The sequence below is a fragment of the Felis catus genome, chromosome A2 (assembly GCF_018350175.1).
Source record: "Felis catus isolate Fca126 chromosome A2, F.catus_Fca126_mat1.0, whole genome shotgun sequence".
In the NCBI taxonomy this organism is placed as follows: domain Eukaryota; kingdom Metazoa; phylum Chordata; class Mammalia; order Carnivora; family Felidae; genus Felis; species Felis catus.
This window is the reverse complement of record NC_058369.1, coordinates 164984287-165056375: the sequence shown is the minus strand read 5'-3', so window position 1 is coordinate 165056375 and position 72089 is coordinate 164984287.

The window sequence follows — 72089 nt, the reverse complement described above, 5'->3', positions numbered from 1 at the left end:
ATATTAAGGCTGGCCGTTTTCCTTTTGTGCCCAGTGGGGCAACACCTACAGACACTCAAAATCGAATGTCCAGGAAAATAGATTTTGCTGGTTTATCCCTGAATTATTGCCCCCATGACCTCTGCTTCCTACCCCACCCCAGTCATATAGATAGTAGAAACTCTCATCTACACATATTCTAACTGCATAGTCCATATAATATTTATGATTACTAAATCCCCAACCCCAGCCGTATTTTCCCCTTAACTGCCTTGGGGAAAAGAAGTGAAATGGCCCTTGAGGTTTGAAAAAAGGGGGGAAACCCTTTGGATTCTAAAATCCACATATTGCCAGTCAGAACTAGGATATTGCTACACAGACTTCAGGAGACAAAATGATTCTCAGACTGGCAAGACCATAAAGTAAAATGAATAAATTTAATCTACATAAATAATCTGTGAAATACAATGAGTAAGTTGTTTAGGCAAAGGTCAGGCATCCCATGAAGACCCTGGCCAGGGAGAGGAGATTTATACGGCACATGATATATGTTAAGTATGATCACATACACATGTGTGTATGTAACTGCGTATATATAATATATATTTTTTTCCCACTAACAAGGTTGCCTATGTGGTCAAGATGTCGCAAGGTTCTTTAGTTGAGGAACAGATTTTAATAAATGATTTTTATCCCAGTAATGCTTGAACAAATATTAAAAGCCACGTAATAGAAGCATTAAAAGTCCTAGGACACATTCCAGGGGATAGCCATGAAAAGCCACCTACAATTTTGCTTCTGCTTCTTTAGTGTTGCTATATAGTAGTTGAATCACTATTGTTGGGTTTTCATCGACTGCAGGTTGTAGGAGACTCAGTATACCCACACTGATTTCCGCCTTCTGCTCCTTCAGGTTGTTATAATTGTATCGTGACTTTTTCTTTCCTCTAATTGGTCCCATTTCAACTCTAACTCTACTTTGTCTTTAGTATCTATAATTAAGCCTCCTAGGCTTTGTCTCTAACTTAATCCTAAAATTTGAAAACACAAAAAAAATGTGTTCATGCTACTGCAAATATGGAATAGTATTTACTGCCTTTTCTAGAATCCCAGGGTCACGATTAAGTGTTCAGTATCGTTGTTACTCAACATCAATATCTATAGGATCTAAGTGAAATCTCAAGTCTTTTGTTGTTTATCAACAGGAATTGGTTAAAGTCCTCAGGCTGCATTTTAGTTTAGCCTAAATGGTCTCCTACATTTTTTTCCTGAGGTTCCATATGGACTCTATTTGGGGTGTGCCGTTTTCATAGTGTCCCATTCTTTTCTTCAGCACGCTGCTTGGGCCCATTTCTCTTAAATTCACTCTCTCTGCGGCTCATTTGGACCTGTTGTTCACATTTGGGCGCATTTGTCTCAAGGCCGACAGCCACCCCGTCATCCTAGGATTTCTTTTCAGTAAACATTCGAGTTACTTTCTGTTTCTCATGACCCACACCTTCCCTTTCCTTCATTTTCAGATCCGTTTTGCTGGCGTACAAATTCAGGAAACTTTCCCGAAAGACTCTGGAAGGCAATTTTTTTTTTCTCTTTCAGCTGAGAGTGATTTTATTCTGTTCTTAGACATGATTGACCGGAAGCAGGCTCCAGGCTGAGTTGTCAGCACAGAGCCAGATGCGGGGCTCAGACTCATGAACCATGAGATCATGACTTGAGCCGAAGTCGGACGCTCAACCGACTGAGCCACCCAGGGGCCCCTCACCTGACATTCTAAGATGTCTTCAGTGCCTACCCAGGTAAGGGCACCTTGTCATTTATCCCACGTGACACTTAATGCCCTCTCAGTTTGAAGGCTCAATCTCATTTGGCCCTGGATAATTATTGGTATTATTTATTCAATTAGGAGCTCTTTCTGCTTCCTTTGGTCTCTCTGTCATATCTATTAATTAAAGATCAGACCTTCGGGACTAAAACTCCAGCCCTCATCTCCCCTCATATAATTTTTCTATTTCGGTGTTCTAAATTCTGGATGATTTCCTCAGACTTTCCTTATATTGAACAATTAAAACCTCCTCCCATAACACGCATGGTCCTATGTTAACTTCCGAGGGCGAATTCTTGTCTTCTGGTTGAAGCTTTCTCGTCCCGTGTTTCTTTGTTTTACTTTTCACAAACATATGAAATTGTTCCTGCAATTTCTTATAGGAGATGTTATCTTTTTCTCTTATTTCCTAAGTGTCTCTGTTTCTGTTGTTCTACTTACTTCAATGTTTCTTCTTCATCCTACGAGATTTCCTCAAACATTTGGTTGTTTTCTGTTGTATTTTTCCTTCGTAGAACAAGGCAGGTAGAGGTCCAAACCAAAGTATGAGGGGCTGATGGGGAAATTGCTAAGCGCAGAAACAGGAAGGGGAGGTGAAAATTGGAAGAACCATCTCACACGTGGACCTTCCACTGGTTTGACCCAGACTTTCAATGGGAAGGTCAGAAAGACCCTATCAGCACAGAATCCATGGGGCCCCCAAGGCCGGGGTGACATCAGCTGGGGAGTCATGTAAGTCCAGATGCCATCAATGAACAATAAGACAGAAGTGGGAAGGGCTCCATGTCAACTTGCCATTTTCCTGAAATGAAGAATTCTTTATACATTATTGCTTTTCACTTGAGAATCACAGATTGAATGCGCACAAAAGCGCAAATTTTACTTAAGGAGAAAGCGAAGAACATTAATGGATGAAAGCATTACTTTTAATAACAGATGGACTTCTGGAAAGAGCAGTAGGGCATTAAAATAGGCACCACCAACATTCTTTTCTATTTTAAACCACGGATTGAACTCTTTTTAGGTCCCTGATTGCATAATTAAGTTTCGCAAAAACAGAACAATGTAAAGAGAGATCTGCGAGCGACTACCATTTACTTTGCTTAAAACCACACAGACTTGGAAGGCAGAACTTAAATAATTTGACATCGTATTGAAATTTAATTATCAAGTGCTCCTTAGGTCTGGACAATATGGTTAATAAATCCATGAAATAGAGTCCATTTAAAATGTTAAACCTTTGTGCTAGCTCGCCTTTAAAACACATTCTAATGGATGGCTCTCCAAGTAAGGCACAGAATTCAGAGCGGAGAGAGGGAAGTCTTTGTTAAGTTGTCTGCACTCAGAGCTCACACGGTGTTGGTGGCAGGCCAAGGACATGAGCACTTGCTGCTTGAGTGAGTCTGAGCTCCACACCGTGATTTGGAAGGAGACTCTTACACGGGGACACTGTACCGACTCCGGCTGCTGTCTCCCCTCAACACTTGGGTCAGCGCTGTGACTTTCATCACCACAGGTAGGCTCTGGGACAGCCTTTTGAGAAGGAGCCCGTTCAAAGCCATTCTGGCCTCTTGTCTTATTTTTAAACGGTAAGCCTGGGGTGGAAACAAGCCCCTGCACAGTATCCTGAAGTTTTTCCGAATGGAATCACAAATTTCCCGAAATAACTCTTGAAAAAGCATAGCTAGGGGAGTTTTGCCTCCTCAATTCAAAACAGAAAGGAGCATCTGGACAGGAAGAAGCTTCCAGGGAAGAAACTCAATTACCAACTGAAGCAAAGGCACCTGGGGCCGGTAAGGAGCCAATGGGGCCGGTAAGGAGCCAAGGCTTCGTGGAGAGTCCAGAAGGTGGGCCACGGATGAGTGAATGGCCAGGAAGGCGACTGAGTTCTCTGGTTTCTCTCTGGCTCGCTTCCCCACTCACCCCATCTGCGTATCCCACAGCCGGGACCCCAAGTCTGCCGAGAGCTTAGTGCTTAGGGGGCCTCTGAATCAGGCCCGATTGACTCTAGGATGGGGATGGGTACCTGAAATCTCACAGATGCTCTCAGACCCCGGTCCCCAGCCCCAGCCTTTGGTCTGATGCCACACAGCATTCCTGTTCTTGGAAGCGTAGATGATGCCGCTTCTATCATAGAAACCTTTATTTATTTATTTCGCCTTAAAGCACTGTCTCCAGGAGACTCCTAGATCGCACATGTCAGCTGTGACGGATGACTCCTGAATTCACGACTACCTTAGGAGGGATAAGTCTCTCGGTTAGTTATTTACTCAAAAGAGAACTCTGATCAATGACCTACTCTTAGAAGTCACAGGTGGGTAATAACGGAAGTGCTGTGGTTAGAGAGGTATGAGGCACAAAATGAATAGGAGAGACGCGAGCCCGGGTCAGGAATTACAGGGCAGAGCAGTGAGAGCTGGGGCGGAGGAGGGGGGTGTTGAACAGTTCCTAACAGAGCAGGTCCACGTTAGCCCCTGACCATCTCTGAAGCACTCGCCCTCGGGCAGAGGACACAGCGGCTTAGCTGTGGTGAGTGGAAGGCATCAGAAAAGACCATGACCTCAGACCGTTTTTCCCCGAAACCTCTCCAGATTGGAGTGTGAGTAGACAGCACCTGTGACACGCACAGTCGGGGTCCACGACCACAGTCGGGTGCCTAATCTCCCCGCGGTACTGGTGTCTCGAGCGCTCAGCTCACATGGGAGCTGCGAGGACCGAACCATATGTAGGAAAACACCTTATAAACTACTGACTCCATACGAGTGTGTAAATTTGTTGTGTGGACTTTCCGCAGCAGAGGCTGCTGCTTTGGGCGATCACCCCCTGTCTCCAGGGCGGAGCTCCTACACGATCTCATGAGGACGCAGTCACGTGGCCCACCTGCTCCCCGAGGGCAGAGTCCGTGAAGGCCTCTCATGCCCCTGTCCAGAGCGATTGGCCCATCGGGCAGACAGGAACCAGTCAGAGCCAAACAGAATCAAGTAGGTGAATAAAAGCTAAGAGACAGAGGGGTTATGACGGTTCATTTTAGGAGTCAACCTGACCAGGCCTCGGGGTGCCCAGACAGTTGGGCAGATGGGATTCTGGATGATTCTGGATGAGACGAACATCCGAGTTGGTGGGTGAGGAAAGCAGAGGTGCTCCCTGATGGGAGTGGGCCTCACCCCATCCGTGAGGTCCTCATGAGAACAGACGGCAGAACTTCCCGCAGGCCAGAGGGCTCCCCCTCCCCCGCCTGACCACTTTGAGCTGAGACGTGGGTTCTTTTCTGTCTTACCTGTTAACAGAAACATCAGATCTTGGGTCTAGAGCCTGCCCGCCTCTGGACTGGAACTATACCATTGGCTTCCTGGGTCTGCAGCTTGCCAATTGCAGATCTAGGGATAAACCTTCATCATCACTGGAGCCAATACATTAAACACACACACACACACACACACACACACACACACACACATTCTATGGGTTCCATGTCTCTGGACAACCCTAACTGACACATGGGTCTCATCCTCTTGAGTCATGGGTAGTAAAATGTAGGTGTGGGCTCAGGGTGGCCATCTTTCCTGCCACGTGAAGACAGTCTCTCAAAGCTGTTCACATTCATGAGTTAGAAAATATTAGCCCGAGCACATTCACCTCTACAACCTTCACGCTATTGTCAAAGTACCTTGGCATAGACCCGGGTCTCACCATCGTGTCTGGGGAGAAAAGCCAACCACCCGTGGACAGTCACGGTCCCCACAGGTGCACATGCCATCACTCCGGTCAGTCTCTGGGGGAACTCCATTTTCCATGAGGGGACCTGGAAAATGCCGTCATGGGAGGCTTTGCCTGGTGACGTTCACGCACAAGTATAAAGCAGACCCTGCTTCCCAGAATGCATTGTTGGGCGGGGGGCCCGCACGCAGGCCTACCTTCCACCTGCAGGAAGAATCTTCCCAAAAACCGGGTGATCGGAGCTACCCTCTGATGGGGAAGTATAGCAAGACACAGTGTTTCCAAAAGGTCATGGGCAGCGTGGAGGTGGACGGAAGTTACCACCGTTGTGGCAAAAACGTGTGGCTTCAAGGTTTGGTTCGAGGGGTGAGACGTCAAAGTGTTTCCTCCTACAGAGCCCAGAACGCCACCGTGAGAACTGTGCCCCGTGGGATCAGGGCATCACCGCTTTCAGAAAGAAAAGCTGCCATTGTCATCCAATCGAGGTGAGCGTGCGCTTCAGTTGGGGACTGCGCTAGAAACACTGGGCGCATCTGAACTTCTCCGCACCAGTTCAGATGGCGCACAGAAGCACTACGCCATCTCACACGCCAGCAAGCCCAACAAGTTGTCCAGACCACGCAGGTGGCAGGCACAGAGGGGGCTGCGAGTGGCGAGCTGTCGGCCCCGCTAGGCGCGCCAAGTCTGTCCCTCGTGCCGTGGCGTTGGCAGCTAGCACCCGGGGCTGGCGCTCCGGCTACTGCCCAAATGTTAACGGAATCAGGTACTGCTCTCCGAGTCTGACCCTTCACTTACCTCCAGAGAGCAGGGGCTCAGTTTCACTCTGTGTTTCACGGGAAATGGACTCAAACACCCAATTCCGCAGGAATTTCCACAGGAAACCGAGTTCCGATGAAACTGGCACTTCATGAAAGGAAACACCAGCAAGAAAACAGCCACAACGGTTCCAGCCTCCTAGACAAAGCCGTGCCTGTGACTTGGTCAGAATCTTGCCACAGAAGGGGGACCCCCAACAGCTCACGTCGTCACTAACCAGGAACGTGTCCCGTGGAGCCCCAAACGGAACGGCAAACCACTGCCTTCGCCCTTCCTCCCTGAGCCGGCAGAGTGCTCCTCACTGCCCACCTGGAGGGGAACCTGCCTCGCCGGCTGGGTCACCCCCCAGGGGAAGGACCAGGCCAGCCCCCCCCACACACACACCAGGATCTGCCCCTGCCGAGAAGATGATGGTCCAGAGGTCCGCATGGCTAATTCTTTCGCCTCCTCAAGTGCAGTGAAAATGACAGCTTCTAGAGACATCTAGCCCAGGGCCCACTTCAGACTTAAAGCCCCCTCTCACGTACAGACATTCCTCATCACCTGTACCCTGCCCTAAGTTTTCCTGTGGCCTTTACCATGGCCTCACGTGCTACGTACACATATGTATACGTGCATATACCACATGCATACACATGCTAACATATATATACATATATCACGTGGTATACACACACTATAAAACCTTTATTGTGATTTTATATATATACAGTCTTGATTTTGTTTTTTGCTTATTGCCTGTCTCCTGGTGGAATGAAGGCAGGGATATCTTGGCTCGGTTTTACTGCTGGACCCTCAGCCCTCACTTCGGGACCTAAGACAGGAAAAGCGTTCAGTACAAATTTGTTGACTGAGCAACCAAATGGACCTTGAGGTGTGTAACCATCTAAGGCAGGAGATGACACCTCGTGGTGTGCCCTTCCTTCTCATATCCTTGAGTGTTTCCAAACTTCCTGATTAAGAGTTCCGAGGAAATGCATGCAATATTAACAGTGGGACGGTTCCTGGCTGTCATGGCTAGTGAAGTGACAGGGACAAGTAGACGTGTCAGGTGCTCACAGCCGTCAGCCAGCCACCCGCTCACGCCTTCGCTCACGGAGTCAGCGAACGTCGCATCCTTGCTCTGTGCTGGGTCCACCCGGGCTGTGAGTCACACACGGACGGTACACACGAGTGGGTGTCGGATCCCCAAACATTATACTTAAAAAAATGCATTAGGAAAACAAAGAAACGATGATCTTTTAGTATCATTGTCCTCTCTGTTCATTCTTTACAATGGTCTTCTGAAAATGGCATGATTTTAGTGTCAAAGAGGCTGACTCTCCCTCCTGTGGGGAGACCTGGGTCCAGGAATATGGCACTGTGAGCCCAGCTCAGTCCCAGGGTCACCGTCCTGTTAGACAAGTCAGCTCACGTGCCTCCGCAGCCCCGGTATCTGTTCCCCATCTGCCACCTCCCAGACACAGGCCTCCATAATGGCACCGATGTACTCGAAGTCCCTTGAAAGAACCCTTCGAGGCAGAATTCACATGGCCGCGTTGGATGGAGACGCCAAGGAAAGGGAGGAGCCATGACGATCCCCGAGGATCTCTGGCTTGAGCGACAGGAGATGGAGGGCCTGTCCACTAAGAGGGAGGCTTCGGGAGCAGGACCTGGGTGGTTTCTCCCAGGGAAGCAGTGATTGCGGTCTCCAAAACAGGCTCTCACGTCAGCATGGATTCAAATTACTTCACCGAGCAGGTGGTGAGTTCTCAGTATAAAATACCTGCACTGAGTTCCATGTTTTTCCCCCGAGTAATGGGTGGAAGTTACCCCCCCACAACACAGGCTGCATTGCTGGTTTTCACAGAAGAAAGAGGAGTGTGGGGGACGGGCCGGTAGTCGCCGAGTCCTGTTTCGCACCTGCCCTGGTTGGGCCTGTTCTTCCCTCCCCGGTGGTACAAACCATGAGGAGCCCCGAGCCACACTTGCGCCACCAAAAGGTTAGTTTCTGTGTCATGTGAGCAAAGCCGAGGAAGAACCGGGACACCGCGACGGCATAAAAGTCCCCAGAGGAATGGAAGCGGAGGGGTGCCTGGACGGGTCCGTCGGTGGAGTGTCCGACTCTCGACTTCGGCTCAGGTCGTGATCTCACGGCTTGTGAGCTTGAGCCCCGCGTCAGGCTCCGTGCTGACAGCACAGAGCTGCTTGGGATTCTCTCCCTGACTCTCTCTGCCCCCCCCCCCCAAATAAATAAGTAAACATTTCTACATAAGCAAAAAGAAAATGCGAGTGCCCGGCAAGGATCCTTGTACGGGAACAGTTCACGTGACTTAATTTCATCAAGCAACCTTCAGATGGCTGGCCAGAGCCCTGGAGGTATTTGCTAAGCCCGAAAGTGCAGCAGGTCAGTTCTGCCCGCAGAATTGCAGGAAGGGCAATGCATGTTGGCTGTGTGTCCTGGGTGCACGCGTGCTTATTAGCGCGTGTCCGGCGTGCGCTGTGTGTGCGGTCGCACGTGGCGAGGAGGGTGAGGGACGGGGGACAACGGGGACCTGGCGCCGTCCGGCCCCGGAGCAGCTGGCTCACAGGTGGAGCCTCTCCCGGCTCCAGCCCTTGGCCGCGGGCCGCGGGCCGCACACCTGCGCGTGGAGGCGAGCGGGCGTCAGAGGGCCGCAGGCCTTGGTGACGCACAGATGGACTCACAGGTGGGAATCGGCACAACACTTGGCAAAACAAGCTTAAAAGGAGGCGTCAGGCCGAGTGGTGGGCAGGGGGAGCGAACCGAGATGGAAACGTGGGGCGCCTCGGGCCCGGGGACCGCGTTCTCCCGGCCGGTCTGCAACACCATGCGCTGCCCGGCCCCCCAGACCCCGGAGGCCGGGCCACAATGTCTGCTCCCCCCAGACATCCCGCCCCCCCCCCCACCGCCCCTTCCGCTGTCCCATGGCTGGATCTCCACTCCCTCTGGACTCTCCTTGCAACCTTTAACCTTCTCCCTCCCCAAACCCACCTGTTCCAGGATAGGCCTGGCGCCCCCCCCCCCGAAAGCCGGGCCGTGAGGGGACTCTGTGTGCCTCCCACCTGGGGTCTCTCGCCACCGCCTGCATGCTTCCCGGGTGTCTGCCGGGGACCCTCCCGTCTCCCCGCATGGTCACATAGGGAATGTTCAGTCTCGAAGTGTTTCCATGGCCCCTCAGCCCCTCGCAGCCCAGTGCTGAGCCCGTGTTGCTGTGGAGCATGTGGGAAGATGTCCATTCTTCACTCGAGTCCCCTTGTGCTCGACCGGAGAGCCCACTCCCAAGGGGAGGTTGTGTCTGGAGCCTTGCTGACCTCGCCTCTGGGGCCGGCCCTGCCAGGGGGACCAGGAGGCCTGGGCCCAGGGGCGGCCCGTCACCCCACCCGGGCCTGGAAAAGGGCTTGTCTGCACCTGTCCCTGCGGCACGAGCCACACGGATGAACAGCCGTCTGCATAGGCGCTTTGTGCTGGAAAAAGCCGTGTCCACAGACAGGCAATAATCCCAACGGAGCGAGAACCCAGGTCCTAGATGGCTGTGAGACAGGAGGCCTGGTGGGATTTCAGGAGGAGTCAGGGTGAGGCTCCCCCACCTTCGACAGACACCATGTAGGGGCCCCCCCAGGGAGGAGGCTCCCACAGGAGGGGGTCTTACTTCCCATCACCTCAGCAGCCAGAAGCAGGGCTGTGGACAGAACCGTGGGGCGATTTCTGCAGGACGTGGGGATGTGAGGAGATGAAGCTCAAGGGAGGTGCTCACTAAGACCGGAGTGGGTGATCCACGAGGGCGGGGGGATCCTCTGCTCTGGGGTGAGATGGGGGCCAGGATGCACAGGATCCATGACCCAGCCCCCTCGGGTGCCCAGAGCACAGGAGCCGCTAAGACCCAAAGTGACAGCCGCAGAGAAGAGCCTGAACATCAGCGACCTCACTTCTCCACTCCTGGTGCCCCCGTCCTGTGGGTCCCAAACTGGGGAAGCAGCAAAGTTGGGGGAGGGGCAAGGACAGGGGAACTGGGGGCTCTGAGTGCGGCTCTTCAGTCGTGTGTGTGAGAAAGGCAGCGTTACGGGCCGACCTCTGTCCCCCAAAAGTCATATGTTGCACCCTGACCTCAGGACCTCAGAATGTGACTATATTTGAAGATGGGTCTCTAAAGATCTGATAAAGTGAAAATGAGGTCAGGAGGGTGGCCCTGATTCAGTGTTACCAGTATCCTTATAAGAAGAGAAGGTTGAGGGGCGCCTGGGTGGCTCAGTCAGTTAAGTGTCGGACATCAGCTTGGGTCATGATCTCGCGGTTCATGGGTTCGAGCCCCGCGTCGGGCTCTGTGCTGACAGCTCGGAGCCTGGAGCTTGCTTCGGAGTCTGTGTCTCCCTCTCTCTCTGCCCCTCCCCACTCACATTCTGTCTCTCAAAACTAAATAAGCATTCAAAAAGAAGACGACTGAGACACAGAGGGGCGACCATGTGAGGACATGGGGGACAAGACAGCATCCAGGGAGAGAGGCCCCAGGAGGACCCAACCCTACCCACACCTTGATCTCAGACTCCCAGGCTCCGGAAGTCTGGCCTCCCCGTGCAAGCACCTGGGGCTGGGACACCGAGCATGGGCACCTGTCCCCGCACCAGTGCCCACGTTCGTGCTACCACAGGCTCTCACCTTGCGGCCTCCCACCCCACCCAGGCTAGCTTGCTTGTGAAGGAAAGTGAGCTCTACTGGAAATTCTCAGTCGGTGTGGTGAAGGAGATTTCAGAGAGGGCCATGAGCCTCTCAGGAATGTTCCTTAGGTCTAAGGACGGGTCTACATGACCCTGTTTTCTCAAGACAGGTGTGTCTTATTCCTGTGGCCCCGGCATGATGGTTACTAGTGTCTCCTTTCAGGTTCCCATCCTGGTTTGAATAATGAATTATTTGGTGAATTTATTCTACATACTTTTGCCTGTGGGTGCTTCTGAGCGTCAGGTTACTAAGTGGATAATAAAAACACTCTACTCTCTCTACTCACTCACCGAATGCCAACACTCAGTCTCCTTCCAGCGGGTGAGGGAATGTGGTATGTAATGCCAACCACACACTTAGAAATTATTCTTTCCAACATCCCATCAGGTCTATTGTTGCCACTGAGGGTCACGCAAATCCTCTATGGCTGAAAAGACAAATCCCTGTTTCCTGGAAGAAGATTCCTGAACGAGAAGATAGGTTCCCTCAAAGGTCTTTGGGGTCATAGGTCACACAGTAGCAGGGTCCGCATGGAATTTTTGCCTTTCCCACACTTCTGGCAGAGTTCACATTAATTCTTCTTCTTTGGGGGGTGTGCAGGAGGCAGAGGGAATGAATTAATGTTTTCTCTTTCTGTTGGTTGGTTGGTTGGTTTGGTTAGCTATTTGAAAATAAATGATGGGGAACCAAAGACAGCAGATCTCACCCTGATAGACTCAAAGGTGGGAAGACAACTTCTCTTCTTTTCCTCCTAAAAAAGAAAGGAAGAAGAAAAGTCACATTTCTCTAAAGCATAAGCCCAGACACCTCTGGGCTTCGCCTCTTTTCTCACCCTCAGTTTTACTTCTTGATGACATATGGACCATTTTCCTGTACCTTGTTCCAATATTATAACAAAATATTGTAGACTAGGTGATGTATAAACAACAGAAACATACTTCTCAGAGTTCTGGAGGCCAGGAGGCCCAAGATAAACACACCAGCAGGTTCAATGTCTGATGAAGACCCACGTCCTGGTTCAGGAAGGCCCACGCCTTCCTGCTGTGTCCTCATGTTAGGAGCAAGGGAGTTTTCTCGGTCCTCAATAATAAGGACATTGATTCTACTTATGAGGGCTCTGCTCTTACAACCTAATCACTTCCCAAAGGGCCTGCCTCAAAATACCATCACATCAAGTATTAGGTTTTCAACACATGAGTTCTGGGGGGACACAAACATTCAGTTGTCTCGAATCGTATTGGAGAGCTGAAAACCATTAAAAATTCCATCCTGGGGGCACCTGGGTGGCCCAGTCAGTTAAGCGTCTGACTCTTGATTTTGGCTCAGGTCGTGATCCCAGGGTCGTGAGATCAAGCCCCATGTGGGGCTCTGTACTGACAGTGTGGAGCCTGCTTGGGGTTCTCCCTCTCTCTCTCTCTGCCTCTCTCTCTCTCTCTGCCCCTCCCCTGCACTCTCTCTCTCTCTCTCTCTACCCCTCCCCTGCACACACACACACACGTACACTCTCTCAAAATAAATACTCTCTCTCTCTCAAAATAAATAAACATTTAAAGAAAGATGCCATATTGCCACTGTCCCTTTGCCACTTCAAACTTCAGAGAGAGGAATAAGGTCAGGTTCATATTAACTCTGAGTTAAGTGGTCCTGAATAAAGCGGTAGAGATGGGATAGTAGGCACAGGATGCTGATATGCTCTACCTTACAAGGCAGTAAAGCCAGGAGAGCACAACAGATGTGTCACCTTCATGATGAATGGCCCATGAACACTCAAACGTGTAGCCAGCTGGCATGACACATGGCCTTTGGCAATCGTGATTAATAATTACTTGAAGGAAAGCAGTTTTCAGAATGAGAAACATAATGTTCTAATGAAGTACGTGGTACCTATGAGCTTAACTAGAAACTGAACAACAAGGCTGTCCAGAAATGGGTGGGAAATCTTCAAGAGCAACAAACGGAAGGGAGAAGATAATGTGACCACGTCAACGGAAGTAGCCGAGTCCAACTTACAGCCACAAGGTGTATTATGTGCAAATTGTAACAGCTTTATGGGGGTGTAATTTAACCTCATCTTAAGCACCACAAGTGTGCAATCCAATAATTTTTAGTAAATTTGTAGAGTTGAGACATCATTACTACAGTTCAGCTTAAGAACATTTCCATCATCCCTCAAAACTTCCTGTGAGTGTATTTGCAGCCAATCAACACTTGCATCCCCATAACCATCAACCTGCACTCTGGCTCTGTAAATTTACATTTAATAAGGAGACTTTGTGCCTGGCTTCCTTCAGTTGGCATAATGTTTTTGAGGTCATTCAATGTTGTATAATGTATCAGTAGCTTATTCCTGTTTCGTGCCAAATAGCATTCAACTGTCTGACTATACCAAACTCTGAATTCACCAGTTGATAGACACTTCAGTTGTTTCTGGTTTGGCGCTATCGTGAATAATGCTGCTAAGAACATTCATTTACGTGAGTCTTTGAGAAGACATACGTTTTCTTTTCCCTTGAGTAAATTCCCAGGAGTCTAATGGGAATTTCAGTGGGTGTGAGGTGGTTTTAATTTCATTTCCCTAATGATGAGTCACGTTCAGCACCTTTCCATGTGCTTATTAGTCATTTATGTGTCTTCTTTGGAGAAATGACTACACAAGTCTTTTGCCCATTTTTAAATTGGGTTGTTTGCTGTTATAATTGAGTTGTAAGTGTTCTTTATGTATGATGCATGGCAGTCCTTTATCAGAGCTGTGATTTGCAAATGTGTTCTCACAGTCTGTGACTTGTATTTTAACTTTCTTAATGGCGTGTGTTGAAGTACAAAGTATAAAAATCTTTAAAAAAATTAATTTTTTAAATTTAAGAACACTTACCAGCTGTTGTGAATCACTATGGTGTCTCAATGCCCTAAGTTTGGTTCCTTAGCTTTTTCTTTACCAAAGTATACAATTTCCTCTATCGAATTCCTTCCAGTTAAGAATGACAGGGGATTTCTGTTTTTCCAGCTAACATGCCTATGTTAGCCTGGCATAACAGACCCTGATTAACATGCCTATGAAGTTCTGATACTTTATTTGCTTATAATAATGGATCTTTCTCTGTCAGAATTGATCTCTCCAGTTCCTTACCCCTTCCACCTACCTCATCCCAGGCCCCCCACACCCTCTGCCAAGCAAACTTTTATTCATTATTTAGATTTCAGACCAAAGGTCATTTCTCTCCTATGTCTTTTCTGATGCTCAGTCTAAGTCAAATTTCTTACTCTTCCACAAACGAAAGCTCCACGAGAGGACTCATGACATTTCCCCATCACTCAGCACAATGCCTGGCACACGGAAGCATGAATAGGTTTGCATGCATGAATAGGGCAATAGTTCAGTGAGTCTTTCAACCCAGTATTCAAGAACCCATGGGTTTAAGAACCCATAAGATTTCAGAAAACCAGAATGAGGGAGAGAAGTATGGAGACAAGAAGAGCTGTGTAATTCTCCTTAACCAAGTAAAAGGAACCCCTTCCAGGGCCAGACTGTTCTCATGCTAATTGATTAATAGCTTCTGGATGCCCTGGATGACAGAAGTCTTGAAGGACCTGGGACTCTGGAAATCAGAAGAGAGAAGCCCCTCAAGGGCATGACCGTGAGCCTCGCTTCCACCGCGGACGGAATGAGACATGAAAGAGGGTAGCCGGTGGCAGGCACATCAGCGAACAAAGATGAACAAAGATCAACAAAGATGTCTGCCCTTTTGAGTTGTTCCCCTGCTACTGGGAATATGCCTCTGTTATGGGCTGAATGCATGTCTCCACCAGATTCATGGGTGGAAGCCTTACCCTAGTGTGGCTGTATTTGGAGTCAGGAAGCGATTAAGATTAAATGAGGTCATGAGGGTGGGGCTCTGAACTGAAAAGGTTAGTATCTCTCTAAGAAAAGGCACCAGAGAGTGAGCTCTCCCCCTGCCCACTCCTGTGTGCACACTGAATGAAGAAAGGGCATGTGAGGATGAAAAGAACGTGGCTGTCTCCAAGCTGAAAAAGAGCTCTCACCGGAAACCGAATCAGCCAGAACTTTGATCTTGGACTTGTAGCCTCCAGAACTGTGAGAAATTTCTGCTGCTTAAGCTGCCCAGCTTTATGGTATTTTAGGGCAGCCGAAGTTGACCGATACTGCCTCCCTTTCCCCCAACCTTCGGTAAATTCTATTATAGACAGTGCTTGCATTCAGTGATGGAGGAGGCTTGTGTCTTTGCTTGAGTGACAAAGTGAGGAGGAAAAAATAGCATCCTGCAGAAGAATGCTGACAGCGGCTTCCTGAATAAGCCCCGGGTCCTGGGCAAAGTACTTTATACACTTCAACGGGGTGAATTCTCACAAGAGATAGGATCAGGAACCAAGGCACAGAGGGACCGATTGTTCACCCAAAGTCGTACAGTTAATCTGCTGTGGAGCTGAGGTCCAAACTCAGGCAGCCCAGTTCCAGAGCCCCCGTCCCATGATGTCACAATGACTCTCAGAAGGAGAGGACCAGAAGGACACAGGTCAGGGGAGCAGGACTCAGGAGCTTGAGATGACCAGGGCCTTAGCCCATCGAATTCTGACCCTCCCATTTGCTGAGACAGATGTGGCAGGAGGGGGAGAGGAAGCGTCAGCTTCAGAGTGTATTAAATGTCTGTTCTGTTGTCTCTGTGGCCATCCTGCAGCCACCTCATGTCCCGCAGCATGCTGGGGCAGTACATGCAGACCGACCACATGGGAACGAGCAAAGGCCACTCGCTCAGAGATTGCGTTAGCAAGGGGGTCAGCCGCACCCCTTGTGCTTGGCAGAGACTCAAATGCAGAGAGAGGGGTGGGACAGCCTCATGGTGGGGAAAAGGAAGGCTCAGGTGTGCCTCCTCTCTGTTGGCATGGAGAAGCCAGGGCTAGGCTAACTAGAAACGGGGCATCCCCTATGATTAGTGAGGGGGTGCATATATGGTTTTCTCTCTTTCGTCTTAAGTTGAAAGTGGGAACGAAAATTAGAGAAGCTGGCTGTTATTAATCAGGTTCTGCCCATTTGGAACCAATTGTTACAGGGGTTCTTCTGGGGGGGGGGGTCCCAAGCTGATTGCTAGAGATAGCACTCTGGCTTCCTATGAGTCTGACTCCTCATAGGAAGGTAGGCTGGTTTCCTGGGCTGGCCACTGCAGATGACAAGTTGGTTTCCTGGCTGGCCGCTGAAGACTGTGGGTCAGGGTTCTAATTTTATATGTAGTCTGGCCGTCGTCCATTTGTATTCAGTCTCTCAATGCTAAAGGAAAGCTTTGTCATTGGAGACACTGTTTTCATCCAACTTCTTTTGCTTTGGGAGGGAAAGTTCCCCTTAAATCCGTAGTCTTCAGCCAACACCGCGCATTAGGATCGCCCCGGGAGGTGAGAAAATAATCCCCAGGGCCCACCCCAGGCTGATGAAATCAGAATCTCTGGGTAGGGCTCAGGCTTCAGTAGGTTCCCAAACGTCTCCGGTGATTCTAATTTACAGCCGGGAGTAAGAACGACTCACTCTGAGGGTCAGAGACAGAAGCTGAGCTAGAAAAGAGTCTCTCAAATGTTCACGTGCAAACAAACCACTTGGGGATTTTGTCTGAAAGGCTGATTCTAATGAAGGAGGGAACTTTGATTCTGCATTTCTAACAAGCTCCCCGGTGATGCTACTTCTGTTGGTCCTCTGGCCACTTTATGTAGCAAGCGATCAGCATTAGGCTCAAAGAAGGAATAATTAAAACTGTGGATGGATCTCCATACTCTCCAGAACAGTCTACATAGAGCTGCTGTTACCAGTGAGATGTAGAGACCTCAGCAGTGGGGCCTCTGTAGATCTGAGTTCTGCCTTTGGAGAAATAAAAAAACCGTGTGCCGTCTTGAGTGAGTTAACATACATGTTTCAAGCTTTAGCTTCCTGATCTACTATATAAATGGCTTGCAACGGATAATCTTTATAGAATAAAAATAATGGTAATTAACATTTTAATGCTTGCTAGGTGCACACAATGTGCTAGGGTTTTCCTAGGAGAATTATTTAGGATAACAAATGTAACCTTGGTAGGGTTCCCACATTAACTACCGGATACCCAGTTAAAGTTCTATTTCAGATCAACAACAATCCATGTTTCATTTCATTATGCCACAGGCAGTATTTGGGACACGCCTTAACAGGTACCTTTCATGTTCGTCTATTAAAGCGAGCCGCTCAGAGACGTCTTCTACCCATTTTACAGATGAGGAGCCTGATTCTAAGATCACCCAGCCAATCAGTGGAGGAATTGGTTCTGGAAGACAGAGAGGCTCCCTCTGAAGCCCAGACTCTGCTGCTATGTCCATTCCCTTTGCTGAAACTGGTTGAGGCTCAGTCACATGACCACGGGACAGGGGACAGCAGTAAGCGAAGGAAAACAGGGATATCATTGCCCACCAGAAGGCATTGCTGTGCAGGTTTGTTTTCTTCTGGAATTTGCTCATCAGCCTTTTGTGGTTTGTAGTGGGTCCACCTCAGGTCAACCTGCTTTCTCGGCAATGACTTGGATGGGCCTCTTTTCTGTCTCAATCGGGAGCAGAGTATTTGCTTCATCTCTAGTCCTTCGCCGGCAGCTTCTGACGCAGCCTCTCTTCTCCAGAGTTTGGTTGCAGGCTGACTACAATGTGAGCCTTGTCCTTTGGGTATTTTTTACTTAAAGTCTTCAATCCATTTTCCTTCAATTCATTTCCTCAAAGAGATGTGTGTCTTCTATTACATAGAAGACAAATGGGATACTGATATTTCTGTTCCCACTCATGTTCAGTGCCCCGTCCCTCATACCAGCATGAACCCGAAGGATCCCCACCTTCCAAGATAGCTGCTTCGAGGACCTCTTCCTCCTCATTCCCATCTTCTACGCTTTGCTGCTCCCCCAAGTTCCAGCAGAGACATCTACCTGATGCTCAGGTCCCATTTCTTCCTGCTAAAAATAACAGGTGTGAGACGCATGGTCTGGATGCAAGAAGGACCCAACTCCCTTGGTACAAGTTTCTCCCTTCTATGACCTTCTATGACTTCTATGGTCCCTTATAATAACGCCAGCTAGAATGCCCTCTCCATTTCTTCACTTGGTAGAGGAGGATCTCGGGGGAATGTGGATTGCTTTAGGGGTGGTCTTTCTTTCTGGTAACCTCAACAAACCATTCTCCAACCATCCCCAAGTCTGTAAGAATATCACCGATTAGCCTTGGACGAGGACCTCAGGGTCTTGATAGCACGGCTTCCTGCTTTGACCTTGCTTCATGCTTTTAGTAAGTGTACTTGTGTTTGCGTTTTCCCTTTTTCAGGGTGGCCTCCTGTGTGTTTCTGAATGTGCTTTGTAAACTCTGAAACACCCTTAAATCTAGGCTTGGCTCGCTGGATCTCCATCCTGCTCTATTGAGACAGCCAATGCTGGGCACCTACCGTACCTTGCAGGGTCATTGGAAATGGTGTCCTGTTAGGACTCAGTGGTCAGATCAGGAATTAGCACACTACCCTACATCCTGCCAACACGTGGGTGAAGAGCAGACCTGTCTCTCACCAGACACACATCACAACAGCACCAAGTAATTTTACCTACGTCACCACATAATAATGAAAGAAAAACTCCCCAAGAAAAAAATCTCCGGCGTCCAGAGTTATTTGGCAAAGATTGGGACCCACTTTCCCGGACAGGATACAAACGGATGCTTGTGAAGTTAATTGGAATAGCATTTGTGAACAGCAGGTTTTAAAAGAGGCCTCTATCGTTGTTGACACAAAGCCACAAACTGCCCAAATTAACTATCACCCATTTTGTCTCCTGACCATTTCCTCAAAGGACACCAACTTGCCACCATTATGTATGAGATGAGCAGGAAATAGAGGCTTACCCCACAGTGGATTAAGGCACAGCGAGCAGAAAGCAAAATCTAGACTTAGTACTGGGTGAGCGAGAGAGGGAGGGAGACCACATGCCCAGGTAGGGAGTGGATTGCTGGCCAGGATGGGGTCACAGGGAAATCACAGAGAAAGGGACCCCAAAGGTTGGTGGTGGTTTAGGAAGGGCAAAGGCGTGAGTAAATCCAGTCGGAGGCAGGTGTCCCAGCTGGGAGTGAAGAACATTTGGGTAGATTCCAAGAGGCTAATCAGCCGTCAGCCGTCCGTGTCAGGGAATTAGGGCCTGGATCTGGGGTTCAGGGGCGATGTCAAGCCCCGGTCTTGGAAGTCAGAAGGAGCTCAGTGACCACGGGAAACCAGAGCAAATCCACCGAAACAAACCCAGCACGGGCCTCACACCTGAAGAATGACTTTAAGAAGACTGCACCGCAGACAGGTGTATTTTCAGATCACTCTGCAAAGCCGTTTTGCTTTCCACCAGAGAACTGCTCTGAGTGAATCACGTTCATTTACTCTTCCCAGATCTCCCACGTGAGGGAGAAGTGGCTGTCGTGGTGTTGTTCTGGTTCCATTAGCAGCCGCAGAGCTGTTCAAATGGTTGAAAGACAGCGGTTGTGTATCATTGTAATCAGGTGCTTCCAATGGGAGATGAGCGTCATTGAGATTGTGGCCCAACCTTGTTCTTGCAATTCAGAAGCAAAGAGGAAATGCTGGGGGTGCACCCTGTCGAAGCTGACGCTGCTGGAGCGACACTGAATGCTGCGGCAAAGTCAGTGCAGAGATAAGTGGCAAACATAACGTTATTTGGTTCTGTGTGATATTACAAATTTTGGTAGAGCAGAATGACATTGGAAAAGCAATATTTAACTGGGGCGCCTGGGGGCTCAGTTGGTTAAATGTCCAACTTCGGCTCATGTCATGATCTCACGGTCCGTGGGTTTGAGCCCCGCGTCGGGCTCTGTGCTGACAGCTCGGAACCTGGAGCCTGCTTCGGATTCTGTGACTCTTTGCCCCTCCCCTGCTCATAATATGTCTCTCTCTGTCTCTCAAAAAATAAATAATGTTAAAAATTTTTTTAAAAAGGAAAAGCAATATTTTATTAAGAAAACGGTGGCGCCCTCTATTTTGATTAGTAAAGTATTGCAGGGTGTGTGCGTGTGTGTATGTATGTGTGTACATGTGTATTATGTGTGTGTGTGTATATGTGTGTTATGTGTCTGTGTGTGTATGTGTATGTGTGCATGTGTTGTGTGTCTGTGTATGTGTATTTGTGTGTATGTGTATGTTGTGCGTGTGTGTGTGTGTGTAGAGGGAGGAGAGGGAGAGAGAGAGAGAGAATTACCAAAGAACAAACTTTAGGGGAGGAAACCTGACATTGGATACACTAAAAATGTCATCGGTCTGACCTCAGACAGCCTCCCCAGCCTCCATCTAAATTTCCTGCAGTGCCATGAAACTCAGTTTTTAGTGAATGAATCCTCTAAATTTTGACTGCATGTTGTTCAAAGTCATGTTGAATTTTCATTCAAAAATTTCAACACCTGGGGCACCTGGGTGGCTCAGTTAAGAGACTCTTGATTTCAGCTCAGATCACGATCTCACGGTTCATGAGTGTGAGCCCCACGTCGGGCTCGTGCTGACAGTGCAGAGCTTGCTTGGGATTCTTTCTCTCTCTCTCTCTCTCTCTTTCTCTGCCCCTCCCACGTACTCTCTTTCTATTTCTAAAAATATATAAATAAACTTTAAAAAAGAAACAAAAATTTCAACATCTAATACCACAAAAATATTAGATTTTAGTGTTTAGTGAATTCTTGGAACAAATCATTCAGGAAGGACACTGAAATAGCCCTTCAAAAGCAAAGGGCCAGATACATTAAATCAAGAAATCTTAAATAGCATACAAAATTTAATTTCAAATTCCATAAATGCACTTTGGAATAGCTCAACACTTTAAAATGATGAATTACATTCTGTACTGGAGTAGGATAAAATGGAGAACGCCAGTGATATTTTGCATCCAAGTTTGGTAACATTCCAAATAATGTGATATGGTTTATCTTGTAAAAATCATTTTTGAGCAAATATAGTATAAACGGAAGGAAAAATATTTGGGCTGATATTTTCAAAAGAAACAGAACTGAGACTATCTTTCATTCAGCAAACTTGTGCCGTGATCTCTAAGGTCTCAGCATCTGAAGACATACGTAGATTCCAAGCATAATTATTCTGCCCGTGTTCATTTTTAGTGTTTGCTTAACGTGAAGAATTTTTACTTACCTTTTGTATATATTGATATGTCATTTTAAATTTTGAAAGCAATTTTTTTTATGGAAGTGATTGTGGAATTTAGCTGATTTATGTACCTACCTACCTAGTAAAGTCAGTTTTCCAGACACCTGATATAAATTCCAGGATAACCTTATCTATGGGCTTTTTCTACCTTCTCCAAGATAAAGTTCAACCTAGAGGCTTGTCGGCGGGGAAAACGATTACTCTTTGCAGGAACATGTGACTAGGCAGGTCGGACCGCTAGAGCGCAGGGTGATGGCAGGAGGGCCCAGAGGCAGACCGGGAAGCAACAGCTCCTTGGGTGGAGGGTCTGACACTTCGTATCTATAGCCCTGACTTCTGGCAATAAATTCATTTCTCAGGACTATAGAGAGAGGAAGAAAAAGACCTTCAGAGGAACCACACCAACAGAACAGCTGTGTGTGTCGTTTTCTCGAGGAGTGACCGTCTAGCTCACTGCCGCTGGATGACCCAGAGGTGGCCCAGACCGCCCCTCCACGCCCCCTGCCCCATCCTCACCTCCAGGCTGCCTGACCCACACTCCTTGTGGTCTGGAGTTAAAGGGAGGAATAAATGATATTTTCTACAAGCCCTACCTTTGGGATCCTCTTTGGAGGAATATATTGGGAGCAATAATATTTTACGGTGCGGGTGAAATTAAGCTGCTCAGCCTCAAATATGTGAAAAACGAGTTGAGAGCGCTGAGTGTGGTGTAAGGCGTGAGTGGATGATAATCAGTAGCCGTGCTCCCACGCCAACTGATTAGACTGCTTGAGGATGAATTGTATGAATTACTCGTTCTTGGGAGGCACCAAGATGCACCTTGATTCACGTTCAGCCAAGAAAGCCAGCCAATACCACGGAGCATCAACACCAAGGAACAGTCGACTAGCACTTGCCCTGAGATATCCTCAAGCACAGGTCTGACGGTCCAGCATCTGTGTCCCACCCCTTGGAGAAGAGACTGCAGTCTGAAAGGTAGGGCCACCGCTCTTAATCCCACTTTTCCCTGCGGCCCACCGGATCTCTGCCACATCAGAACGATCGCTCTTCCCCGTGCATGAGTCGATAAGCCTCGATGACTTTCTGTGCTGGAGAACTCACGCACGAATAGACAGTAATCCAGGCCTGCCGAAGGCACACTTGAGTCATGTGATATTTGAGGGGGCTGTCTAATGCACAAGTTCAACAACAGTCTGGAAGGCGGTTTTTAATGTTTATTTATTTATGTTGACAGAGAGAGAGAGAGAGCAGGGGAGGGGGAGAGAGGGGAGGGAGAAGGGAGGGAGAGAATTCCAAGCACGTTCCACGCTGTCAGTGCAGAGCCAGACGTGGGGCTCGGTCTCAGGAACCATGAGGTCATGTATGACCTGAGTCGAGACGCTCAACCAACTGAGCCACCAGGCTCCCCTTGGTAAGATTTTTTTATGTTCTTTTGCTAGGTGAAACGAGAACATTCGGTTGCAATGAACACAGGCTGTATTATAATCTAGTAAAAGCAATTTTGCTGGCAACTAGGGTAGTTCAGTGTTACGACTCTCTTCCATTCAAACAACACGGATGTGTATTTTCAAAAACTGTATTTAAGTGCATCTGTTTTGTTACCCAGTATTCTCTAATTCATTCCTATTTGGATTCAGTAACAGTAAAAAGCTTGATAAATAAAGTAGAAAATTTGAATTCAGAAAGTAGTGGAAATGTAAATCAATACTTTTCTCTTTTGCCTTGGAAATGAAGGAGCTAAGGAGGATAAAATCAATTAACAGAAGGTAAGAAGCTTTTACTAGGGCGATGAGAGGATTATTATAATTTAAGAAATTTTTTGTATTCTACACTGTGCTTAATTTTTAAGATGTCCCAAAACTGTATCAACACCAGATGAAGTATACATTCTAGTCAAGATACAAGAAACAAACTAGGAGAATGGGCAAAATAAAAGTTTTACAAGCTTATTCTGGCCGTTACACATTGGTATCTTGGTCTTGGGGGATTATAGGAAATATTTGCCTTCTCCAATCTTTTCTGTTTCCAAATTTTCTTCAGTGGGTGGATTTACTGATGTGCCTCTCTGAAATAAAGACAGGCTTTTAGAACTGGATATTCATTTTTCAAGGTCCAGTTCAGGTTTTATGTCCTCCACAAAAATGCCCAATCAAATTCAACCCACAGTGATTCTTTGGGCTCGGGACATTACGTGGTATATATTGTCTGTGTCTCCAAGCAACTCACCGAAATTTATATGTTATTCACTGTCAGCTACTTGAGAGTAGAAATTATACCCTATTTTTCTTTTTTATGGTATATGGATAAGGTGTACGATATGCTGATTTGACATGCATATACTTTGTGAAATAACCACCACAATCAAGCTAATTAACCCATCTACCACCTCACGCAGTTTCTCTTCGGTGGTGGTGTTGATGAGAACACTTAGGTTCTAACTCTTCCAAGTTCCCAGTATACGGTATTGTTGTCCGTTGTGCTGTACTTTCGATCTCCAGAATGTGTTCGTCATGCACAACTGAGATTCTACAGAGTAGTAAGAGGAGCTGAGGAAGCCTTGTTGGTACGTTCCAGTGATGGTGGTACGAGGTCTCCTTTAATCAAGAGCCGCCCTGCGAGGCTGGGCCCAGAGCAGAGTCAACGGTCCTGAGTCTCCCAGTGATACCATGTGGCATTCTGGATGTACACTGGGTTGACCCGTGGAGGCGGGCAGAGTCATCGGCCCGAACATAAGACCGGCATATGGAAATAGCTACTTCTTGGGCCGTTATCGAGGCCGAGTTTGGTGCCGAACGCCGGGAAACAGTGAAAGGTGGAGAAGAGCATGTGATCCCCAAAGCCCAGTTTCTCCCTGCACCTTCTCATCACAAGCCAAATTTGGAAGGACAAGCAGATGGAACCCAGCAGCCGGGAAGGACAACACAGAAACAGCTTCGTCACCAGTACAGAGCCATCTGTCTCCCGACGGCAGAGGGGCGCCCTGCTGGGAGTGGCTTGGGCTTGTATCGTCTGCAACGGGTCCTGGGCGCACAGCGGCCACATCCTGGCTCAGGCGAAGGATGGCGCTAATGGAGTCACACCATCTGCACCTGTTTCTACACTGGGAATAACGAAAAGGAAGCTCAAAGGACTGGCCCTACTTACAGTTCACGGAGGGCACCCACCCAACAGCTCAAGAGGGGTTGCGGTAGCGACAAACAAACACTGCGGCCCCCGAGGACTAATCTGATGGAAAACCAGGTGTTTTGTCTTCTTTAACAAAATCGTCGTGTGAAATTTAAAAAATTCTCGTCACGCTTATTTATTTTTGAGAGAGAGAGAGTGTGAGTGCGAGAGGGGCAGAGAGAGAGGGAGAGAATCCCAAGCAGGTTCTACACTGTCAGCACAGAGCCCGATATAGGACACGAACCCACGAACCATGAGATCATGGCCAGAGCCAAAGTCAGACGTTTAACCTACTGAGCCACCCAGGTGCCCCCACAAAATCGTCATTTGAAAGAGACCCCAGTGTGGGCACCTTGAGCCCACCTCTGGGGACTGGCACGGCACCTGTGGGAGTCACATACGAGATCAAGAGACACAACTTCAGTCCTCTTAGCTTAAACTTCCCCTCTGCAAAAAGACAAAAAAAGTCCCTGTGCTATTTTTCTGTTGTTGCCTAATAAATTAGCACATACAACACCCGCTAATCAGCTCACCCTTCTGCGGGACAGAGGCCAGGCATGCCATGATCAGGTTCTCTGCTCAGGGGGTCTGCCGTCTGTATCCTCATCTGGAACTTACATGGCTGTGACAAGATTCAGTTCCTGGTGGTTGCAGGACTGAGGTCCCCGTTTCCTTGCTGGCTGTCAACGGGTGCTGCTCTGGCCCCTAAAAGGCCACCTATATTGCTTGTCACATGGCTGCTTCCGTTTTCAGAGCCAGTAACCTCTCATGCAATGAATACCCTCATGCTTTGAATCTTTTTCTCCAGAAAGAGAAAGGTCTTGCCTTTTTTTTTTTTAAGGGCTACCTCACTAGATCACCTTGATCATCTCCCTATGTTAAGGTCAACTAATCTGGGCTCTTAATTAGTTCTGGAACGCCCTTCAGAGCAGCACCTTGATTAGTGTTCCAATAAGTGGGAAAGAGGTGTGTGTATACCAGGGGCTGAGAACTTTGGGGACAGTCTCAGAATTTGTCCACCACAGTCCCTCATGGACCCGATAGTCTATTGGAAAAAATAGAGATGAGATTTTCATTCACTGAAAAGCAGAGATGAAAAGGCTCTCCACTAGAGGTTTAAAACAACCACAGGCTGGCAGGATGGGAAAGCAAGAAGGAAAGAAGGGATATTTGAGGTCTATTATGAACCATGTGCTTTTCATTTACTACTTAATATTCTCGGGATAGGCTGTGGAAACATATCCCCCTTGGTCGCTAATAGATGTGGCACAGAAAGGTAGCTGTCGTCAGAGGAGTTTAAAACATGAGAAATTGAAAAAAAATTAAATATGAATAGGACTAGACATGTTGAATGATCTGAGAATTCCTACAAGGATATGCTTTCCATATTCAGTCTTCAAAACAGGGGGTAACGATGATGATTAAGATGACAGTTCTAAACTATACCATGGTTGGGGCGCCTGGGGGGGCTCAGTTGAGCGTCCGACTTCAGCTCAGGTCATGATCTCACGGCTTGTGGGCTCAAGCCCTACATCGGGCTCTGTGCTGACGGCTCAGAGCCTGGAGGCTGATTCGGATTCTGTGTCTCCCTCTCTCTCTACCCCTCCCCTGCTCGTGCTCTGTCTCTGTCTCTCAAAAATAAATAAAACATTAAAAATAAATAAGCTATACCATCGTTTACTGAAGCTGTATGCTTACCATCGTAGTTCTGCAGCTGTGTCTCATTAAAGTTGATATATGCATAATATAGTGTGACTCCGTTTACCCCCCAAGACTACCAGTTAATGGAGGATGCAGCTGACAAGGAAGTCATCTCAACAGGGCTCCGTGAGGCAGCCCAGAGGAGCCATCCCAGGGGCACCACGGATGGCCCTGGCCAACGGTGCAAAGGGAGGAGATGTGATAACAGCCCCTTCACAGGTGTGCATTCCTCAGAAGCCAGGACCTCAGTGGGAGGCTTAGGGCCCGTCTGCAGGAGCCACAACCTTGCGTGAGAAGTGGCCACTGCCACGCGCACTGTCTGAAACAGGAAAGGGCCATGTTCCCCAGCAGAGTCTTCCCTTGGCTGACTCTGGCCAGAGACCAGTTGATGAAAGGGCCCGGGAGTCTGGTGTCGGAGGACAGCATCCTACAAAGAGAGAGGGGTAAGGAAAGGACAGGAATGAAGGGCAAACAGGAGATACCTCAAACAGCTCGGCTGGGTAGAAGGAGGGAACCCTCTCTGGCTGTTCCCTGTTAGGGATTTCCAGTGGCCGGTGATGCACCTCCACCAACACACAGCGTCCGAAGGACAAGGGCAGAGGGAGTTCTGAGGTCCAAGCCACGGAGAGACTCCCTCTTGGGAGGTAGATTGGAATGCTGCAGGGTGGGAGCTAGGGGGAGTTGGAACAGCCCAATTTAGGAGACTATGAAACCCGGAAGCTGCTTTCCTGCAAACATGGTTCACTTGTGCCGAGCAGGAAGCAACCCGGCAGCAGAAAGACGGGAGGTTCAGACGGTGCACTTGGCCAGCTACTCGGGCGGAGGGCATGGCGGCCAGTAGGCAGTGATACCGGGAGCCATCAATGTTGGGTCAACCATGTAGAGTTAGGTTTCCAGGAACTGCACCTACCATGGAGAATGTGCAAGAAGAACAGAGGCCACCGCCAAATCCAGCAGGAGCAGAGCAGATGACCCAGCCAAATCCCAAACCGCTGGCTCCAAGGAGAGCTAGGGGAGCGAGTATCTGAGATCAGGGTCTGGGAACTGGAGTCGGAGCCGGACACAGGGCGAGAATCCAGCAGTGGGACCCGGGAGCAGAGCAGAAGATCCAGGCAGCACACGTGGTCTGACTCAAAGTTCAGCTGAAGAACGGGGCATAAAGATCCCTGCCACCCTCTGCTCCAGGCCTCGGCCAGGATGCCTCCAGAGGCCAAGTTTCAAGTGGGCCTGAGTGGGGACAGTCAATTATGTATTGCTTCCAGGTAGATGGAGCAGAGGTGAGGGACAAGGAGACCAGGACGAGGCTCTGTGACCCGAGGCAAGAGATGTCGTGTCCTGTCCTCATTTGCAAAATACAGGCGCTGGGCATCATGGGCTGTTCAGAAAGGTTTGTCTCCAAGTTCAGCCCTGAGACATGCGCTGTGGTGTAGCAACGGCTCTGGAATTGTGTTCTTAGAGGCCAGTACTGTTTGCCAGGAACCAGAGCAGTCAAGGCTCACCGAATTTCTCAAACCCTTGTTCTGTTATTCCAATTCGGGCTTCATATGGCCGCTGCTGTTGAGTGCAGCCGGCTTCTGCCCTCCTGCCCCCTCCTCCCCAAGTCCCCTCCCCCCCTCTACAGCCCACCAAAGTCACCACCCGCATGGAGATCTTCTCATAAATGTAAATAAGGAAATAAGCACCAGGTAGTTCCCATGCATAATTCATTTGCGCAATAATTGAATGAAAAGCACACAATATTTAACTATTAAATTTTCATGGGAGGCCGTTAATATGCATTTCTGATTTTTAAAACTACGTTCTCATCATTTAGATAGCATTTTTATGGTAACAGTTTGAAGCACTTGGAAGGATGCCCGATAGATAATATTCAAAATTTCTTTTATTTTTTAAAACACTCAGTATTTCCAGTGAGAAATTAAGAAGAAGAAATCTCAGACTGCGTCACTGAGTTTAATTTGGAGACTCTTTCTCGGTACCACTGCACTGGATAAAAAGTTGTTGAGGCTTTGTGTCGTCAACAGATTACCCTTCCCGGGGTTTAAGATGAGCACATTTGAGCTTTGCGTGACAATTGCCCAGGAAACCCTGTTTTCTGACAAAAGGAAACAATGACCGCTGACTTGGAGTACCCAGGCTAACTTGCTTTGGAAATTGTGGCTGTTGTTTGGTCCCCTTTAAGCCCCTTTGCAGTAAGTAAGACGTCTTGTTGGTCAGACCACCCCCAGCCCACTCCACCAGTACACCTCTGTGTTCACAGATGCAGCGCTGAACCCTCCAAAGGGCTGTTAGATGCCTCATTCCAGGTCTTGCTCTAGGTTAGGGAAAGAGCTGGTTCTGGGGGTGGGTCTGGCAAAGCTCATCACACGTTCCTCCTCCTTTGGTCCCCTTTACAGGCCCGCACCTGCTCGGCCTAACCCATGTGCCTAAGCCTTCCTCAGCGTCACCAGCTTGTCCACAGAGAGTCGGCCCTGCTCGTGGTCACACAAGCCAACGGAGCACACTCCCAGCAGACGGCTGCCCTTCCCCCACCTGAGGCCAAAAGCAGAGAAGGATCCACAGCCAACACTTTCTGACTCCAGATACCTGCCAGTGGGCCCAGCATCTGGACCAAGAAAGCCCAGCATGATTGGACTTGGGACAATGTCATGCGGATGAGGTCTTTGTCCGGTCATGGGTTGCCTGGAAGTCCTCTGGGGGCCTGGAGGATGGCCACCCGGTCCCTGCCAGCTGCTCCTCTGCCCACAGAGGTCCTTGGCCCATGCATGACACTAAAGCTGGTCCACGTACCCCAGAAATGTAAATTCTCCCCCTGATTGCTAGGGAAGTGAGGGCAGGGGTGATTTTCAGAAATGGGTATTTTTGTTGCTCTTTGATACTCATTATCAAAAATTGTCTGAAAGAGCCTAAAAGCCAGTGATTAGTCAAGGACAAGGGGCATCAGACGGGCAAACAAACTATAAGCCACCGACCTCTTCGTGGTGCCCACTGTGAGGGGCTCTGGCCCGAGAGCTTGGTTTCCTCTGCTGCCCAGCACGTCGGCATCACTTACAAGCATAGACAACATCTCCAAAGTGTATGCCAAGGAGCTGGACCCAACTTTCTCGGTGTTTCCATGTGTGTTCATGCTGCTGGTGAAGCTGCCCCAATCAAGCGATGCGTAGATTCGTGGTAGAAATGCAGAGAGGGGGCAAATGAGCTGCACCAGAAGCAAGACGCGAGGAAGGAGGCCTACGGAATGCTGACCTTGGAGACATCCAGGCAGACCCTCGTACGGATGGCCTCTCGCTGGCCCCTCACAGTGCATGGCAGGACACCATTTATGTTTTTATTTTATGAATTGTTTGGAGCGTGCCAGGCATAAGAGAACAAGCTCGCACCATGCACCTGCCCTCTGGCGGGCCCTCCCACACGTGTGTAAAATGGTGGAGGGAGAAGGCGAAGCGAGACCTGAGACAGCACAGTCACCTGTGAGCTCAGGTGGGGGCTGGTGGGTGTGGCCTGGCAGGTGTGGGCTGACAGGGCCTCTCAGGACAAACCTGGAAGTGAAGTTTGTCTCAAAGATCACAGCTCTCCCCCCACCACTGCATTGTAACCTGGCTAGTATAGTGAGACCTGTCATACTCTACCCGAGTGAGAATACATTTCCATGGGGTGTGATGAAAAGGTCTTTTACAAGCACAGGATGGCAGAAGCCAAACATTTGCTAACAAGAAGCAACCTCCTCCAGCAGAAGGGGGGAGGCCTGTGTCTGTGGCCACACCTAATATTAATGAAAGGATAATGGAGCATACGTGTATATAATGTTCTCAACGAGCACATGTCTGCAGGTTCTTTTGAATTTGGAGGGATGGACAGGTGTCAAATATTGATTCCAGTTGATTAAAAGGCACCGAGCCTTTGCGTTATATTGTAGAGGTCCCCATACTCCAGACCTCACCATTTGTCTTTCTGAAGGAAGACTATGAATCCTAAACCTTAATCTGCTTTCAGACAACAAACATGATCGATGCCCCAAATAACTCCACTGTTGTTCTTCCAGGGCTTTCTGCACGCTCGGCGTTGCTTACGTACCATGGGGACTGTAAGATGAAATTGAAAGTACGTAAGGATGTCCCTTCTATTGCCAGGTGAGACCGTGCAGGATAGCGGAGATTACCGCTGCGGATTGAGACACAACGTGCAACCATATACTGACTGAAAGATTCCCAAAACACAGATAATTAAAACTAAGATAAAGAATTTAAAATAGGGGTGCTGGGAGGCTCAGTCTGTTGAACGTCTGGCTCTTGATTTGGGCTCAGATCATGAACCCAGGGTCGTGGGAGTGAGCCCCACATTGGGCTCTGTGTTGAGTGCGGAGCCCGCTTGATTCTCTCTCTCTCCCTCTGTCCCTCTCCCCTGTTCGTGAACACTCACTCTCTCTCTCTAAAAAAAAATTTTTTTTTAAATAAAGGAATATAAAAAGGTGGAGACTGCAATGGTTAAAAATGAGTGAGTAAATAGAAAGATCTGATTGATTGGACTCCATTAAAATTAAAGATTTTTCTTCAAAATGTACCATGAAGAAAGCAAAAAGGCAAGCTTCAGAGTCGGACACAATATTTTCAAATTATATATCTCATGAAAGTATACTTACCAAAATATCCAGCGATTTCACTAGTGACTATATATCCGAGAGAAACAAGAACATGTGTCCACACAAGACCTTGGATGTGAATGTTTATAGCAGCATTATTTATAATAGCCTAAGCCTGGGAAAAACCCAAATGTCCATCAATAGGTGAATAGGTAAACAAAACTTAGTATACATCTATATCTGTGTTAATGTCTCTGTGTTTATCTGTCATCTTTCCATCACGGAGTAATACTCATCATTTCAAAGAATGAACCGTTGGTACACAGCAACCTGGATGAATCTTCAAATAATCTTGTTTGTTTATTATTAAAAAAAATATTCATGTTGAGTGACGTCACATGAAACAAATACATATGGTTGGCTTCCATTTTTATAACATTCTAGGTTATACAGACGAATGCATGTTGACAGGAATAATGGCAGTGGTTTTGCTCTGTGGGTGGCGCGGGGGCAGGTGGGGTGGGCGGGGCGATGGGGCGGGGACAGGTGGGGTGGGCGGGGCAACAGGGCAGGGCAGGGCACCGTGATGCTCATGGGTGTGCACAGGTCAAAACTTACCCAGTGGCAAAACTTTCAACATTAGCAGTTTAATGCATGTCAAATTTACTTCGATAATGTTGCTTGAAATACACCTAAAAGTCAGAGGACGAAAAACCACACCATAAAAAATTGGACATAAAAAAGGCAGTAAAGAAAGGGAGGAGGAACGAAAGTGGGTGAGAACCGTAGACAACAAACAGCACGATGAGATCTAAACACTACCGTGTCAACAATTGCAGTAGATATTGTTAAAAACAGACAGAAACCAACCTGGAAAAGTCCCTGAGCTGACAAAAACCAGGTTGGTCATCCAAGCAAAGCTCACTTAGCTGAACCTGGGTCCTTTCTTGCTTATTTATGCCCCTGAAAATCATAAGCAGAACTTGAACTGGTTCCCAAGGTTGATAGGAGGTAATCGCTAACCAATTCACTATTGTTTAAGAAAATTCCAATATTATAACCAGTCACTGTGAAGAATAAGTAACCACTGCCTTCTCACTACAATATGCCCCTCTAGCCTCCGCCCCTGTTTGGTTTCAGAGCTCCCGGTTTGCAAACTTTTTGGTGTGTGCACAATAAACTCCTACTAATTACTCATTCATTGGTTCTACTTCCGTTATTTATGAACTTTTGACAATGTGCGTATTCTATACACTTTAATCAAAAGACAAAGATATTCAAACTTGATAAAAAAAACAAAATCCAATTATATGTTGCCAGCAAGAAAAACACTTTAGATTCAAGGATGCAAATAGCTTGAGCATAAAAGGGTGAAAGAAGATCTTCTATGCGAACAGGAATTGTGAAGGAGCTGGAGAGACAATGTCATAGAAAAATAAACTCAAAGACAAGAAATATTGCTAGAGTAAAGAGGGTCCGTTCATAATAAAAAGGGTCACTACACTAGGAATACATAAAAGTTATTAACGTATTAACAACTAACAACAAAGCCCCACATCTAATATTGATCAAAGGATAATAGACAAAGTATGTATAATCTCTACCTCCTGCTTTCTCCCATCTCTCAAGGTGAGCTCTTCGGGAAAAGTTTACAGAGCTGTGGTCGAGGCACCAGACAGCCCAACTTAACTTACTCCACAGCGCTGGTGAGAAGACTCCCCATTGGACATGAAGGAGGGCCTTGATGGGCACGTGGCACCTGGGCAATACAGAGGTTTGTCTCTCCCCTCATCCGTCTGGGTGTAGCCGGGTCTAAGTGATGTGACCTACAAGAATTAGCTTGGAGAACGTTGTCTCTTTGCCTCTGACTTAGGCTGCATGTGGGAAGCAAAAGAAAGGAGTGATTGGCAGACAGCCTTGGGGGCCCAAGACACCGTCGAGAGAGAGAGAGAGAGAGAGAGAGAGAGCCCCCTCCCTTTCCCTGTCCGTAGATGCCCTGGACCTTGTTAAAAATAAGACGAAGAGGTCAGAGTGGGCACAGCCTCAGTCTCGGAGCCTGTAACACTGGGAGTTCCGAGGGCTACCCTACCTCAGCTCCATGGCCATAGGCTTCTAGGGAGGACACAGAGATAGTTTGCTACACCAATAACCCAGCAGCTGAAGAAATTATCTTTAGCAGGTTGATGACTTCATGGAAGGGGGTGGATACCACACAGGGGTGGAAAGAGACAGCCAAGTCAAATGGAATGTCAGGAACTCTACATGGAAAGCTGGGAAGTGTATGGACCCAATGCAGTCACATGCCAGCTATGCAAATTTAGGCAAACTATTTGAGTCCTCAAAGCTTTAATTCCCATTTTTTGTAATAACTACATTGCAAAGGTATGAAGAATTTTGATAAACTACGTGAGGTGCTTAGTATAGTGCCTGGCTCCGAAAGGCACCTGATACATGGTAGCCAATCATTGTAACCTCTCAATTGATGTACGTTCAATTCAGTGAGTTCCTATTGGTCTTCATGGAATTCCTGAACTATAGGTAGTATATGTTTATCATAATCCTATATTAGAAATCTGTTTATATTGGGGTGCCTGGGGGGCTCAGTCGGTTAAGCGTCTGACTTAGGCTTAGGTCATGATCTTGAAGTTCATGAGTTCGAGCTCCGCGTCAGGCTCTGTGCTGATGGCTCAGAGCCTGGAGCCTGCTTCGGATCCCGTGTCTCCCTCTCTCTCTATTCCTTTCCCGCTCACAGTCTCTCTCTCTCTCTCTCTCTCTCTCTCTCTCTCTCTCTCAAAAATAAATAAAGATTAAAAAATTAAAAAGAAATCTGTTTATATAATTATTGCAGGTCATATAGCATCTATGCCCAAAACACACTGGCTTCCACAGCAAGGTGTAACACATTCCAGAATCAACTGGTTGAACCCTGGCTCTGCCTTTCACTGGCTCTGGACCCTTAGCCTGCCATGGACCTCGCTTAGTTGCTTATCTGTTATCCTCAGATAAGGTCTAATAAAGATTAAATGAGCTTCTACTATTAGTATCCTTTGTTCTTTAGAAGTTCTTTTCACGACGGGGCACCTGGGTGGCTCAGTCGGTTAAGCGGCCAACTTCAGGTCAGGTCATGATCTCACGGTTCGCGGGTTCGAGCCCTGCGTCGGGCTCTCTGCTGACAGCTCAGAGCCTGGAGCCCGCTTCAGATTCTGTGTGTGAATTTTTTTTCAAAAGGAAGCATTTCTCGTGAGACCTTGTGTGAACGAGCCCCTGGCAACATTAGGTGAGGATGGGGGCAGGGACAGAAGTCTGGCAGGGAGGAGATTTGGCTTGATTCTGGGGCATCCCTGGGCCTGTAAGGAAGCACAGCGAGGTTCCGGTTAGCACAGCACCTGTGCTTTCCTGTCTCTTGGTGTATGGCCATGGGCAGGTTGATATGACTGTAAAAGTGGCCCACGGCGGGGTCTGGGGAGCTGCAGCATGAAGCCTGCCTCTTTGATTTTGTAGTTGGCTTGAAATCCCAAAGGCAGGGAAGCCTAGGCTGGGCAGGGTCTCGGGAGAAACGCACAGTTGCTACAGTCTTCGGGATCTTAGAGGGTTTGGTGTTCTCCCAGTACCTTCTACAGCCCCCTCCCCGCTGGTGTCCTCCGTTGATGTAGTGTGCACAGGGCACCGCTGTTTGCTTCCTCTCTGGGGTCCTGCCACTGATCACTGCTGCAACCCCCCAGCCTCAGTGGCAGACAGCTGATAACTGTAAGGAATTCCATTACTTGCGAAGAGAAGGGAGGGACGCAGCGTTTAGAAAAGCATTATAAGAACAGCAAGAGGGTGTCTCCACAGCCTTTAACATCCATTGTGCTAAGCATCGTGGGGGATACAAAGAGATAACGGTGCCTGTTCTCAATGCACTCGCACTCGCATGCTGTAGGGTAGAAGGGCCGCTGACTCGCGTCTTTCCTTCAGTCTCCAGAAGGCGGGAACTGAGGGCACCAGACTTGGTGAGCCACGCCAAGGGGCTCATCTGTACCTGGACACACTCAGGTGGAGAGACTGTGAGTCGAATCCCACGACAGATGAGACTTGGGGCATCTTGGGAGGAGGTGAGCGGGCCGGGAGGAGCCTAAATAATCTGTGGGAGAGTCTGGATGATGGTGCTTTTAAAACAGTCTGCACGTTTTTAACACTCCTCCCATAAAATGGAAGGTTCCTATTCCCTTCTCTTTGGAGACAAGTCATTTTAATGAGGAGCATGTGTTGGAAGACGGTGTGACCCCCGAGCCTGGGTCTTAACGTGATAGAGCTTCTGTGTGGCTGTCTGTCCTTGTGGCACTCGCCTGGGAACCTAGGAGCCGTTGGACACACGTCCACCAGGTACAACGATTGGTTGTTTTGACTCACTGATGCGACAGGAGCAGTCAGGTTTCTCCGTTAGCCGGAGTTTCCAGAAGACTCAGCCAAGTCCACCTCTCCCGGGCTCTTGTACCAAGCAGGGAACGTGTTCTCCCTGGTCCTTTCTCCTGTCACATTGCCCTGCGTGGCCTTCTTACCAAGACTCTGCCATAAATGTCCGGCCTGTCTGGTCACACCATTGACTTTGGTGTGCGTACCTTCCAGCTCTCACCACTCATTGCCCATCGCAAAGGCAACACTAACTTGTAACTGGGTTTTCCAGGACAGTGATTCCTAAGTGAGGGAGAAAGCCCTGTCCTCATAAATGACATTCTTTATGGTAGTGCCTTGTTCCCATTAATTCCCAGCGGTACCCTTTAATGACAGTGAACTTTCTCTGTGGTCACACTTGGCTCTCTGCCCCACCAAGTGATTAATCTTTGCAGCTAAGCATCTAACCACCAGACTCAGACGCTGGGTCCAATCCTGTCCTTGGAGAGGGAAATCACATGAAGTCGTGGACCGCAGGATAAGGATGTAAGTCAGCTGGGCCGTTTCTCCATTATGAGAACATAATGCCATTTCTTCTGCCGTTTCCCTAGAGAGCGGGCTATGGCGAGCACCAGTTTCAGATAGCCCAGTTTCTGACTTGCCTTCTAGGGACTGAGACTTCCCTTTATCTCTTGACCATAACCTGTCCCCTAAGGCCTGAGGTCTTACCAGGCTTTCCTTTCCTCTATACATCTTTAGAACACTTCATGAAGGTCATTAGGTGCTGAAAGCATGTATTGTCCTGGTTACAACCGTGGTGGGGGAGTAAACGTTAAGATTCACTCCACTTCACTGGGCATCTGGTGGGGGCCTCGGTGGGTTAAGTGTCCAACTGGATTTCAGCTCAGGTCATGATCTCACGGTTGATGGGATCGAGTCCCACAGCGAGCTCTGTGCTGACCATGCAGAGCCTGCTTGGGATTCTCTCTCTCCCTCTCTCTTTACCCTTCCCCTGCCCATGTGTGTTCAAGCACGCTCTCTCTCTCTCTCTTTCACAAAATAAATAAACATTAAAAGAAAAAAATTCACTCCACTTCAGTTACTCAGCAGTGGCCAGATTCGATGTCTAGAGAAATCATTAGAATCCAGGTCTGCTCAGAAGTGAAGAGGTCAGGGCGCCTGGGTGGCTCAGTTGATTAAGCATTCGACTCTCGATTTCATCTCAGGTCATGATCTCGTGGTTTGTGAGTTTCAGCCCAGCATCAGGCTCTGTGCTGTCAGCACAGAGCCTGCTTGGGATTCTCTCTCTCCCTCTCTCTGCCTCTCTCTCTCTCTCTCTCTCTCTCTGTCAAAATAAATAAATAAACATTTTTTTAAGTGATAAGGTGGCTCCATCACTCGGCACAATAAATGTGGGAATACTCTCTGAACCTGTCTCCCCTCATGCCCACATCCAAGATGAAGACAGTTCTCCTGGCCTTATCTTCAACATATATCCTGAATCCAGCCACTCTCACCGTCCTCTCTGCTACGACCACACGCCTTCCTACTTTCCTGCCTGCCTCCAAACTTCTCTCCTAGCCCCTATACTCATTCCCTTTGTTCTGTCCCCACATAAGCCATGCCACACAGGCCCAGTCACTCCACGGCTCACACATTTGCACCCACTTTCATTCAGAATGACGTCTACGACCAAGGAGACATAAATCGTGAAACCCTCTCTCTAATGTCAGTTCCTACAGCCCCTCCAGACCCAAACCCTTTGCCGTTACTCCAGCTCTGAGATCATTCTCCCTGGAAAGATCCTTCCCATCAACATCTGCTCTGCTTGGAATGAACAGTATGTGTGCGTCACGTGTCTCTTAAAGCCTTTTCCCTGTGTCATCCTCTGCCCGGACTGCGTTCTCCATGTAGCTTCTCATGGCTTCTTCCTCCACTTCACTTAACTCACTCCCTTTGTTGAATGTGTCTCCACCCCCAGTCCCCTATTCTTCTTTCTAAAGTCCACATCACTTATCATCCGATGAACCTGCTTCTTTGCTCATGTCGCTGATGCTGTTCTCTGCAAACACACTGTAAGCTCGACAGGCTTTGTCTTTGTGCTTGTGCTTGCACAGTATCTATCACAAGACTCACACTCAGGGAATCGTGACGGAGTGAGTTGTGTGAGTTTGAGGGAGGCACTGTGTCCTGTTCACATCTTGAGCTGTCAGTGAGTCTACACGCATTTGTAGGTGTTTGCTCTCATTCCATTTCTACGTTTGGTGCCGTCGGGGTTTCTTAGCATAGAAAGAGTAGAATGCTCACTCTTACTACGTCCACTCGACACAGTGCTGGAAGTCCTGGGGAGAGTGAGTTTCCAGAAAAAAGAAATAAAAGGCATCCAAATCGGAAAGGAAGATGTAAGATTGTCCCCACTGTAGATGGCATGATCTTATGCATAGAAAACCCCAAAGACTCCACCCAAAAGCTGTTAGGATTAATTAACAAAATGAGTAAAGCTGCAGGATAAAAAATCAACCTATAAAAGTCAATGGGGTTTCTATACACTGACAATGAACTATCCAGAAAAGAAATTAAGAAAACAATCCCATTTCTAATAGCATCAAAAAGGAAAGAATACCTAAGGAATAAATTTAACCCAGGAAATGAAAGATTTGTGCACTGAAAACTGTAAGACGCTGATAAAAGAAATTGAAGAAGATGCAAATAAATGGACAGGTGTTGAAGAAATTAATATTGTGAAAATGTCTATACTACCCAACTTGATCTACAAATTCAATGCAATCTCGATGAAAATTCCAACAGCATTTTTTACTAAATAAGAAAAAAAATCTTAAGATTCGTATGGGAAGAAAAGATCCCCAATAGCCAAAGCATTCTTGAGCATAAGGAACAAAGCTGGAAGCATCACTCTTCCTGATTACAAATTGTATCACAAAGCTATAGTAATCAAAAAAGTATGGTACTAGCATAAAAACAGACACATAGACCAATGGAAAAGAACTAAGAGCCCCCAAATAAACCTATGCATATATGATCAGCTAGTTTTGAACAAGGGAACCAAGAGTACACAATGGGGAAAAGACTGTCTCTTTAATAAATAGTGCTGAGAAAACTGGACATCCACATGCAAAAGAACGAAACTGGACCACTTTCTTACACCATACACAAAAATTAACTCGAAATGCATCAAAGACTTCAATGTAAGACCTGAAACCATAAAACTCCCAGAAGTAAACATAGGGGAAAATCTTCTTGACATTGGTCTTGGTAATAAGTTTTTGCATTTGATACAAAAGCACAGGCAACAAGTAAACAAATAGGACTACAACAAGCTAAAAATCTTCTGTACAGCAAAGGAAACAATCAATAACATAGAAAGGCAATCTCCAAGGAAGACGTACAACTGGCCATCATAAATATGAAAAAGTGCTCAAGATCAGTAATTATCAGGGAAATGCAAATCAAAGCCACAATATCACCTCCTGCCTGTTAGGATGGTTAGTATTTAAAAAGCAAAAGATAACAAGTGTTAGAAAGGATGTGGAGAAAAAGGAAACTGGTAAACTGTTGGTGGGAATGTAAACTGGTGCTCATAAGCAAAACAGTATTGAGGTTCTTCCAAAAATTAGAAATAGAATTACAACATGGTCCAGCAATCCCGCTTCTGGGTATTTATCCAAAGGAATGGAAATCAGGCTATCGGAGAGATTCCCGTATGCCTGTGTTCACTACTGCATTATTCACAAGGTATGGCCAAGATTTGGAAACCGCCTCAATGCCCATCACCAGATGAATGGATAGAGAAAATGTGGTAGTATATACAATGGAATATTATCAAGCCTTAAAAAAGAAGGAAATCTTGTCATTTGCAACAATATAGATGGATCTGGAGGACATTGCGATGAGTGAAAGAAGCCAGAATCAGAAAGACCAATACTGTACAATTTCATTTGTATGTAGGATTGAAAATAGTCAAACTCAGAAGACCATGGGGGAGGGGAAGGGGGAAAAAAGAGAGGGAGGGAGGCCAACCATAAGAGACTCTTAAAAACTGAGAATAAACTGAGGGTTGATGGGGGGTGGGAGGGAAGGGAGGGTGGGTGAGGGGTATTGAGGAGGGCACCTGTTGGGAGGAGCACAGGGTGTTGTATGGAAACCAATTTGACAATAAATTTCATATTAAAAAAAAAAGAAAATATTCAAACTCAAAAAAGCAGAGAGTAGAATGGTGGCTTCCAGGGGCTGGTGGGGATGGGGAGATGTTGGTCAAAGGGTACAAAGTTTCAGTTATGCAAGGTGAGTAAGTTTTAGAGATCTACAATACAGCGCAGAGCCTATAGATAACAACACTGCATTCTATACTTCAAGTTTGCTAAGAAGGTAGATCTTACGTGATGTGTCCTTACCACATACTGAAATAATAATAATGGGGGGCGGATCTTTGGGAGGTAGTGGATATGCCTATACCTATACCTACATATGCTTATATGGTTTCACAGGTGCATGCTTATATCTAAACTCATTGAGTTGTATATAATAAATATGTACAACTTTTCACGTCAAGCATACCCGAATAAAGTAGTTAAAAAGTTTCTTAAAAATAGGAAGTATAGTAATTAAAAAAAAAAGAGAGAGAGGCGCCTGGCTGGCTCAGCTGGTTGAGTGTCGGACTTCATAACTTGCCCTTCTCCTCACCACAATACCCTCACTCTATAACAGCTGTGAGTTTTGTAGGTCCAGACTGGGTGGAGAAGAGTGGCAGAGAATGTCTACTTAGCAACTGATCGTTTAAAACCCGACTGAGTAAAAACATGTGAATAGTGTCGTATGGGTCACATTTTTCGGTCTCAAGGTGCCTTAGTCTGGAGGACAGTCCAGTCTCTCCTCCGCCATGTATACCTTGTATGCATCTGTATACTTTTGTACTATTCCTCACAGACATCCAAGGCCTAAAAAGGCCACGCTGTGTACCTCCTGATCCAACATAGACCTGAAAGCCAATGCAGCTGGCTCTTTTAAGAGTCAAAGACAAGATGGAATAATAGAATCCCTGGTTGCAGCCCAAATCCTATCATCTATTTCTGCACCGTATCTGATGCTAGAACTTTCTCTACCACATCCCCAGCAAGATGTACCAGCTCCTGCCCATACGCTTAGTGAAGTAACTCACAGCCCCTTCCTTCTTGGAGTCTTCCTGTTAGCTGAAACTTTTTTTCTGTACACAGAATCCAAATATACTTCTCTGCAAATTAAGCTATGCTCCTTGGGGTCAAGTAAAGGATCTTTTGCCAACCAAGAGCCTACACTATAGACTTACAAACATTTGAAGACGGACGTCCTGTTTTTCATGGTTCTTCTGAAGATTCCACTTCCTTCATTTAACCATTTATTTGAACCTCTCCATTCATAATTCCCAAGTACAAACACACTACTCCTGGGTGCGAGGAGGGGTCACCTTCTATGTACTGGAACACAGTGCAGCCAAACAAAGACTCAATTAGCTCACATGATGAGAACAACACCGTTGGCCAAATACTCATGCACTTACGGCAAATGCACCCCATGGTCTTTCTCACTCAAGTGCCTGGGAAGCTGTGTCTCTCTGTCCTGCCCACATGTATGATCAAAGTGGCCTTCAACCCTTTGCCTGTAATTCAGCATGGCATCTAATTATCCAGCCTGTATTGATTGCCTATGATGAAGAAGGCCCAATTAGGGAAAATGAGGAGGGGGAGGCAGGAAAGGTGGTAGTGTCATGTAAAAGACACTAACCAGCTCTCTCCCTCCCTCCCCCCTCCCTTTCCACACAGCTAAAAGGAAAGGACTCATAGCTGTGATATGGAAACAGCTTAGATGCAGTGTCAATGCCATTAGGAGAATCCCTGTCATTGAGAGAGCCTGGAGGAGACCAATGCAGAAGAGCCTTGCAAGGGAGCTGTGCTGACACCCCTGCAGGAGAGCCCTGTAGAAGGGCTCAGGCAGGAAAGCCCTGTAGGAGATCTGCTCAACCCACATCAGACGTGTCATGAGGGAGAAATAGGGTCTCTACACATCACGAGGTTGAGAGGCTAGGACCTATTTGCTACTGCGGCATAGTTTGTTCTATTCAACTAACACACATTAGATATCTCAGGATGTGGCCCCAACAAAGAGAGGCAAGCGAGGAGGGCACCCCAGATAGAGAAAACAGCAGGTGCCAAGGCCTGCATATGAGTAGGACATAAAGCACATGCAGGAAATATACCCTTCTCCTCTGAAGTCACCCAGAATAATTTTTGCCAACGTTAAATCTTCAATTACAAGCCGTAAATCATTTTTGCATGTTATTAGTCCTGATGAGTTTTCAGTCCAATGTGACATATCTCAGGCATCTCCGTCAAATGTCAAGAACTGAAACGTCAAATCCCAAGTTGCTTTGCATTAGCAGTCACAGGACATCATGTGTAAAGCCCACCAACCTGAAAAGAGCTTTGGACTGGGGGTCAGGCTGCCGATTCTAATCCCAGCCCTGGGCCAGGTGACTAACACATAGTAGTTGGGTCATCACTGCAAACAATGAAGTTGGAAAAGATGATCTTAATGGTTTCCCCTGGTTGCGATATCGCGTGCTATTGGGATTCTAACACACGGTTGTCAGCATCTCCTAAGGTTATCACACTGTATTGCCCCAAGAAAGCTCAGCGAACCAAACTGATCGAGTACATCTGCAACTGCCTGTTAGCAATGCAGCAGCTTCCGGAAACGCTGCTGGGGGACTTCCACAACCCCGTACGTGGTAGGGCACCGGGAACGCTGGCTTTGGCCTCACGAGATGTGCTGAATGCAGCTTCAGTGACAGATCTTCTGAGAGAGGAGGATCTTCTCCATATGCCCCTAAGAATGCTCTAGGACAGTCTTGTCGACATCTGGCCCCACATCCTGTTCCTTGTAAAGACCGCTGGACTTAGTTAAAATGCTTGGAGTTTTAGGGGCACCTGGGTGGCTCAGTCGGTTAAGCATCTCAGTCTTGATCTTGGCTCAGGTCATGACCTCATGGTTCGTGAGTTCGAGCCCTGCATCAGGCTCTGTGCTGACAGCTCAGAGCCTGGAGCCTGCTTCAGATTCTGTGTCTCCCCCTTTCTCTTTGCCCCCCGCCTTCTCTGTCTCAAAAATAAATAACCATTATGGGGCGCCTGGGTGGCGCAGTCGGTTAAGCGTCCGACTTCAGCCAGGTCACGATCTCGCGGTCCGTGAGTTCGAGCCCCGCGTCAGGCTCTGGGCTGATGGCTCGGAGCCTGGAGCCTGTTTCCGATTCTGTGTCTCCCTCTCTCTCTGCCCCTCCCCCGTTCATGCTCTGTCTCTCTCTGTCCCAAAAATAAATAAACGTTGAAAAAAAAATAACCATTAAAAATAAATATAAATAAATAAGTAAAACAGGCATTAACATGATTTGGCAGCCAAATGAATTTGGGCGTGGCACTTAACCTCTCTGAGCCCTTTCTTCATCTGTAAAACAGCTAGAACTCTATCTACTCTGCATGGTGGTTGTATGTATTAAATAAAGTTCTATGTATTAAAACCTCTCACAAAACCTATTTCATGGAGCGGGCCCTTAACAAAGTTTAATGACCAGATGTGGGTGAGTGGATGGACACATGGCAAGTGTTCTTTCTAAAACCAAACCTGACTACTTATTACGGAGATATGAAATGTTTCGGAATATCATAAACCGTTGTGGCTCAAACCATTGCTTGAATCTGTTCGCATTTTATTTGTTGCTATCCCACAGGGAATGACTTCTCCAACCTCTGCATCTACTGCCTAAAGAAGTCTTTTTTTTTCCTCTCATTATTTGTCCTAAGGCTAAGTATTTCCAACCATCCAGTAGGCCCTCTTTTTCCTCTGTGTTTGGATTTTGGAACGTTCGTGCTCAGCCTTTCCATTTACTTGGTGACTTTACAGACTTTGACAGCCTTTACTCTTCAGCCATTCTTCTAGCTTGCAGAGTTTTGTTCTTTTTAGCTTATCCTCATAAGACAGCTTCTTTATCCTTTTGATCATTTAAAATGTTCTTCTTCGGGTCATCTTCAGCACCATTATGTCTTTCTTAAGAAACTCCAACTGTCAGCTTAGAAACAGAGGATGGGAGAGAAAACAGGGAAGGGTGAATGAGACATGAAATGAATGTTCTGAAAATATGAATACGTGTTAATTGCCAATTGAAGGGTAGACACATTGATGAAACCCCACCCCATGATACTCTGATAGAGTATTAGAATGGAGAGCTTCCTTACAGGTCATCTAGTCTAGCGTTTGTCACACGTGCTCATTCATGAGAATCACCTGGGCCACTTGTTAAATTATAGATTCCAAGGCTCTGTGTGCACCTGCTGTCCAACATGGTGGCCGCTGGCCACAGGTGCTATTAAGCATTTGAAATGTGGCTACTCCCAATTGAGTTGTGTTGGCTGTGTAAAATACACTCTAGGTTTTAAACACTTGGTACAAAGAAAGAATGTAAAATATCTCATTATTATTTTTATATTGATTGCATGCTGAAATGACATTATTTTTAAATATTTTTTTTCAACGTTTATTTATTTTTTTGGGACAGAGAGAGACAGAGCATGAACGGGGGAGGGGCAGAGAGCGAGGGAGACACAGAATCGGAAACAGGCTCCAGGCTCTGAGCCATCAGCCCAGAGCCTGACACGGGGCTCGAACTCACGGACCGCGAGATCGTGACCTGGCTGAAGTCGGACACTTAACCGACTGCGCCACCCAGGCGCCCCTGAAATGACATCATTTTAAGTATATGGGTTTAAATAAAAGATACTAGAATTAATTTCACTTATTTATTTATACTTTTTTTTAACATGGCTGCTAGAAAATTTGAAATTACATGTGTGGCTCATGTTACATTTCCATTGGACAAGGCTGGTTCAGACATCCTCAATCAGAGTCGTTACGGGTGGGGCCTATGCCTACCAAGCATTCCCAGTCACTCTTATGACGAGGAACGTTGAAGAAACACTAATAACACAATAAACTCATCTGCCAGATGAAGAAATTCAGATTCAGAGAGTTTTATCAGCCTTTCCAAAGTCATACCTAAACTAGTTTAGTAAGGGCCCAGGAGTCAGACTGAAATCCCATCAGAATATAAGCTGCACAGGTGTAGACACTTGGGCTGTTGTATTCAGTGACGTATCGCCAGTGCTTAGACCAATATCTGGCATAGAGCTCCTTGTAAATATATGTTGAATGAATGAATGATGAATGAGGCCACTGAGCCACAATGCCCTTGGAGCTAAATGCATCATTCCAATTTCACAGCAGGCTCATGGTCTGGTTTGTTCCTTTCTTGAGGCTTTGGGCAACAAGAGTGTCCTTATTTACAAAGGAAAGAAAACCACATTACAGGTCATCTAGCAACTATCCATTGCTTAAAAGAACACAACATAAACCTCATTAGCATCTTTGCCTGTAAATCTGGCATCCAGGTCATTCTTTTAAGAAGTGTCCTAGGAATAATTTGTACCTCTAAGAAATGTAATCACCACAGGCTTCCCCCCACCCAAGTTCCACCTGTTGAAAATACTGCCTCCTCTCCCCAAAATGAAGAGGAGATTGGGTTTTGTTCTTTTCTTTTTTTAAAAAAAAATTTTTTAATGTTTATTTATTTTTGAGAGAGAGAGAAACAGAGCGCAAGTGCGGGAGGGGCAGAGAGAGAGGGAGACACAGAATCCGAAGCGGGCTCCAGGCTCTGAGCTGTCAGCACAGAGCCAGACGTGGGGCTCAAGCTCACAAACTGTGAGATCATGACCTGAGCCGAAGTTGGACACTTAACCGACCGAGCCACCCAGGCGCCCCAAGAATGTTTTTTTTTTTCTAAACTACCTAAGCTGTTCAGCACCCAGAGTATCTACTCACAACTCCCTCTGGGGCTAATGGTTTCTATTTTTAATCACCGCTGTGTGCACAAAGAAACAAGGTTGGAAATAAGTTGTTTTGCAGAACTGTAAACATCCTCTGGCTTCTGCATGCAAATGTGACAGGGCAGTATACTTTCCAGAAATCAGGAAGGACAAGGAAACAGTCGCATCTGAATCACCCAGCAATAACAAAAAAAAAAAAAAAAAAAAAAAAAAGCTAATTACTTTCCTGATCCTCTGCGTCCTATAAATTACCCAGTAGGCAGTTCCAAAGGAGGGAGCACCATTTCATAGCATCATTATCAAGCGATGGACCAAATCTTCCGTGTGGGCAAACAGTTAGTAAGCGGGGAGAGTGACTCATAAACCATTCTGCCCATTGTTGGAATCGGTCCCCACCTGCCTGTCTGCAAGCCGAAATAATCTGTTGTCATGCCAGTGCAGAAAAAATCTAATTGCAACCTTGGTCCCCCGGCCCCTCTGGAATTGCTCGCCCACAGGCTCAGCTTTAATTACATAACACTTGGAGGGAGAAACGCAGAACAGACAAAGCCTTCGTAAAATGGAAATTGGTCTGAATTTGGTCACTTGACCCTAAGTGGTCTGGGGACCGCGTGTCACATCACCTGGGAAACTTGTCAAGGTGCATATTCCCAGGGCTCACCCCCAAAGTGTCCAATTACACTGAATGTGAGCTCCAAGATTCTGCATATGTTAGTAAGCTCTCCAAGTGAGGCCTATGGCCACTAGGCTTTGAAAATTACCTGTCTAGAATCATGTCAGCCACACTGAATTTTGTTAACGCAAAACTAGACTATATACTACATGCATAAACAAAGAAAAGTGTCGTGTTCTTAACCTGTTCCCGCAAGAGGCTTTCTCCTGGGGCACCAGGCTCTGCTTCTGAAGTAGCAGGGACTATCTATAGGGTGGCAGGGCCCCAGAAGACAATCTAACCGAAGACCACCTTCCCAGATTCCCCCTTTGATGTGGATCAAAGCTCTGCAACTTTCCTGTGGGGGTTCTGCTACTAACCACTGTCTGAATCAAATAGAGCTGGTCGTGCTATTCGGACCCTATGGCCCGCCCACCCCGTAGAGCCTCCACTGACAAGCGTAACCATAGGCAAGCCTTCCCCCACTCTGTTGCCTCACGTGCTATGGGGCCACTGTGCCTCGTGTCCCATCACTAGCCATGTCGGCGCTCACCACCGGTGAGGAATCTCCGCACTGCACCGGGAATTGCCCACGACGGCTAGCACCTTGGTGTGCTTTGGCTGAGTTCAGAGGGTTGGGGTTGGCCGGGGGAGGGGAGGGAAAAGGGGAATCGGGTGCAGGCTATCAAACAGCGACGCTGCAGTGTCACTAGGCGAAACAAGACAGGAGGAAAGCGCTGTTAGGTCCTGTGTCTGCTTCACATCATTTCAGCCCCAAGGTCACATTGCTGACCCTTCCAAGACTGGGTGCAGAGGGAGGAGCATCAGGAGCAAAGGTGTGTTTTACGTGCACAACATAATTGGTCGATCTCTGTCTCCGTGTGTGTGTGTGTGTGTGTGTGTGTGTGTGTGTTGTGCCTTCTCTAAGATTCTTCATCAGCAGCTCCAACTGCACCCTATTTTCAATGGAGCAACGCCTCTTCCATCCACACCCCCGCCCCTGAGCTCCTGCAGACTGCCTCTCTCTGGGGACCCTGCTCCCCTCCGAGTGGACCCTTTGGAACAGACCCTCTTTAAGACAACCCCAGGCATCTCCCACACAGGGAATGTTCAGAAACTGTGAAGCTTCACTTCCAGTCATGGGGCCCCAGCCACATCGTTCTGCCTTCAAGCCTATCGGGGGAACATCTGATCCGAGTTGTTGGGCACATTTCCGTGGACTTGTGAAGCCTCCTTGCAGTTTTCTCGAATAAAAAAACCTACCCTCCATCATCATGGGAGTGGTCCAGGGGCAGAGTGGAGGAGAAATGCCCCATGACTCTGAAAACTCTCCCCAAGGAGTTTTCTTCCTCACCTCCTTCCCCCTCACCTTTTATGAGCTGGAGCTCGATGATGAACGAACATTGATTAACCAGTTTTAGTTCGTTCCTCAAGCAACTGCTGTGTGATCTAGTTCCTCTCTTTAAAATGCACTGATGCTTTTTGTGCTCCCAGCCTTTGGGACCTCCGCCAAAACTAACAAGAATCTCATGTTAATATCTTGTTTCTCATATATAATTACAATTCAAGGTGATATTCACTCTGATGGAAACATGTATTTATTGCAATAGAATTATCAGGTAATCTGGGAGCAAACAGAGGAGGGAGTGTCTCACCTTGTCTAGGACAATGAAGGGAATCTTTGCAGAGGGAATGATATCTGAGCTGAGTTTGAAGGTTGAACAGGAGAAACTCAAGCTCGGGGCATAGACAGGGTGCTATTTCAGGTCTGACACAGCCAAATACGTCCCTGCCTGTGACAGCTCATGTTCTTGAGAAGAATTCAGAAACGGTTTCCAGAGCCTGACACACAGGGGCTGTCAAATCGTTTGTAGGGAAAGGAAAGGGGGAAAGGGATTAATAGGGAATGGATTTTAATAGATAAGTTAGAGAGAAGCGACACCCCAGCATATAAGTGTGCTTCACTGACACGCGGGATGCGGACTTTAAGACAACCAGAATATTTGCATGTCGTGTGATAAGGGAGCATAAGGCAAGCTGAGGGCAAAGTACAAGCTAGTGCACCCTCCCCCCGCCCCAGGTAGGATGTGTGTGACATTCCCTGGACGCTCCTGGCTGCCCAAGAACAAAGGAAAGGAAAGAAAACAAATGATTAGCTAATAGAGATCACAGCCATGCAGGACACGGGTCTCCATCAGTTTACAAGTATCTTAGTAAATTCCAAGAAAAAGGCAATCTTATCAATAGCCCAGTCGCCCTCTGGAAACCTGTAGACTCAGTTTCCTGGAGCCCCAAGATCACCCTTCTGTAGTGATGTGGGGAACAAAGGCAATGAGAGGTAAATGGAAGGAAATGGGAAGTAAAATTCAATTGCTCTATAACCTACAGCCCATTGGCAAATACATGAGACAAATACAGAGTAGGACATTTCTCCAGGAACCCCCTGCCATCCTAATCTTAATGGCTTACTAGAGGAAAAACAACCTTAGCTTGACAATAGCAAGGCCTTGAGTCCTCTTTAGCATATCAAAGTCCTTCTGGAGGCCTCCTTTTTGACTTTACCTCCCCAAACTCCGTAGTATATAACCAGTCACTCTTCACAACCCCAGTGCAGTTCTTTCTGCCCAGGGGTCCTGTCCCTGTGCTTTAATGATCACCTTTTTGCACTAAAGATGTCTTCAAGAACTCTTTCTTGGCCATCGGCTCCGAACCCCACCATCACCCGAAAACTTCATCAGGTGTGCACCTGTACATGTAGGTATGTATATATATGTATGCCATGGGTTTAGAGTCCAGTTTTTGGCCCCTCTATCCAAAACCAAATCGCTTCTGAAGTATAATCTAAGAAAAGGGAAGAAAATGTGAGTACAAAGCCCAGTAATTTCCATATAACTGAAGGTCAATGTTCTACCAAGCTTCCTGAAGGTGCCAAAAGCGAGAAAATGTGCAATTACTTCTAGAGAAAGAAACACACTGTCTGTGAGACTTTCTGTGGAGTTCATACCTGCTTCTCCAGGGCCCCGAGAAGATGAAACTCTCATCCATCCCACCATTTCCTGGGAGGCAGGTACAGGGCTTGGTCTCCTTGAGCCAGAAGATGAACCCAATTCTGCCTTAAGGTCCTGAGCACCAGTGACTTCTGTGAGTTTCTCTGAGGTCCAAAGGTGGAGCTCAGATAGTCAAGGGCACTTTAGAGCTGGAGGCGGCTCTCAGAGATGAACTCTCACAGCTAATGTTACCAACGAGGACACCATGCCTCAGAGGCATTCTGTTGTCTTGCCCCAAATCTCTCATTAATCCCCAGGGACACAGAACTGGATCAGATCCCGTGTTCTTCATGCTTTAGGACAATGCTGAGCTCCTGGGTGAGTATGGCACAAGACATGGGTGTCTGATCTCCCTACTACCCCAGTGGAAGCCGCACTACGAAGAAAGCCAATGCATGATGTTACCTTATGCACCTACAAGGACAAAGAGGACCATTGAAGAGGGGATGCCAGATGCAACACATTGACAAAATTCTAGAAGAGGTGAAGCAGATGCATAGGTGGTAAATAATATATCAGAGTGGAAGAAGGCTGAAGTCTAATCTCCTGCCAAGAAAGAAAGCAATAAAAACAAGGTGATTCACACCACTGAACTGTGAAAAAGCCTCAGGCATTGAGCACTCCAGGTTGCCCCGAAATTGGGACTCAAGTTGGGGGACTATGAAGAGGAGATGGAAGTTTCTACGGGGAACACTTAGATCCCCAAACCCCTCTGTCCTTTCTCAAACACAGACCTCTTCATACACATACTACCCCAAAGGGCTTCTTTAGGCAATGGATCCCAAGGAGCGGGGGCAAAGGGGACAAGGAGGGAGAGCCGTGGGCAGGAGGCATTCTGGCCAGCACTGTGGGCCAGTGGCTGCTTGGAGCCACCCAGCTTTCTGCAAAGGTCTGTCAAGTGGATTTCAAACCCTCTGCCCTGGGGGGGCTGGGGAGAGGATGCACAGCCTGACCACCCGAGTCTGCAAAATACTCCCACCCTATGTATTCAAGCCACTGATTTCACAGCCGTCCCGTATCAGCCAGAAATGCACCCCATTGAGTTTTGTGTGTCCCTGAGCCCTCGCGCCTCTACGTAGCCCAGACCCTTCCACTGTGCCTTCTAGATCTCAAGGTCATCCTTCAAAGTCTTCTACACTTCAGCCTCTTCTCAAACATTGCTTCTCTGTCCTCCTCCCGCTGAAACCTAGCTGCCTGGGGAGGACCCTGCATCCTCTTCTGCTGGTTCTTACAGACCCCTTGAGCTAGAGGGCAGGGAAGTTGAGCAGGTGTTTCTAGCTCCTCATTTCTAGATCATCACACCTCCATACCCATGAAATAAATCTCATTCTTTGAAGCCCTAGCCATTAGCTGCCTGTCCTCATGACCATCATCTATGGACCACTGGCCTATGGATTATTTTCTATGGATTATGTCCATGATCATACAAAGAGCTTTTCCTCTTTACAAACATGAACAAAAGACCCTTCCTTGAACTCACCTGTTTCTAGCTTTGGCTGAAGACTCCGCAAAAGAGGGTCTGTAATCCCTAAATCCATATCTTGTCCCACCATCATCTTCTGAAACTACTCAGGTTAGACAGTTATCTCCACAATAACACGAAAACCACCTTCATCAAGGTCAATCCCATGTCATTAAATCTAATGGTCATTTCACCAGGATCCTCCACTCAGCCTTTGACACCAACAGGGCCCTCTTTTTCAGGAAGCACCTGCCTTCAGCTGGTCTTGGGGAAGCCACTCTCAGCCCTGCTCCATCGCTCTGCATTCACTCCCCCACCAGTAACTTGGGGGTGTATGAGGCCTCAATTCTTAAACCTCTCCACTCTTTATTTACACGAACCTGCTGGGTTCTCACCCAATCTGGCTTTGACTTCCATTCACCCACAGAGTTGGCAAAGCATACATGTTCTCCCCCTGAGTTCTGTGTAAACATCTTCTGGGTGTCTGACTGGCATGTCAAACATAACAATTTCAAAACATAACTCTGTTTTTTTTTTCTGAGAGAGCACACACCCAAGTGGGTGAGGGACAGAGGGAGAGAGAGAATCTTAAGCAGACTCCATGCTCAGTGCAGATCCTGACATGGGGCTCAATCCCACAACCCTTGGATTATGACCTGAGCTGAAATCAAGAGTCAGAGGTCCAACAAACTGAGCCACCCAGGCATCCCATCAAAACGTAACTTTTGATTCTCCCTCTCAAATCTGCCACTCGTACACTGTTCTACAAATCGGTTAATGTTAAGTCCATTCTCGCATTCAATCAAGCCAAAATAACTTTATTCCTCATTCTCTCTAAGAGTAACTTCTATATGCCATAGCTATCTGTCACCTCTCTATCATTCTATCTATCTATATCTATCTATCTATCTGTCTGTCTATCTATCATCTATGTAGATGTAAGAAGCTCCTCAGGGAAAGTAGAAAACTTCTACTGTTTTTACTTATCAAGTCAAGTGTCTCTGAGAACTCACTGCTCTCTCTGAATCAGAAATTAGCTCTTGGTATAATTTCTTTCAGTACAAAGTTCCCGCTGGTTTCTACAGAGACACTGCCTGCGTCTCTGTTAAGTTAGATGAGGAGAAAAGCTCTAATCACACAGCCCTGGGGTTGTCGTCTCCTCCAGCAATCCAGCAATCCCACTCCGTGGTATTTCCAAAGGAACTGAAATCAGGATGTCACGAGGAGCATTGGCACCCCATGATCACTGCAACATTATTCACAGTAGCCAAGAGGCGGAAACAACCTGAGTGTCTGTCCATTGATGGATGAGTGGGTAAAGAAAATGTGATATATACATACAGTGGTATGTTATCTAGCCTTAAAAAGAAGGAAATCCTGCCATTTGTGACAACAGAGATAGGCCTGGATGACATTATATTAAATGACAAAGAAAGACAAATACCATATGATCTCCCTTATAGGTGGAATCTAGACTAGTTAGACTCGTAGAAGCAGAGAGTAGAATGGTGGCTTCCAGAGGCTCTGGGGTGGGGGGCAGACAGGGATGGGGAGATGTTGGTCAAAGGGCACAAAGTTTCAGTTATGCAAGATGAACACATTCTGGAGGTCCACTATATGGTGTGGATCCTAGAGCTAACAATAATGTATCCTATACTTAAAATTTGCGAAGAAGGTAGATCTTATGGGAAGTATTCTAGGATCACCTGGGTGGCTTGGTAGGTTGAGTGTCTGACTCTCAATCTTGGCTCTGGCCATGATCCCAGGGTCATGGGATTGAGCCCCGAGTCAGGCTCTGCACTGAGCATGAAGCCTGCTTGAGATCCTCTCTCTCTCTCTCTCTCTCTCTCTTTCTCCCCTCCCCTACTTTCAGTCTCTCTCTCTCTCTTTCTCAAAAATACATACATACATACATACATACATACATAAAGTGTTCTCATGATGATGATAATAGCGGCAGGAGAAAACTTTAGGAGTGATGGACATGTTTATGGCCTTAATGGTAGTGATTCACAGGGAATACTTACCCCCAAACTCATTGAGTTGTACACATTGAATGTATACAGATTTTTACATGTCAATTATACCTTAATACTTGAAGAAGAAAGAAGAAAGAAGAAGACGAAGAAGAAGAAGAAGGGGAAGGGGAAAGGGAAGAGGAAGAGGAGGAGGAGGGGGAGGAAGAGGAGGAGGAGGAAGAGGAGGAGGAGAAAGAGGAGGAAGAGGGGGAGGAGGAGGAGGAGGAGTAACAGGTAGAGGAGGAGGAAGAGGAGGGGGAGGAGGGGGAGGAGGACTCTAACAAAGCACTTGAATCAACATATGGTTATTACACAGGCAGAAGAGGCTAAGTGAGCAGGTTACGCTTCCTCCCTCCGTCCACCCACTGCCAGCTTCGAAAGCCCCTGGTGGGTTGTCAGTTGATGAAGACCACAGCACCCCTCTGACTGCGGTTTCTTCCAGGCCATTCTGAAGTTCCAGAGTGTTTCGAGGAGCCATGGAAAGAGTGAGCCCAAGAGTCCACTTGTCTGGGTCTCGGCCAGGTGGGACCGATTTTAGGATCGAAATAGGCAAAGTATGTGTTGGGGCCTCTTCCACCTCCTACATTCAATAAATATTTCCCAAGCACAACAGTATGCTGGGCCGACCTCTAGGCGGTTATAGAGACGAACATTATGATCTTGCCCTCGTAGGGCTCATGATCTAGAAAGGAGATGTCCTCACTTGTAAACAAACAAAACAAACAAACAACAACAACAAAACCCTCATACTTCAGTCTCTTATTCCCCCTCTGCCCAAACCTACTTCTGCGGACCACCTTCTGACTACCCAGTGGCTCTGTTACCAATATCCAAAACCCTGTCTCCTCTGCCCGCATCAAGCAGACCCCAGCCGCAACCAGGAATAGAAATTGCTGATTAAATTTCTTCATCCTCAGGCAAAATGAGAGTTCACTTTAAACTCCTATGGTTTTGAATATAATGATACTTCTTATGTTAAAAATAAGAATCAGTATTTTACAGTTTAAGAAACTTTATAGATGTACAAAATTTATTCATTGAGATGGTATTAAAGCAAATAATAGGCTTCTTACCATAGATCTGTTTTTCTTCAACTCTTTCACGGTGCAGTCGCCGACGACAGACAGCATGACCCAACGTTTGAACACTTGCAAGGAATCTCACTAGCTGCTTTATTTCCCTTGCGTTTCCTTTTCCCACATGAGAGCACCCCACACTGTTTCTGTAAATTGTATCTGCTAAGTGTACAAGTATCAACACAAGTTTTCTCACTGAGAAATGGTTCCAAGGCATGAACCACTGTTTGGAGAAACAATTGATTACATTCTGGGCTTTTCCACATCGCCATTCCCAGAATCTGAATTCTGAGAAACCACGAGACTGGATCTACTCAGGGAATATGTATCAGCAACTGCTGAAGAGTTTTGTTTGGAAAAATACCACGACCAAAGAAAATTCCCTAAGAACTTTACAAATGACCCACACTGTCTTTGAGAAGACCCAACAGGGCCCAGAATTTTTGTTTTTTAGGACGTTTTTGGGTATGAAGAAGGCACGGACGCATCATCATTCAAAGTTCCTCTCATTCTCACTAGCTCCCACACATTCATCACTCGGTCTAACGAGTTTTTCTTAAAATCGCCAGTGAAGCACATTCCAGGTGTGGGGTCGATTTAAGGAGGGTGAATTCCCTGGGCTTGAACTTGTGCCAGGGGAGGTAACTCACCTGTTCCTCCTCCAGGCTCTGTCAACTCTGCCGACACTCCAGTTCAACCCTGGGCTCATGTTCGTCTTCACCATCACCTACCTTCTCCCCCACCATCGCCGGGTCTCGTGGCGTCCACATCCACACCCGTGCATCTGGACTCCCTCGGCTTATCTGACCCTAGGCTCCTAACCGGTACCCACAGTGCTCATCCGAAAGTATTTGTATATCACTTCCTGTTCAAAACCTACAATGGCTTATGTTTGCAAACAGGACATCACACAGAACCCTCATCGAGGTCCAGAGACCCTGGGTGGTCCGGCCCCAAGTTAGCCCTTCTCTGCGCTCTCTGTGCTCTAGTGATGCCTGGCTTCTTTCAGTTCCAGCAAAGATCTTTTCTGAGTCAGGGCCTTTGCACGTGCAGCTGCCTCAGACAGACAGGAAGTGAGAGTGGCCTCTGCAAATTACTTTATTTTTTTAATTTTTTTAATTTTTTTGCAATTACCACTTTAAACTATAGAGTCAGAGAAGTACTTTCCAAGACCTAAGAGTGAGTAGACCACCCGGTTATACGGCCTCATAATGTGGGCCCTTGAATATATTAAAGTCACACTAATTGTATAATTACAGCTAATTTTAGTTTACCTCCTTACCACATTATAAGCCCTGTGAGAGCAGGAATATGTTTGTTTTCCCATTAAGGATATCTCCTTTGCTTGGAACCCCCCCCCCAAAATAAATGACTACCTACTCAGTAAATATTTGTTAAAAAAACAAATTAATGTTATTTGCTCCTCCTAAGAGCCGGCCTGCCCCAGAATGTGTCACTTTTTCTTTTTAATCTAGATTTTTTTTTAATAGAAAACACTGTTTCAGAGAAACAGAGAGCTCTCTCTCAACAGCATTTGTTGCAAAACAAATAAATCTTTGTGTGAGCTGTTACACATTTGAGATTTATTCGTCACTCACATAGCATTCTTTTTAAAGTTTTTTTTTTTTTTTAGTTTATTTATTTTGACAAAAAGCATGGACGAAGGGGAGGAGCAGAGAGAGAGGATCCCAAGCAGACTCCACATTGTCAGCTCAGAGCCTGATGCGGGGACACCCAGGGGCTCAGGTTTGTGTCTTTGAACATCTCTGCTCTTCTCCCATCCTGGCCGCCATTTTACTCTTGGTGTTTCGAGCGTGGCTTTTTCAGATGGTACATTTAGGTGAGGCCACGCGTGTCCCAGCGTCCAGCACTCGCTTCTGCTGTGTATCTCTGCCCTTTCTCTCCACTTTCTTAGCAATTTCTGGCTCATCTTTTGCCATTCCCCCCCCCACCATCTCCCACTGCTTTAGTTCTGGATCTTTCCGTTCCCCCATCTCTCACCGTGTCAGAGTCAGGACCTTGATCATCTCCCAGAAGCTGGGCCAGCTAATTTCCTTCTCATGCTGGGTTACAGATGCCACACTTCCACCCTCCTTTCATTTGTGATGAATCAATCCAAAAATCGGTATTGAGTGCAAAGTGTGTCCCAAGCATAGCCGGGGACTCGTAGAGCAGGGGGTTTGTTCCCAGGATGTCAGAGACCCGACCAAATTAGCAAAATTCTTGGGTCGGTGGAGGCTGTGGTGTGATCCTGGAACTACCATTTATTAGCTCCGTGGCTTTACTTAAAGTGTTTGCCTTCTCTACACCTGAGTGTTCTCATCCATAAAATGGGCATTAGAAGAGGGCCTGTGTTGGAAGGTGCTAACAGAGGCAACCCAGATAATTTTATGGGAAACATTCACTACGGAACAAGCTGTGTGACACTAAGATGCACTGAGATCACATCACCCCCTCGAATTAATGCTGAGTTAGCAAAATGACAATACTGAGCGTCCTGACATTTATGGGACACATGATGACGTTTTTTTTTTTTAAGTGTATCTATTTAATTTTGAGGGAGACAGAGACAGCACAAGCAGGGGAGGGGCAGAGAGAGAGAGAGAGAGAGAGAGAGAGTCCCAAGCAGGCTTCATGCTCAGCACAGAGCCCAACCAGTGCGGGGCTCGATCTCACGACACTGGGATCATGACCTGAGCTGAAACAAAGAGTAGGATGCTTAACGGACTGAGCCACCCAGGCGCCCCCGCCTGAGGGCTTAACTCGCCTGTCATTTACACGCTAACTCCCAGAGTCCCGGTACCACATCTCCTACTGGCGTCTGAGACACAAAGGCATGACTTATTGGCCCCAAGTAGCCAGCAAAATGGGTAGGGACCCCAGCCCCTAATAAGTCTCCCTAGCTTAAAGCCATGGGGTCAGGGAGGGTGATGGTTCCCTCAGACTAAGTTTGGGGCCTGGAAACTACAAGGAGGGCTGGAAGCCTGAGCACACAGTGGGGGCGGCCGAGCGCTCGGCCAAGTAATCACACACCCGTGATTGTAACCGGTGTTTACGGTGTTGCGGCTGCTGGACACTTCCTCCCCCGGTGGGACGACGGGGGATAGCGCTCCTGCACCACATATGGTTATGCCTCAATTACGATTCTTATGAGCATCCTGTCTTTTGCAGACCAGCTCTGGGGGAGAGATTGCTCTTTTTGATTGTTTTGCCTGGAAATAGGAAATTCCCTTCCTGCAGTGATGCAAAGCAGTCTTTTGATCGGCCTCCAGAAGCGCGCATATGCTGGCTCGGCGTCCTCCTCCAAATCCCGGCAGCTGGGCTCCACCGGCAAGATTAATGAGCCACGGGATTCCAGCCGCACGATGTTACTAATGATGATAATGACCGTGATGATTCCTAACTTTTTGAGATATGTTCTTCTCGATTCCGACTTCACTCTCAAGCGAACGTGACAGGTGAGCCCTGACACGGCTGCTCCCTATCTCACCCGTGATGAAATGGTGGCCCCGAGAAGTCAAGGTCACAGAGCCGGTAGGAGGAACCACCGGGCTCCTGATTTCTGGTCGTGTTTTCTTTCTGCCTTCTCCTCCCCTTGCCTCCCCTCGTCACTGAATCGCCATCCTTCTCTCTGTGTTCAGTGAAGCACCACCTCATCCACGCTTTGATTGTGACATTTCTCTGATTTGTCCTCTCTTATTGCTTATTTCTGAGAGAGAGAGAGAGAGAGAGAGAGAGCAGGGGAGGGACAGAGAGAGAGGGAGACACGGAATCCGAAGCAGGCTCCAGGCTCCGAGCTGTCAGCACAGAGCCCGATGCGGGGCTCGAACTCATGAGCTGTGAGATCACGACCTGAGCCCAAGTCAGATGCTTGCTTAACCCACTGAGCCACCCAGGTGCCTCCGATTTTTCCTCTCTCGTCTCCCAAACAGACACAAGGGTCCTCCTCATGCCTTAACTGCTCCAGCGGGTATCTGCTCCTTGCTACCCCACTGCCCCTCCTAAAAACTAATCTTTGAGACTCTATTATCTGTAAAACACAAACTCTTCACCGGACACAAGAGGGCCATACCCACTTCTGGAACAGCCTTCCATCCGGGCTGCTCAGTGGACCTGCTCCTCTCGGAGTTACCACCTGCCCGGGCCTGAGAGCCGGCCCCGGCCCCTTCCCGGGGGTCACCCCCCCCCCAAAGACCAGGGATCCACTAGACCTTGTCCACTAGACCTTCTCTGGCCACTCCATCCAGCAATGTCTCTCGCTCTCCAGCCTGCCTACCTCTCACCTGCCACAGGGAAATCTTGCCTTGCGTTCCTTAGGCATTATTTTGTTGTTCGCTATCCCCACAGATTCCCAGAGACTCGAGCACACGACTTTCTTCAGGCTTCAAAAGTTCGCTGTGGTCAGGGGCGCCTGGGTGGCGCAGTCGGTTAAGCGTCCGACTTCAGCCAGGTCACGATCTCGCGGTCCGGGAGTTCGAGCCCCGCGTCGGGCTCTGGGCTGATGGCTCGGAGCCTGGAGCCTGTTTCCGATTCTGTGTCTCCCTCTCTCTCTGCCCCTCCCCCATTCATGCTCTCTCTCTGTCCCAAAAAATAAATAAACGTTGAAAAAAAAATTAAAAAAAAAAATTTCACTGTGGTCAGCTGTACACGATAGACAGTGGGCACTTTCCGGCTTACTGAACTAAAGGAGAGTTCCAGAGCATGTGGGAGAAGAGGGGCAAATGGATACACACAAAGAAAACCAGCCAAGAATTTGAAGTATGGCCCCCATATAGCCATAGCAATGGCACTTAGAAGGGTTCTGCCATGGATGTAAATAATTCAGTCTCCCAGCAAAGTGGGTTTTTGACACAAGCGAAGAAAAACCCTGAAACTTCAGGACCAGAGAACAAGTCCCTGGGGCCCCTTTGAGGGCATTTTGCAAAGGCTACCAGCTGGCAGAGAGTCTGCTTCAGAAGAGAGAGCTGGGGGGTGTTCACATCTAAAATTATGCTTAATGAAAATTTGTATTTCCTAACTATCTACTGCTGGCTGCTCTCAAGACCTTGCTGTGCCCCGTGAAATGCCCTGGGTGAGCTCATGAACCCAGTTCAAAAGGCAGAGCAGCGGCCAGCTGTCTGGTGCTGCCTCATGATAGACTGGGGTCCGCCTTGTGGGGAAGAACAGCACAAAGGTGGTGGCCCTGGGTGATCATGTCTCCATGTGTTATTGGTGCTGTTAACCTGGTCACCTGGCTGGAGGGCCCCCGCTGGCCACCTCCCCGGGCCAGTTTTTGACTCTCGGTGCTGGATCACAGAGCCCTGTGAGTGGCTCCGGGTGGGTATCTATTGCTCAAGGTCTGCTGTGGACATGTCTGTCCTAAGAATCTGAGCAAAGCCTTACAACCTGGTTTCTACGACTACATAGCCAGATTTCCTCCCCCAGGAAAACTCCTTGCTAAGAGTTTTCTCAACAAGACAAATGGGCAAGGCCACGACCATTATTAGCTACCAGTTCCGTGTAGGTTGCCCGAACGTCGCCGGTGGCATTTGACTGGCCACCTGATGGAACTCAAGTACGCTTTCAAACTAGACCTGAACCATTTTGGAAAAACTAACGTTTACGCTTTACTAGAGGTGGGTCTGGAGCTTCCCGAATAAATCATAATTATCAGTAGCTCACATTTGCAGGCTGTTTTCTACACGTCTGGCACTGTGTGAGCACTAACCCTGAATCCTCATCCTATGAGTTACTACGATTCCCATTTAACAGATGGAGAAAACATACCATTTCTCTTTCTCCCAAACTTGCCAATAAATGCCCACACTCCACATTTCTATACCATACCACCCTTTCCAGAAGGATTTCATCCTGCCATAGGAGACAGTTTATAAGTATTGCTTTAGTGGTGGGGAATTTGGAGTTTGAGAGAGTCTTTGCTGCCTAGAATCCAAATATGCTTAAGGAATGAAGCAGGCATCTGAATTCTAAACCTGAGCCAGCCATGAACCAAGACCGTCTTAGGAAGTCCTCTAGTACATTGGAAAAAAGGTGAGTGTGGTCACCACTGCCTGAGACGGTTACGTCCTGAGTGTCCAGTGTATTCCAGTTCCAGACACAGAAACCCAACTCTTCTCAAGAAGCTTAGAACATAGACACAGAAGCAAAATTCACATGGGAAATGGCCGCAAAAGGTTTAAGTGGCAGGGACTGGGAGCTCAGAGCTCGTGGAGCGCTTGGAGGGGCTCACATTGGAGCAGAACTGAGGGGGTTGCATGGCAGGGGTCAGAGCGGCTGGGACAAGAACAGGATGTACCTTCCTGGCGGGGTGAAGGGTTGGGGAGAATGCTGGACAAGGCATCTGAGGGGTGATGGGGACACGGCGTCACAGCCCTAGGCCAGTCACAGGAGAGGAGGGGCGGGGGGGGGACAGTGGAGAGTGGCACCTTGGGAGGGGGCTCCTGACACCCCCACCAGCCTGCTGGGCACACTGGACCCGTTGGGGCTTCTGAGCCTCTCCCCAGCCCACAGCAAGCACGTAAGGGGAGGACCGATCTGGAAGTGTCTGTCACCCTCGTCGGGCTCCTCAAGGAGACCTGGCAGTGAGCCGCCTTTGTGCTTCCTGCACATGGAGAAAACAAACACTAATGTAAGACCAGATCTTCCTACTGTCTCATTTCTATATTTTCTTCTGGAAGGAGCATCCGGTGTCAAAATTCCTTCCCTACCTGACACTCAGCAGTAGCCTGGGGCATCCTGCATCCAGCTGCCTGCAGGTTTCACTGAGAAGCCATTCTTCCCGGAGGTTCAGGTAGCAGCCCAGACAAAGGAGCCCAGGCACCTCCCCGGAAGCCTCCTTGTCTTCTGAATCAGGCATTTCCAGAAGGAGAATCTCCCCAGAAGAGATAAAGGAAGTTAAACGGTGTTGCACTCTGACCCGTGATGGCTCTCAGGGGCACGAGTCTTTACCAAGCCAGGCAGATCCCAGAGTTCTTCCCCTGGGGAGCCAGGACCTTCTCTCTTGGGTGACCCTTTTCTTTCAACATGCCTTCCTCTGTCCCTGTTTCAGGGGATCTCTTCTCCCCTGATGACCTGATGTTTGGACGACCTGTGGTCCTGGTGACAAGGAATGTTTTTTGTTTCATTGCTCTCTTGAGTTTCTCTGTCCACAGGTCTTGCTTCGTCCACCAGTGTTCACTGACTGGCCTGTTGTGCCCAGCTCTGGGGTGGGCCCTGAAAGCATTTCCAAAATTCAGAAAAACAGGGGGTTTACACTGGAGGGATCCTGGCGTCTCCCAATTCAAGCGCTCCACTTACAGGTGAGGAGCCCCAAGTCCAGTGTGCTGGAATTGTTTGTTCCAGTTCGCATAGGCTTCCCGTGATGCAGCTGGGCGAGTGCTTCTTCAATTCCCCCTAAATCTCTGACTCAGACCGTGAAACCAGATAAGGCAGTTTATTAGAACTATGTTAACCGAGACTAAGTAAGCCCTTCAGTGAAGGTCTGAGAAACTGGGGTGATGGAGTACATGAACCTGGGCAGCTAGAGGAGGTGTCTCACACTCCCTCGGCTGAATTCTTCAGGGTCACCTGTTTTCACTGGGTTCTGGACAGGTGGGCCTGCAGGAGGACTGTCCTGCTTGCCGGCCAATTCCGAGATTTCTGGTCACTGATACTGTCCCTCGGTGGAATACGGTCTTTCTCTAGGGGAGGTTGAGTGGCACATAGACTGCAGAGAGAGTAAATATTTTACACCTCTCTGGGGGAGAGGCCACCCCTCCAGAGAGCAGTGGAAGAGTCAGCCGCAGCGTATCCGACTCCCTGCATTGGCGAAGAGGGGAAAGATGAGCTGTATTTCACACGTGCCGAAGCCTCTCTAATTTGTCTGCCTCTGCTCTTGTTACTAACCCAGAATGGCATGACAGAGCCCCGGGGCTGCATTAAAATTCTCCAACAGAGGTGTTCATCAATAAGTACGGAGGACGGGAACACAGAGGGGGAAATACTCCCTCGAAGATCATAATGAGGTTAAACAAAATCCCCAACAAATAACGAAGTGGAATCACTGGGTGAATAGATGACACACCGATAATATTAATTGAATGTGAAAATTTTATGCCTTAGGATAAGCTGTGACCCAGATGAATGCCTGAGTTTTCAGATATTGGAATGGGGTGTTTCCAGACGGCAACAGGGAGAGCATGTAGCCCACTGGGGATACAGACCAAGATGGTGGGGAGCTCAATAAACTTGGATCCCGCACAGGTCAACGTGGGAAGGTCCAGATTCTCACAGTTGGAAAGAACCTCAGGGGTTTTTTTCCATTGCGCCTTTCAGTTAAGAAATGCAGTGTTGGCTTTTGGTGACTGCTGGTTATTTTCTAAATGCTAACAAGTTATTAATTTGGACACTTTTGTCATGCATCCTAATACTGCTTCTTTTAATCCTATTTTGTTATAATGGCTACCATGCTGTTGAACATGCACATATAATGTGGATGTGGAAGCAGACCTGTTTATGCCATTGCTCTCAGGAGCTTACAGTAAAACAAGGAACATAACATACTTTGATATTCTTGAAGAGCTTATCATTTCCTCATGAATGACTTTTGGTTGTTGAAAGCCCCTCCCTCTAGATAAATAACCAAGACAATATTTCCCATAGACCTTGGCCCAACTGGATGTCAGGAGAAATTGTAAATGTGTTTTCCCATGTCAACTCACCACTAACATCCCCAAGGCCATCTGGCTTCAAAACAGAATCCTACATGGCCTGGGAGTGGAGAAGGTCTCCGAGAAACGTCATTGTAGGTTTTGAGACAAGTCATTTGTTTCCATCGCATCTCATTCTTAGAAGAAATAGGGGACATGTAGGGAGAGGCTGGATAAGAAAGCAAAGAACTTAAAAAAAAAGAAAGCAAAGAACTTAGTTTTGAGGGAAGAAGAAAGTAATGGCTTATGACCAGAAATATACAACAAAGGAATTTCCAAGAAGCAATATTCATGAGAATGAACGAGGAACAGCCACACACACCCCAGAGACTAAGCAAAAGCTTTTATGAGAAGCATTTTCAAATAGGGTAAGAGTGAGATACAGCAAGGCACACAGAAATGCAGGACAGAGAAGCAAAAACAAATGTTATAAAATGCGATGCAGAAGTGAATGATCAACACTTAGAGATTATAATTTAAGAATAATCTTGACAGACAAAAAACAATAGATTTAGAAAAGATAAAGAATCTTTCTAGATTTTAAAATAAAGAGAAAGTCCCATGGGTTAGGAATTCTGCAATGTTTTGTGGTATAGAGTTGAACAAATAAAATATATTGTAGATAATGAGAATGAAGGGTCTCACTGTTGGAGAAAGAGTTTACAAATAAGGAAAAGGGAGAAGCCTAGAAAAGTTCTGTGGTGCTGCATTGGAGTTGAAGGTGTCAATGTGGACTTATAATTTTATTTTAATACATGGACTGAAAAATAGATGGGGACGTGAATACAGATGTGTGTATGCATGTGTTATATGAATACATATACTCTCAGCTATATCCACTGAGGGCAGCTAGAAGCAGCAATGACACCCCAGTCTCAATGAGTACAATTATCACCCATGGCTTGGCTTCTAAATACCATTCTCAAACAAAACAAAATAAAACAAAACAAAACCAACAAAAACAAAACAAAAAAACAACAACACCAACCCCCCACGAGAAACAAAGACAGAGACAAAAATGAAAAACACCCAAAACAAAAATGGAACAAAGGCTCTTTGGCTGAAGTGGTTGATTCCAAGACTGAAACAAAAAAAATACAAGAGGAGCCTGGAGCGTCTTGCAGAGCTGGAAAATGGGGAAGCAATGAACAAAAAGCACATCCTGTAAGGGGACAGAACCAGCCTGAAAAGCTCCCAAAGGCCAGAGCCAGAACAAGTTGACCACATACACAAGTAAAATAAATAAGTTAAATAAGTAAAATAAAAAATAACAACAGTACTGGTGTACAACTCAAAGAAGAAAATGAATATCCATGCATTCACACTGATGAAATAAATGACTTGGGGCGCCTGGGTGGCTCAGTCGGTTAAGCGGCTGACTTCAGCTCAGGTCATGATCTCGCGGTCCATGAGTTTGAGCCCCGCGTCGGGCTCTGTGCTGACAGCTCAGAGCCTGGAGCCTGTTTCAGATTCTGTGTTTCCCTCTCTCTGACCCTCCCCCGTTCATGCTCTGTCTCTCTCTGTCTCAAAAATAAATAAACGTTAAAAATTTTTTTAATAAAAAAATGACTGGACAAAGAGATAAATGAAGTGGAAGTCCTTCCTTACAGCAGAACTCTAATTAATAAATGTAGAAAGAAAGAAACAAGAAGTCACCAGTAGAACAATACAGTAATATTGGTACAGGCAATATCCACTGATAGAGGCAAAAATTCACGAGTGAAAGTTTATGCTGAAACTGGATATCTGCAGAATCCCAAAGTATCTTCCCCAAAATACTTGGGATAAAAGACTGACTTCATCGCAGAGAATCATGGCAGGTACCACTTTGGCCAAGGGACCAAGTCTAACATTGCCAGTAACATATCTCAACACATTGTGCCATCTGATGAGGTTTCCTGAGAAGGACATGTCACCTCGGTGCTATCATTCTTACTGAGACATAGTCTCAATCTGATCGTGAGAAACCTCAGAAAAACTCAAATACCTCAGCAGTATTCTTCCAAAGTAGCACGGGCAGGGAAGTCAAGGAGATACTGAGGAGCCGTCACAGACTGTAAGGAGACCGAACAAAGGACACTAGTGGAAACACATGGTGAAATCCAAGTAAATTCTGTGTTCCTTAGTTTCTTAGTTTCTTAGTTTTGAGAACTGCTCTATGATTATCTACGATATTGACTGAAGGGGAAGCTGGACGTAAAGTATATGGAAACTCTATTATTTTTGGAATTCTCTGTAAGTCTAAAGTTATTTCAGAATAACTTTAGAAGAAAGTTAACTCCACTGAGTTAGAGAAAGGAAATCCACTGATTAAAAAAAACCTTAAAAATGGCAATAGTTAATGAATTAATGGCATCAGGCAGCCCATACTAAATGGACTTCTTAACGCTACCTGGTAGAAACCATCTGTCCAAACACATGTCTTTACGAAGGAAAATGAGAAAGGCCCTGTTTTATTGGCTGGATGGCTTCCTGTGCTTAGTTCATCATCCCTGCATGTGGGTCAGCACCCAACTATGGTATGAGGCTCTTGTCTATCCCTCATGCATGCCCCTGGCTCCACGTAGGGTGAATTGGAACTCAGGCCAAATGTTTCCTCTCCAATTATTTCCCAAAAGGCAAGAATCAGAACATGATCCAGTCTGAGGGACTTCCCTGGTTCCCAGTTATAGCACTGGCTGAGCTGAGGCAGCCTTCTGAGGAGAAACCACTAATTCAGTCTGCGGTGTGCTCAGATAGCAGATGGTGAGGGACCTTGCTGGATCCTGCGACAATGGGGAAAAATGGAGGATGATGTTCTCCCTCCAGCCAGGAGGCCAGCAAGGGGATGGCTGTTCATGCCATTGGCCAACTTCCCGCGTCAGGCTCTGGGCTGAGCAACAGCATTTGGGTTCTCACTCTCAGAGAACCAAAGTCCCGCATATCCGGGCCTTCTGGAGAGATGAACAAGTGAAGCGACATATTCTGTTCTTTTGCCCTCTGCTCCTTTGGTTTCTGCTGAAGAGTCACAGAGGACATCGATGAGAAACAGGAGACAAGGAGCAAGGAAGATTTCCATGGTCCGAATTCCTGAGCACCTGAGACTATGACCATTGCTTCGCATGCTATTGCACGTGTAATGCTCCAAAGCATTTTATATCTGCCTCTGACTCAGCCCCACAACCACCCACTTACAGGTGAGGAAATGGCCAATCGTGTCCAGAACATACAACTTATTGATCGCTACGTGCTAAATCCTGTGCCAGGGGCTGGGGTGCACACATGAGTGAGTGGATCAGCCATGGCCTCTGCCACACTGATTACTGGTAAGGCACACACTGACTGCTTTCTGACACTCCTTTGCAAACTCCCATTTTCCTTTATAAAGCATGATGGTCGGTGATCCTGACTTGGACTCGGTGGTCAGAACGGGCATTCCAAAGGGGCAGGAAGGATAACTAGGAGTTGGCCAGAAGCTGAGAGGGAAGGGTCCGGGAAGAGGGGGACCTGGGAGGAGCCAAAACAAACCCCGTGATGCAGGAACAGAACACACAAGTGGGTGGATCACACTAGAGGAAGTGAGAGATGACAGAAGCCAAGCCATGTAGAGCCTCCAAGGCCACATTAAAGATGGGGGTTTTAGCACAAGGCTGATGGGAAGCTCCAGAAGGGTTTTGTCCAAGGGGAAGACATGAACTCAGAGATGCTAAGTGGCACCAGGGAGGTGAGGCTAGATGCAGATATGACAGCCAACATCATTCCTACACAGGGTTTTAGGACAAAGCAGGAAGGAGCTGGGCTGAGAACCACAGTCTGTTGACAGCCCATGTTCCTCGCCTATTACCTCCCTGCTTATGAGTTTAAGAGTCCACAAAACTCCAGGCAAAACTCTTAAGTAGATATGCCGGGTTGGCATGTCTTTATTTCACTCTGCCCCAAAATGTCAGTAAAGCAATAAAGCCATCATAAACCCACAGATAAAAGACAATACAAGATCATAAATAACAAAATAAGGGGCACCTGGGTGTCTCAGGTGGTTAAGCATCCAACTTTGGCTCAGGTCATGATCTCATGGTTCGTGGGTTCAAGCCCCACATCGGGCTCTGTGCTGACAGCTCAGAGCCTGGAGCCTGCTTCTGATTCTGTGTCTCCCTCTCTCTGCCCCTTCCCCATTTGTGTCCTGTCTCTCTCTCAAAAATAAATAAACATCTAAAATTTTTTTAAAAAAATAAATAAATAACACAGTAAGAAAATTGTGGCTAATAAAAAGTGGGCAGAAGAATGAAGGCAGAGGAAACCCAAGTGTCCACACAGAGGAAAGCTAAGTGGAAAGTCAAAAGGAAGCAGGTCAGCTTCTGCAAGGAATCCTGGAGCTGCTCCAAAGGAGAGGGCAAGGATCTCAGGATAAACAAGGTGGGGCCGTGGAGCGGTCTGTACAAAGAACAGTTCGATCTCAGGACACCTTTCCTCAAATACATGGGACACAGAAGGGTGATCCTTGGGGGAAACTGCAGTGGAGTCACTGGGAACAGCAGACGCCATTGATGGGGGTGATGGGGGAAGAGAAGACAGCTGCATGTCAACTCCCAGCTGCCTTCTGCCACCCCCTTCCAAGCGCCAGTCATGACACCTCCCCCCCCTCCCCAGCAGGAGAATGAACAGCTTGAGATAAGACCATGGATTTACCTTTGGAGGAAGGAGATGGTCCCCAAAGGAGATAGCTTGATTAATACTCTATCATTAACAGTTTTCCAGTTAAAAGAAAAACACCTGTAGAGGGCAGAATGATTACCCCCAAGATGTCTAGTTTCTAACCCCTGGAACCTATGATTATGTTGTCTTACATGCCCTAACATGCGGTTAAGGGTCTGGAGATGGGAGAGTAGCCTGGATTAATTATCCAGGTGGGCCCAGTGTAATCACCAGAGTCTTTAAAAGCAGAGACTTGTTCCCAGGTGTGGTCCAAGACATGCAACACTGGAGCTTTGAGGGTGAAAGAAGGGGCCACAAGCCAAGAAGTGTGGGTGCCTCTAGGAGCTGAAAAAGGGCCAGGAAACAGATCCCACCCTAGGGAACCCAGGACTGTACACAGCCATGTAGGACTCTGGGCTTCAGGATGATAAGAAAGTAAGTCTGTGCTGGTTTAAGCCACCAAGTCTTTGATAACTCCTTATGGCAGCAATAGTAATAATAATAAACATTACAAAACAGAATAGTAATTACTATTAATATAGTAAAAAAAAAAGTTAACAAGATGTGGCAAAGGATTTGAAGTCACTTTTTGACGACTGGTTGGAAGAAGTGAACTCTGGGCAGTGACCAAACTCTGTTCCTTGTTAGCAAGGTGTTATCCTGTCTGATGTCTGGCTCTCTGCCGCTGGACGAAAAACACACTTTTCTAGTCTGTTCAGATAGCACAGGGTTCTCCTTACCACCCTACAGTAATAGCAGGGTCACATTTGATTCACAAAAGGGAGGGTTTTGTGGCTTAGACCAGAGAAAGAAAGAAAATGAATTTAAAGTTGCTTCCCCCAGGGAGAGGGACACTCTCTCTTGCTCTCACTTGCACTCTTCCTTTTAAATTGGTATTTCATGCACTCCTTACAATCATAAAAGATGATATGAAATGCCATGAAGAAAGTCTCCTCGCTGTTGGTAGTGTGCCTCCCTCGCCTTGACTTTTTAGCCTGGGTCCCTCCTCGACCGGGCTTCTCCTGGCTCTTCAACATGAACGAGTCATGATGCTATCTTAGCAAATGTAACAACTGTCTCATATCCATGGGATAATCACTCAATATACTTGTGTTATTTATCTATTACTGCATAACAAACTACCCTAAAGCTCAGACTTAAAGCAATGAATGTTTATTATCCCACAGTTCACCGGGGCTTTGTGGCACAAGGACCATCACGAGTTGCTGTCAGTTGAATCATGTGAAGGCACTTCCAAGATGGTGCACTCACATCCCTGGCCAGCCATGGTGACTGTTGGGAAGCCTAGGTTTCTCACAATGAGGACCTCTCCACAGGACATCTTAAATGTCCTCACAATGTTGTGGCTGGTTTTCCCCAGAGCAGTGATCCAAGAGAGAGCAAAGAAGAAGCCACAATGCCCTCTTGGAAATCCCAACCCCTCACCTCCACAATACCCTCTTGTTTACTGGTCATTCCTATTCAATATGGCAGGTGGGGGAATGGATAGCAGGAAATGGAAATTGTTAGAATCATTTTGGAAGCTAGCTACTCTAATTGTAGAAAAAGAAAACAATGACAAACCTAGGTGTTAGTGGTTTATGAGTTGCCCACACTGCATTTTCCTGTTGACTTGTTCTAAGGACTTCATTATTAACCCACTAAACCAGTCTTACGCTTCGTCCTCCCCTGCCCCAATCCTTGCCTTTTTCCTGTGGTTAGAGATTACAATCCATTGTCTGAGAACTGATCTTGATTGACACATAGGGAGAGGTGATGGATGGCAGTGTTGATGAATGATTTGAATCATTGCTAAGTAAATTTCTCTAACCTCCAAATTTTTTCTCATACTCAGGGTGATGGGACCACCCCAGCAGACTTGTTGAGAAGCAAGAGAATTTATATGTGATTCACACAAAGCAGACTTCAGCTGACAAGTTGAAGGCCTCCCACAAATTTGATTTGGTGAGTCACTTTGACTCTATTGCTGAGTTCACTCATCTGTTGAACAAGAGTGGAAGAGATCAGTGGTTCTTGAAGTTGACTGATTATCTCATTCTTCTGTGTTAAAAATCAGATCCCCAAGCCCCATCCTTGAATACCATGATTCAGTGGGTATCTGATGAGGCCCCAGCATCTACATCTTATATAAACTACTTCAGTTGGTCTGATGATTTCGGGATCATTAAGCCAGCTCTGATTTTCTCAACTGGAGATGGCGGACCTTTTACTTGGGGGAGAGGATCATGGTGAGAATTTTTTTTTGCTTAGAGTTTCTACATTATTGAGAATGGATTAAATGACCTAGAAGATGGTCTTCCAGCTATAAGTGGCTAGTATTTTATGCTTCCAGGTAGAAAAAAAGGTTGTGTGTGGTGGTGAAAAATCTTATTATAGTAGATTAGATCTAGAACTGACTTATCTATAGGCTTGTAGTTATTACCACTTTCTTCTCAGGCAGTAGTTCTTGAACTCTACTGTCAAAAGCATCACCTAGCCTCGAATCATCTTCCCGGATCAAGGTTTCCAGAATTTCCCTGGTAAGAGCCCCCTGGTGGTGCTTGTTAATCGCAATACATGGAAACTAGGCCTCGTCCCTGATTCTACTTTGGACTCTCTAGGCCATTTTGTAAACAGGTGTTCCAGGCAAGTCTGGGAGAGTCAGTTCTTAGAAGCTGTAGGTGGAGGGAATCTAGACATAAATACCCCCATCTTGTCCTTGTGCACATGAGGTGAGCAAGGCCACCCACCTGGCTAAGGTTATGCCATTGGCTGAAACGCCACCTAAACTGCTTATCATCTTAAAGGTTTTTTGAATATTGGGTCTCGAGACGTAATGTGGGCTTGACACCTCTGGCTGGTCTCATTGGAGACAAATTAAAGCAATAAGATAATGCAAGTCAGGAAGAGAAAACTAATTAGCAGGTTCATTTTATTCCCTGTCAAAATTTAAAGAAGAAGAAGGAGGAGGAGGAGGAGGAGAAGGAGAAGGAGAAGAAGGGGAGGAAGAGGAGGAGGAGGAGGAGGAGGGGAAGGGAAAGGAGGAAGAGGAGGAGGAGGAGGAGGAGGAAGAGGAGGAGGAGAAGGGGAAGGAGAAGGAGGAGGAGGAGGAAGAGGAGGAGGAGAAGGGGAAGGAGAAGGAGGAGGAGGAGGAGGAGGAAGAGGAGGAGGAGAAGGGGAAGGGGAAAGAGGAGGAGGAGGAGGAGGAGGAGGAGGAGGAGGAGGAAGAGGAGAAGGAGAAAGAGAAGGAGAAGGAAAAAGGAAAGCTAATAAAGGCCCTAAAAAATTGTTATTTAACCCTGTGAACCAGATATTTCCTGGAGTCCAAGAACTGAGGGTTCCAGGGCTAATTAGGGGAAGACAAATAAGCTATTCAAATTATAAATAGGAAACATGCTTTTTAACCACCGGCTACTTTCTCCATATTATTTCAAGGGTGACCAATTCCAGTAATAATCACAGGAATACCTAATTTGGTGGCGATTGTAAATTATGGTTTTATGACAATAGAAACAGGCACTCACAAGACAGCTCCATGGAGACCGTAACTACAGAGCAAGAAGACAGTGAAAAGCGTTTATGATATTCAGTCAGGAAACTGGCCGCCTTGATTCCAGATCACTCGAGGGGCTTCATGCTGAGGGAACTAAAGCTGAAGTCCTCACCCAACCCTGCGTGGGGAACGATCTGCTGGACTCTGCGTTGGTACTGACATCCAACAACCTGATGTAAGGATTCTTGACAGATATTTCTAATACTGAGGCCCCCTCCACGGACCACGGAGGGCCCCAGAAGTCTAGAAGATAGTCCAGGCTCCCCAGGAGAGAGTAGACAAACAGACTGCCTTATAGTCTCGTGCCTGGTTTCTGCGGGAGCCCGTGGGAAGCTCAGCTCAGGTCGGCTGTCTTTCCTCTACAGTTGCTACAGAGTGAGCTTCTGAGAAGGGAAGATTTACTCTCCTTCCCACTGCCTTGTTCTCTCCATCCCCTCACCCTGGCCTTCCTAGGGAAGAGTGGCCAGTGTGATCGGCCACCACCTGACACTTAATGGACCACACTTGAAAATGGGTGATGCCACTGCATTCAAAGCTTGGGCACAGAATGCTCTCCTATACTTGTCCTCTTTCTGTTCTACTGTCCACCTCAGACAGACAGGCACTCTCCCTGACTCGCTCCTCTGGGTAAGGAAGAAGATGTCCTGTTTTGACAACCCTCCACCCTGTTTTCTCTCTTCTGCCTGTCTTCAAATGAGCTAGTATCTATGGTGCACCAAAACATCTCAAAACTCACGTAACACACGCTGCTTTGAAACACATCCAAAGTGTAAGGTAACAGTGCAAGTGTGTGCCCTCACTGGCTGGGAGGTAAGAGAGAGACAGCACTCCAGTCCCCAGCACTCAACACACAGCCTGGTACCTTACGAGTCCTTCTTGTCCGTGTAGTCAATGGAGGTGACAGACTTGGAATCCACTAACCTCGATTCTGTATTACCAATTATTGTAAGCCTTCATTTGTGACCTTGCAGGGTTCTTGCTCAGTGGTTCAACTCCCACCTCATTAATAAAATTTAGGTAGATCCACCATTTCCCAGAGCCATGCAGGGCAACTGGTCCTTCCAGGTTGGGTGACCTTGAACACGCATTTGCCTTGCCTGGCCCCAGTTCCCTCATCTGTACTTAGGGAAAATAATGGTTGCCAACTCAAGAGATTATTGTGAAGATGGAGTGAGTTAATACTTCTAAAGCATGATGTTTAACGTTCTGAGAACATAGTGAAGAATAATTGTTGCCTTTTGTTATTGTTCCATTATTATTAACATCAAGATAGAATGTTATCACTTCAAGCATCAATGTTCAAGTTGAGAACTGCTCTGCTTCTCTAGAATTATAAAGGCACAAGTAGACATGTGGGATTTGGTTGACATTTAGCTGAATGTTAACCAACAACCACAAAATCTAATCTGCCCTTAGATGGTATCAGTAGAAGTATATCATCCAGACTAAGAGGAATCATCCTGGGTTCCTCGCATTAGGCAACTGTGCATCTGAGGTAGGGCCTCTCTGTAAGGCCACAAGATTAAGGAGCATTAGCAAATGGGAGCACGATCAACAGATAGTAATCAGGATGCTCACCCCTGGCAAACGAGACAAATAAAGTGTTGGAAAACATGCACATTTTTGAGCCAGAGAAAAGACCAGAACAATAGCATATGGTCCAGAGTCATAGCAGCATGATTTAGGGACAAGGCCATTAAGCTGGGCTACATCCTGAGCCCTCCTTGTGTCTCTTGCATTGACATGCTGAGTGACCTTGAGTCATTTAATTCATCTAGCTGATCTTAATTTTTCTCATCAATATTATGCAATGACTCTCAATTCCTTCCGGCGGTAATATTCCAGGACGCTGGAGGGAACATTGGATTTGGATCCCAGATCCTCTCATTTGCCAGTCCCCTCCCTCTTCCCCTGCAGAGGTCTGGCTGCTAAAAT